Source organism: Suncus etruscus, chromosome 9 (assembly GCF_024139225.1).
Source record: "Suncus etruscus isolate mSunEtr1 chromosome 9, mSunEtr1.pri.cur, whole genome shotgun sequence".
Taxonomy (NCBI): Eukaryota; Metazoa; Chordata; class Mammalia; order Eulipotyphla; family Soricidae; genus Suncus; species Suncus etruscus.
In genome coordinates, this window is record NC_064856.1 from 59,291,783 (window position 1) to 59,363,102 (window position 71,320).

Below are 71,320 nucleotides of genomic sequence, written 5' to 3' on the forward strand. Positions count from 1 at the left end.
TTGCTCTTCTTTCACACCCCTCACATCTTAAAACGTTTCAATAAAAATTATCTTGCTTCACCAAAAGAAAAATGAAACATGTATTAAAATAAAGCCATATTAGCATTCAATATTCACTGAAGTACCAACTCCTGGTGGGTTTATTAATTGGTTTTACATGTTGCTGTTGTTTTTTAAATAAATTAAAAATATTTAAGCACCACAATTACAAACATGTTTGTAGTTGGGTTTTAGTTATAAAAAAACAATCCCGGACCTGGAGAGATAGCACAGTGGTGTTTGCCTTGCAAGCAGCTGATCCAGAACCTAAGGTGGTGTCCCATATGGTCCCCCTTGCCTGCCAGGAGCTACTTCTGAGCAGACAGCCAGGAGTTACCCCTGAGCACCGCCGGGTGTGACCCAAAAACCAAAAAAAAAAATAAATAAATAAATAAAATTGTTTATTTGGGGCCCGGAGAGATAGCACAGCGGCGTTTGCCTTGCAAGCAGCCGATCCAGGACCAAAGGTGGTTGGTTCGAATCCTGGTGTCCCATATGGTCCCCGTGCCTGCCAGGAGCTATTTCTGAGCAGACAGCTAGGAGTAACCCCTGAGTACCGCCGGATGTGGCCCAAAAACCAACCCCCCCCCAAGAACCCCAAAACAATCCCCATTACCAGTGCAACATTCCCATCACCAATGCCCCCCTAGCTCCCTCTTCCCACACTCCTTGCCAGCCCTGAGACATTGCAATTCAACTTCTCTCATTCACTACCATTGTCATTACAGTTGTCATTGTAGTTATTTCTCATCATCACTCTTTGTGGTTTAGCTTCACGTCCTGGCCGGTCCTTGCAGGCCTCATCTCTATTGTCTCTGTGTATCATTACAATAATGTGTGTGTGGGTTTTTTTTTTTTTTTTTTAGGTCACACCTGGCTGCGCTCAGGGGTTCCTCCTGACTCAAATCGCTCCTGGCAGGCTCAGGGGACCAGATGAGATGCCGGGATTCGAACCAACGTCCCTGTGCATGCAAGGCAAATGCCTTACCTCCATGCTATCTCTCTGGCCCCAATAATGTGTTTTGTTTTTTCAATTCTATTTTGCGTCTTTGAATCCACACTCTGTGATGATCAGGAGTAATTCCAGGTTGGCCACGTGCGAAGCAAAACGCCTTACAAGTGGTACGAAAGCTCCGTCCCTATCAGCTTGTTTTTAATCTCTAGGGCAGCTTAGGTGTTAGGCCACATGATTATCGTTATCAACGACCAGGGCCCAACGAATTACACAACAGAGATAAAAACAAAAAGCCTTCCTCTTTCCGGTATCATTTACAACTCAAAACACTCTTTAAGAAATTTGTCCGACGTTATTCCTCGGTGCAGGTGCATCTTCTTCAAGCAGTGTTGGCTACTAGGGAGCTTGGGCCCACCGTCTTAGTTGAACACTAGCCACAAATCCCAACAGGGGGCCGGGCAGGGAGCGCTGGGGGTGTGCCAGGCCCCGGGGGCTGTGGATATTGACATCGGCCAAGTCTCGCGAGATTGGGGGACGGGAACACGTCACCATAACAACCACCCCGGCCTAGTGGGCGGGGGAGAAACGGAGGCTCAGGGCGCGCCCCTCCCCCCAGAGGACCCACGCGTTCCTCTTCTTCGGGCCGAGTTTGGGGTCCGGTTCGAAAAGGTCCCGCGGCTTTATCGCCATTCTCCGCTCACACCTCACTCACGTCGCAGCGAGACCTCAGCGGGAGAAGCCATGGCTGCGTGGAGAAACTAATCAGACTCTAACCCGGCCTCTTCAGAGCCCGAGACGACACCGGAAGTCCCTCGCTCGGCCCCGCCTCTTGAGCGGAGCGGAGTGGAGAGGAGGAGTGGAGGAAACATTCCGTTCCGGACACTCCTCCTCCTCCGGAGGCGTCTCCTCTAGCCCGCCCCCACTAGGGGGCGTGGCCACCTCTATGACTCCGCCGCGCCGCCGGACACGCCCACGCGAAGCGAATTGGGCGGTGCCACTCTTCCGCCTAAGCAGCGAGGGAGAGAGGGCGGGGCCGGCGAATTGGCGCCAAAATCGCGTCGCCGGCCCCGCCCCCCCGCGAGCGACGTCGCGCCCTGCAGTTTTTTCAAACCCCAGGCTGGGCGGGGATTGGTGGGCCGGGCGGTCACGTGGGTAACGGTCGCGGGAAGCCGCGGAGCCCGAAGCAGCCACTGGCCCAGCCGAGCTCGCCGGGCCCGGAGGAGGCAAACCCCACCTCCGCCGCCGCTCCACCGCCGCTGGCCTCGGCGTCCCGGGACTGCACGGACGGACGGACGGGAGGACGGACGGAGGCTGAGTTCGCGCCGTGGCCGCCGCGTCCCCGAGCGGAGTGAGCTGTCCCGGAGCCGCGCCGCCGCACGTGGCAGCCCCGCCCCCGGCGCTGTGGCCTCGGCGGGCTTCTTCCTCCCGGAGCCCGCGGGAGCGCCGCCGTCCCTGGCCGCCATGAGCTTCCTGAGCCGCCAGCAGCCGCCGCCGCCCCGCCGCCGCCGCCGCTCCGGGCCCGCCTGCAACGGCAGCGGCGGCGGCGGCTTGCGGCAGAAGCTCATCTTCTCGCCCTGCAGCGACTGCGACGAGGAGGACGACGAGGAGGAGGAGGAGGAGGAAGAGGGCAGCGGCCACAGCACGGGCGAGGACTCGGCCTTCCAGGAGCCCGACTCGCCGCTGCCCTCGGCGCGCAGCCCCGCCGAGCCCGGGCCCGGCCGCCGCCGCCGCTGCCTTCGCCCCGGCCCCGGGGGCCTGGAGGAGGAGGACGAGGGCGACGACGAGGACTCGGTGCTGCGCGGCGCCGGCCACGCCGACCCGGACCCGGACCCGGACGGCGACGGCGACGCGGCCTGCGCGGGCGTGGGCTGCGGCGCGGCGGGCGCCGAGGGCGACTCGTGGGAGGAGGAGGGCTTCGGCTCGTCGTCGCCCGTCAAGTCGCCCGCCGCCGCCGCCTACTTCGCGGCCAGCGCCCTGTCGCCCGTGCGCGGCGGCCGCAGCAGCAGCCCCGACGTCGCGGCCGCCCCGCCGCCCCGCACCCCGCTGCTGCCCGAGCAGCCGGCCACGCCGCCGCACAAGACCTTCCGCAAGCTGCGCCTCTTCGACACGCCGCACACCCCGAAGGTGAAGTGAAGAACGGAGCGCGTGCCGGCCGCAAGAGAAGCGGGGGTTCGGTTGCTTAACGGCCCGCACGCACGCACCGCTGCCAAAATTGGCAGCCCGCTTTTGTTTGTTGTTTCTTTTCGGGGCGCAGTCCAGGACGTGGTCCTGACGGTTATGTAACCTGAACAATGGGCCTCGCTTGCAGCTTGTAAACTACAGCATTTTTTGGGGTGCCGCCGGGCCAGGTGTTCCTCCCTCCACCCCCGACGACTTAACTAACGGCCGCCCGGGTTGTGGAGGACGAGGCGCCCGGAGGGGCTCCCGGGCCCGGCCCACCTGACCTGACGCTCCTCCGCGGCCATCGCGCCTAAAGTTGGGGCGGTGAACAGTTCCCCCCCCCCCGAGCTGAGTTGACTTTAATAAGCTCGGGGTGTCCTGTGGCTGACTCCGGGGAGCAGAGTTGGAGCTCAGGGCCGAGACTGCGCTGCAACGTGGGCTGCGGCGGGTTCACCCGCCCCCCCTGCCCCCCCCCCAGCTTTGACAGTCTCAGGTCCTCGGAAATAGCTCGCAATCGTGTTTTGAAAAACCATCTCCCGAGTCAAAGCTGTGCACTGGGGAAAGCGTTCGCATGCCCTGGGCCACTTTGGCCGGCTGGAACCTGATTAGGAGGGAGCATTCCCCCCACTTCCTAAATACCCCGCTTCGGCTGTTGTGGCCCCCAGCCGCCCGCCCCCCCCCCCACTTTGGTGCTTTTCCAAGGGTTGATGATTATCTTACAAAAGTAGGTATTTGGCGGCTGTAGTGAGAATGCAGATTACCACTTGTGGAGCCTTAGAAGTGACCCCCAGACGCTTCAGTAAATAGAGGCAAATCTCACTGATAAGATTAATATGGAAAACGCACCCTTTCAACTGAGCGGCTTTCCTTAGGGCCCTGCGAGCCTTCAAGGAAGATCTGTGGCTTGCCCTTTGTGGGGGATTTTTGTTGTTGTGGTTTCTGTCTTAGCAGACTTGCCTAAGGTCTGAAGGATCCCTTTGGAGTGTGGGGCGGAGTCCTTCCTTCGGAGGTGCTTTTCTGAGCCCTGTATAGATAAGAGTTGGAAGGGTGGAGAGCTTCTATATGGCTCTCTCTTTACCTCTATTTTTAGATGGATTCTAGAGTTCACTGATTTCTAACCAACCACGGGAATAAACTTAAGCTTAGCCTGCATTAATTGTTTGTTGAGTTAGAGACCTAGTGTTGTAGTGATTTTTTTTCTTTTTAGAAAAGGAAGGTTTTCATGTTTTCAGCTCAGACTTCAAAGTTAACCAAGTGTATTTTGCTTAAAGTGCCGAATAAGTGTTTCTCTGATCCTCATCTTTACCCATGCGAAATGCTAATTTAACTGTAGGTTGAGACAGCTATATTTATCTAGCTGTGTGTCTTGGGTCTTAAATATTTTTAATTTTCCTTTTCTAGAGTTTGCTCTCCAAAGCCCGTGGAATTGATTCCAGTTCTGTTAAACTTCGAGGTGGTTCTCTCTTCATGGACACGGGAAAATCAGGAAAAAGGGAATTTGACGCACGACAGACTCCTCAAGTGAACGTTAATCCTTTTACTCCAGATTCTCTGTTACTTCATTCCTCAGGGCTGTGTCGTAGAAGAAAGAGAACATATTGGAATGAGTAAGTAGTTATTTGGTGTTCTGTTTTTTTTTTTAACCATACAAAATTGGTTTGGTATAGTTATCAAACCTAGTTTCATCTAAATGATTAGGAAAGCTTATGTCCTGATAAATTTTTTTTTATTATTAATAGCAATCACTGTGGGGGAAATAATCTTGGGAAAGGAGTGGTGGGGTGAGAAGTTTAGGTAGCTTTGTAGGACATCAGGTGTCAAGTATAAGGCAGGCAGAGATAATTTAGAAATCTTTTGTCTTGGGGCCGGAGATATAGCACAGCGTCTTTGCCTTGCAAGCAGCTGAGATGCAGAACTTAAGGTGGTTGGTTCAAATCCTGGTGTCCCATATGGTCCCCTGTGCCTGTCAGGAGCTATTTCTGAGCAGATAGCCAGGAGTAACCCCTGAGCACAGCCGGGTGTGGCCCAAAACCAAAAACCAAAAAAAAAAAAAACAAAACAGAAGAAGAAATCTTTTGTCTTGTGGATTTGTTGTGTTCGATTATATTTATTATCAGAAAAAGCATTTTCTTCTGAGGAGCTATATCTTTTGTTGTTGTTGGTTTTTGAGCCACACCAGGTGGCGCTTAGGGGTTACTCCTGGCTCTGTGGGCTCAGAAATTGTGCCTAGCCTAGTAGGCTTGGACTACATGGGATGCTGGTAATCAAACCCAGGTCTGTTCCAGATTGTCCGCGTGCAAGGCAAATGCCCAATGCTCTACCTCTGTGCTATTTCTCTGGCCCGGAGCTGTATCTTAAGATTAAAAAAATAATTAAATGTTGTTTATTCCTTAAAATTGCACTTTATTGCACACTTTTTTTTTTTTGTTTTTGGGTCACACTCGGCAGCGCTCAGAGGTTCCTCCTGGCTCAGTGCTCCTGAGCAGGCTCTGGGGACCATATGGGATGCCAGGATTCGAACCACTGTCCTGCTTGCAAGTCAAACAAACATCTTACCGCCATGCTATCTCTCCGACCCAACGTTATTGCATACTTAATATATATCTAGATGATATAATACTTATATATTTATGGAAAATACTTATTTTTCAGTTCCTATGGTGAGGACATGGAAGCCAGTGATTATGAGTTTGAAGATGAAACAAGACCTGCTAAAGTAAATATTTTTGAAATTTTATTTTGTACTGTTTAACAAGTTATCATATAAATAATATGTTATATAAGTGTTAATGCTTGACTTTCGTTACTTGCGGGGAGGTCCATTTGCCAGGAGGTCCTGGCAGTGGCCACGGCTTACACATGGCTCTGTGCTCAAGGATCACTCTTGGCCAGGTTCAGGGGACCATCTGGGGTGCTGATCTTGTAACCCAAGCCTGACATTTGTACAAAGCAAGTTCCTTAAATGTTGTATTATCTATCCAGCCCCAACACCTGATTCAAAAGTTTCACATACCATAATGAACATCATTTTTTAATTTTTGTATTGTACATATGTATATGCTTCTTATTACAGAGAATTACAATTACTGAAAGTAATATGAAGTCACGATATACAACAGAATTTTATGAGCTGGAGAAAATTGGTTCTGGAGAATTTGGTTCTGTATTCAAGTGTGTGAAGAGGTTGGATGGATGCGTTTATGCCATTAAGCGTTCCAAAAAGCCATTGGCGGGCTCTGTTGATGAGTATGTATTAAATACAACTTTTGATTTTGGGGTGGGGGGAAAAACTTTTGATTTTATTTGTTCTTTTTATTTAAAAATTAGTTTATTGACTTCTATGAATTTCAAAGTTATTCATGTTTGAGTTTTAGGAGTACAGTGTTAAAGCAAAAGTATTTTCACTAGTATACATTTCTCTCCTCCACCAATCCCTAGTTTCCCTCCAATTCCCTGATGACTCTAGCGGGCACTTTCTCATTTTATTTTTTTCCTTTGAGGCATTGTGGTTTTACAGTACTCTTAGTAATAGGGGATCATGCATATCACTTTACCTCCTTCAGAACTGAGTCTTCTCCCAGAGTGACCACTTCTTTCATATCATTGTTAGTGGTCCCTTCCCTCACCTTTTCCCCCCACTCCTCGTGGTAAGCTTCCTCCTAAGGACCAATTCTCCAGCTCTTTGTGTCCATTGTCTTTGGTCACTACTACATCTCCTAATATGTTCCTTTATGTTCCATAGATGAGTGAAATCATTCTCTGGGACCTCCTGATTCAATTTTGCTCAGCGTGATACTCTAGATCTATCCATATAGATATCAGTCAGTTTCATGATTTTCTAGTGGTTGCTTAATATTCCATATGTACATTTTTTTTATCTAATCATCTTTTGGGGGAGGGCCATACCCGGTGACGCTTCGCTTGGGTTTCTCCTGGCTTGGGGGACCTTATGGGATGCCAGGGAATCAAACCATGGTTCGCCCTAGGCTAGCACAGAAGGCAATGCCTTACGCCCTCCGCCACCACTCTGGCCCCTATCTAGTCATCTTTTCTTGAGCACTTTGGTTCCCAGAGTTTGGCTATTGTGAATGAATATAGGAGTGCAAATGTCTTTTCTGCATTGTTTTTGGACCCTGAAAGTATTCCCAAGAGTAGAGAATTGCTTGATTTTTACATAATTCTAATTTTTGTTTGTTTGCTTGTTTTTGGGCCACCCTTAGCAGCACTCCGGTTGCTTCTGGCTCTTCACTTAGAAATTACCCCAGGCAGGCTCAGGATCTTACGGATGCTGGATGCTGGGGATTGAACCAAATGTCCACTTGCTGTGCTGTCACTCTGGCCCCAGTTTTTATTTATTTATAAGTATCTATTTGAAAAAATGTCCTTGATACCCTTTTAGGGATTGCATTGAATTTTATAGTGCTTTGTGGGGAATATTGCCATTTTGATGGAAGTTAATCCTCCCTAGTCCATGAGCAGGAGGTGTATTTCCATTTCCTAGTGTCCTCTTTTATTTTACCTCTGGTTAAGCTTGATTTTCTGAGGCACAATTGTGATGAAGTGAATTGTTTTCTTTATTTCTCTGATGGTTCATTTTTGTTTTTGTTTTTGTTTTTTTTTGGTCACACCCGGCAGCACTCGGGTCACTCCTGGCTCAATGCTCAGAAATCACCCCTGGTAGGCTCAGGGGACCATGGGATGTCGGGATTCGAACCACCTTCCTTCTACATGCAAGGCAAACGCAGTACCTCCTATCTCTCCGGCCCTGATGTGTCATTATTTGCATAAGGAAGGCCAAAAAGGTTTTTGTGTGTTAATTTTGTTTTGTTTGGGGGCTACACAGGCTGATGCTTAAGTGTTATTTTTTTTATTTTTTATTTTTTGGTATTTTTTTGGGTCACACCTGACAGCGCTCAGGGTTTACTCCTGGCTTTACACTCAGAAATCGCCCCTGGCAGGCTCGGGAGACCATATGGGATGCAGGGATTCGAATCACCAACCTTCTGTGTGCACAGCAAACGCCTTACCTCCTTGCTATCTCTCCGGCCCTTTGTGTTAATTCTTACTCTACGCTCCTGTGGTGATGGGTAGGGGGATCAAAATGGGGTATCCAGGATCAAACCTGAGTTGGTTTGCATGCATGGCAGGCTTCTTATCCACTTAACTATCATTCTGGCCCCTTTTGTTAAAGATGTTTTTATATATTGGGGTCACATCCAATGATCTGGGGATCATGTTTAGGTGGGGATTGATCCTGCCTGAGTCTCTTGCTTCCAAAGGGTACTTCAGTCTCCTTTTGTTTTTGTTTTTGTTGCCACACCCTGCGGTGCTGGGCTTTACTTCTGCCTCTGCACTCAGAAAATACTCCTGGTAGGGTCAGGGGACCATATGGGATGCGGGAAAATTTGATTTCGGTCAGCGGTGTGCAAGGTAAATGCCCTACCCACTATCACTCTGGTCCCTTCAGGCTCCTTTTTTTTTTTTTTTGCTTTGTTTAGTTTTGGGGTGGGCCACCAGGCTGTGCTGAAAGATCATTCCTGGTAGTGCTCAGGGACTGTATATGGTACTGGGGATCGAATCCTGATCAGCCACATGGCAGGGCAAACACCATCTCCATTGTACTATGGTTTTAGCCGCATGCTTTCTGTTTTGAAAAAGCTTTTTTGTTTTTTGGATCACATCCACTGTGCTCATGGCTTACTCCTGGCAGGACTCAGAGATGCTAGGGTAGGGATTGTGTTATCTTCCTGGCTCTTTAAAAAACTTTTATATTTTTATTTATTTATTTTTTTTGGTTTTTGGGTCACACCCGGCGGTGCTCAGGGGTTACTCCTGGCTCTATGCTCAGAAATCGCTCCTGGCAGGCACAGGGGACCATATGGGACACCGGGATTCGAACCAACCACCTTTGGTCCTGGATCAGCTGCTTGCAAGGCAAACGCCGCTGTGCTATCTCTCCGGGCCCATATATTTTTATTTTTTAATAAATCTTTAAGCACCATGATTACAAGCATGTTTTTAATTGGGTTTCAGTCATAAACAGTGCAACATTCCCATCACCAGTGCCCCCCCTTCAAAAAACTTTTAAGCAATTTATTATTTTTTGAAAATTTACCTTTCTTTGAATTCTTATTTTTCTCCTAGGCAGAATGCTTTGAGAGAAGTATATGCTCATGCAGTGCTTGGACAACATTCTCATGTGGTTCGATATTTCTCTGCATGGGCAGAAGATGATCATATGCTCATACAGAATGAATATTGTAATGGTGAGTAACATAATGGTTCCCTTTGTAAACTTGTTAATTTAAGAAAATGAACATTGGGGCCGGAGAGATAGCATGGAGGTAAATATCTCTTGTAAACTAAAAAAATCCAAAAGTATCATAAATTTTTTTTGTTTTTGTTTTTTTGGGCCACACCCGTTTGATGCTAAGGGGCTACTCCTGGCTAAGCGCTCAGAAATTGCCACTGGCTTGGGGGGACTGTATGGGATGCCGGGGGGGATTGAACCGCCGTGGTTCTGATCCTTGGCTAGCGCTTGCAAGGCAGACACCTTACCTCTAGTGCCACCTCGCCAGCCCCAAGTATCATGAATTTTAAACAAAAGTAACACTGACAGTTTTATCTGGATGTTACAAAAATTTTTTAAATTTCTTTTGGGGCCACACCCATTGAAGCTCAGGGGTTACCCCTGGCTATGCGCTCAGAAATTGCTCCTGGTTTGGGGGACCATGTGGGACGCCAGGGGATTGAACTATCTTAGGCTAGCGCACGAAAGGCAAACGCCTTACCACTGGTGCCACCACTCTAGCCCCTTGTTTGTTTGTTTTTGGTAAATTCACTTCATTCTTCATTGATACAAATATTAACCATTCAGTAATCTTGCTTTTCCATCTTGCTGTAAAACCTAATTTTACCACTATAATCAATTGAAACTTTCTTATTAAATTTACACTCAGTTCTCTGATTCTACTTTTTCTCAAAACTACGTAGGGCCGGAGGGATAGCATGGAGGCAGGGCATGCAGAAGGACGGTGATTCAAATCCCTGCATCCCATATGATCCCCAGAGCCTGTCAGTGATTTCTGAGCATAGAGCCAGGAGTACTGAGCGCTGCTGGGTGTGACCCAAAAAACAAAAACAAAAACATTGGACTATTACCTTGGTTATAATTGTCATCTGCACAGGTTTGTGGGATAGCTGCTGGTCTACAAGTATATAAAGATTGAAGAACACTACCTAGTTGGGTCTTTCCTTTTTTATTAAGTCTTTTCCAAAGAGCCAGAGAGTTAGTACAGGAGTTAAGGTACTTGCCTTGCATGGAGCCAACTCCCACTGCTTATGGTCATCCTAGCACTAACAAGAATGAGCCCTTAGCACTGTAGATAAAAGCAACAAATGGGACTGTAAAGATAGTATACAGGTTAAGGCACTTGCCTTTCATTAAGCAGGCCCTGTTTTGCTTCCTTGCATCATACAGGGTCTCCTGAGTACTACTAGGAGTGATCCCAGACCTTAGAGTCAGTAGTAGCCCCTGAGGATTGCTGTGTGTATCCCAACCCTATCCCAGCCCAAATAAAATTGAAAAATGAAATAGATCTCTACCAGATTCTTAGTTTTACTTTTGATCCTTATAAAAGTCCATTACATATAAAGAGCTATTATTATTTGTCTAATTCTTGTTATATTCAGTGAAAACAAGTAATTTAGGACTTAACATTTGGAAGGAGATGTGAAGATTTTTTGGGCAGGTTGGCTGCTTGTAAGACAAGCGCCCTATCCACTGTACTATGCCTCCATCTCAAGATATCTTAACAGTACTTCTGTAGCATTTCTAGGATCACAAATTTGTGGCAACTTGAAAAGACATGATTGTATAATTAGATCAGGGGTCTCAAACTCGCGGCCCGCAGGCCGTTTGCAGCCCTCTGTGCTACATTTTGTCGCCCTGCCCTAGAGGAATCTTTTTTCTTTTTTCTTTCTTTTTTTTTTTTTTGGTTTTTGGGTCACACCCGGCTGTGCTCAGGGGTTACTCCTGGCTGCCCGCTCAGAAATAGCTCCTAGCAGGCACGGGGGACCATTTGGGACACCGAGATTCGAACCAACCACCTTTGGTCCTGGATTGGCTGCTTGCAAGGCAAACACCGCTGTGCTATCTCTTCGGGCCCAGAGGAATCTTTTTTGTTTTGTTTTGTTTTAGTTGTTTGGGTCACACACCCCAATGTTCAAGGCTTACTACTGACTTTGCACTCAAGGATCACCCCGACTTTGCCTCCTGCGGCCCCCAGGTAAATTGAGTTTGAGACCCCTGAATTTGATGATTTTGAGAAAACTCTTTGGCATTAGTGGATTGTCTGAATACCCTTTTAAAAATGCAAATATGAGGACTGGAGTGATAGTAGGGTATTTGTATTTGTTTTACACAGGCTGACTCAGATTTGATCTCCAGTATCCCATATAATTTTTTGAGCAGTCAGAAGTAGAATTACTCCTGAGTAGGGGGCTGAAGTGATAATACAGTGGTAAGGCATTTGCCATGCACACAGCCAACCTTGGACAGACCTTGTTTCAATTCTGGCATCCCATATGATTCCCCAAGCCTGCCAGGAGCTATTTTGGAGCACAGAGCCAGGAGTATCCCTTGAGTGTCTCTGGGTCCAAAGTTACTCCTGAGCATTACTGGGTTCAGAAACCAAAACAAATGTGCAAATATGTTTTTGTTTGTTTGTTTGTTTGTTTTTGTTTTTTGGGCCACACCTGGTGGTGCTCAGGGGTTATTCCTGGCTGTCTGCTCAGAAATAGCTCCGGGCAGGCACGAGGGACTATATGGGACACTGGGATTCGAACCAACCACCTTTGGTCCTGGATCGACTGCTTTCAAGGCAAACGCCGCTGTGCTATCTCTCCGGGCCCGCAAATATGTTTTTATGTTCTTTGGGAGCCATACCTGGCATTACTCGAGTTATTCCTGGCTCTGCACTCAGAAATCGCTCCTGGCAGGCTTGGGTGGTCATAAGGGATTGCTGGGGATCGAACCTAGGTTTGTCCTACGTTGACCCCATGCAAGGCAGATGCCTTACCAATATGCAATTGCTGTGGCTCCTACAAATACATTTTATAAAGTTAGCAGTTATAAAACAGTCTTGGAAAACAATTTATTATTAAATTTTTTGAGCGATAGAAATATTTAAAAAATAGAAATCCTAAAAAACATTAATAATTAGATGTTTGATAAAGTGATCTTTGTGAAACAGGGTTACCTCTTCTGTGTTACTCCTATGGATAGTTGAAAGAGAGTAAGACTTTTTTGGGCAAGGGCACATTCTTTGGTGCTCAAGGTTTACTCCTGACTGTGTTCAGGGTTAACTCCTTGTGGTACTGAGGGGATCGATACTATATGAGCTACATGGATCTAACCCATTCTGGCTTCTTGCAAGGCAAGTGCCCTTCCCACTGGTTGGTCTCTAGCCTTGAAAGTAAAACCATCTGAAACCTTGTATGCTCTTTTGTTGTTGTTATCTTTTGCTTCTCTTTTCCACATTCCTCTCTTCACTTCTGTGATCATTTGTACATGTTGATTTACTGATAGTGGAGTAACACAGATAAAGTGGATCAGTTTCTTTACTAATCACATTATTTCCTTGTTATCTCAGTCATTTGCATTTTAAATTTCTAAAGTATCTCTGCATATCAACAGTGTGACAGAAAGTCAATCCTACTATAGGTGCAAAAACCACTATAAAAGCCTCTGCATTATTTCTTTCATATTGGACTTGAAGAAACCACCTGCCTGATAGGCTTACTTACCTTTTTTGGGGGGTGGTAGGTGTTGTTTTTTTTTTTTTTTGGTTTTTGGGCCACACCCTGTGACGCTCAGGGGTTACTCCTGGCTATGCGCTCAGAAGTTGCTCCTGGCTTGGGGGACCATATGGGACACGGGGGGATCGAACCGCTGTCCGTCCTAGGCTAGCAGCAAGGCAGGAGGCACCTTACCTCCAGCGCCACCGCCCGGCCCCAGGTGTTGTTTTTGTATCACACCCAGAAGTGCTCAGGACTTGCTTACTTTTAACTCTGTACTCAGGAATCACTTCTGGTGGACTCAAATGACCATATAGGATGCCAGGGACTGAACCCAAGTAGTCTGCTTGGAGCAAGTCAAATGTTGTACCTGCTGTCGCTAGCCCCAAAGCTTACTTGCTTTTAAAGCCCCTTTTTTTTTTCTGCAGAATGTACTTGCCACAAACAGATAAGTCAGCTGTGGCCACAAACTTGATTTTAATCCTTGGTACTGCATATCATTTCCTGAGTACCTCTGGATGTGGGTCTCCCTTTCAAAAAAAACAAAACTAGTAAAAATATGGAGAACATATTTTTTTTTTTTTTTTTTTTGGTTTTTGGGCCACACCCTGTGACGCTCAGGGGTTACTCCTGGCTATGCGCTCAGAAGTTGCTCCTGGCTTCTTGGGGGACCATATGGGACGCCGGGGGATCGAACCGCGGTCCGTCCTAGGCTAGCGCAGGCAAGGCAGGCACCTTACCTCCAGCGCCACCGCCCGGCCCCTGGAGAACATATTTTATTCTAAAATATTCAGGTGTATTTGACTTAATTTGTTTTTGAAATTATATATATATATATTTTTTTTCTTTTCTTTTTTTGGTTTTTGGGTCACACCCGGCAGCGCTCAGGGGTTACTCCTGGCTCTGTGCTCAGAAATCGTCCCTGGCAGGCACAAGGGACCATATGGGATGTCGGAATTCGAACCACCATTCTTCTGCATGAAAGGCAAACGCCTTACCTCCACGCTATCTCTCCAGCCCCCAAAATTATATTTTTTTATTGAATCACTGATATACAAAGTTATTCATGATTGAATTTCAGTAGTACAATGTTCCATCTCTTTACCAGTGTTCCCAGAGTTTCCCTCTTGTCCCTCAATCTGCCTCTGTGACATTTTACTTTTTTATTATTTATTTATTTATTTTGGTTTTTGGGACACACCCGGCACGCTCAGGGTTTATTCCTGGCTCTATGCTCAGAAATTGCTCCTGGCAGGCTCGGAGGACTACATGGAATGCCGGGATCATAGTTGGGTGTGATCATTCTATGTCCTTCTCTTTCTGACTTATTTTACTCTAGCCCCTGAACTATTCTTTTTTTTTTTTTTGGTTTTTGGGTCACACCTGGCAGTGCTCAGGGGTTACTCCTGGCTGTCTGCTCAGAAAGAGCTCCTGGCAGGCAACGGGGGACCATATGGGACACCGGGATTCGAACCAACCACCTTTGGTCCTGGATCGGCTGCTTGCAAGGCAAACACCACTGTGCTATCTCTCCGGGCCCCTTGTTTGTTTTTTGAGCCACACCCGGTGACACTCAGGCTACTCCTGGCTATTTGGTCAGAAATCGCTCTTGGGTTGGGGGCCCATATGGGATACGGTGGTGGTGGGGGTTTGAACCTTGGTCCGCCTAACCTAGCACCAGCAAGGCAGATGCCTTGCCACTCTGCGCCACCACTCTGGCCCTAAACTATCCCCCCCCCCCCCCCCGTGAATCAGCGAATTATTATTTGAATTTTCAGAGGCCGTCTAATCTTGGCACTGACAATATGATTATTAATCCTAAATTCTTGCATGAAAGAATGAACAGAAATTACCCTCTCAGCTACAGAAACATTTTTTTTTTTTTTTGGTTTTTGGGCCACACCCGTTGGCGCTCAGGGGTTACTCCTGGCTATGCGCTCAGAAGTTGCTCCTGGCTTGGGGGACCATATGGGACACCGGGGGATCGAACCGCGGTCTGTCCAAGACTAGCGCAGGCAAGGCAGGCACCTTACCTCTTGCGCCACCGCCCGGCCCCCTACTACAGAAACATTTTATATGTAATAAAAGTTTTACATGCACATAGTGTGCATGTATTTGTGTATTTGTGAATGTAGTCTTTGATCAACAGTTTGTTTCTAAGAAATTCCTTAAATATATTTGAAATGATCAGTGTACAGTTTCTTAAATCATATTATATAGTAGCAGGTTTGATCCTTGGCATTGCATGGTTCCTTAAGAGTGTAGTTAGATATTGGCCCATCACTATTATAATACATTACAATATGAAATTATGTAGAGACTTAAGAAAAGAAAGGAAGTCTTTGTATATTGGTAATGAGTCATTTATAACTGATGGTATGTATATTCTGGGAAAGAAAATCAAGTTAGGTTGTTTGGGCATATGTGACAAATTTTGTTATATTTTGTACTTGTGAATAGATTACCTGTCAAAGAATTGAAGAATCTAGCGTCTATCAAATGATGTAAATTTTTCCTATGTTTGTTAGGTGGAAGTTTAGCTGATGCTGTAAATGAAAACTACAGGAGAATGAGCTACTTTTCAGAAGCTGATTTGAAGGATCTCCTTTCACAAGTTGCCCGGGGCTTGAAGTATATTCATTCAATGTCTTTGGTTCATATGGATATAAAACCTAGTAAGTATTTACAGATTCTCTGACATGTATTATTTAGGTTTAGGAAGAATAAATTTCTCATTTTCTTTTTTTCCTTTTATTTATTTATTTATTTATTTATTTATTTATTTATTTATTTATTTATTTATTTATTTGGTTTTTGGGTCACACCGGCGGTGCTCGGGTTACTCCTAGCTGTCTGCTCAGAAATAGCTCCTGGCAGGCACAGGGGACCATATGGGACACCGGGATTCGAATCAACCACCTTTGGTCCTGGATCAGCTGCATGCAAGGCAAACGCTGCTGTGCTATCTCTGCGGGCCCAAATTTCTCATTTTCATGAGAAATACATTACTATTTTTTCCCTTTCCTAACTTTTTTAAAACATGGTTTACAGGGGCCGGAAGGTGGCGCTACAGGTTAGGTGTCTGCCTTGCAAGCGGATGGACCGCGGTTTGATCCCCCGGTGTTCCATATGGTCCCCCCAAGCCAGGGGTGATTTCTGAGCTTATAGCCAGGAGTAACCCCTGAGCTTCAAACGGGTGTGGCCCAAAAACAAACAAACAAACAAAAAAAACATGGTTTACAAAGTTATAATACAGTTGCTGTGGAACTTGGATGTATAGCTCTGTCACATATGCTGCCTTGCACTCCAGGAGCTCCATGATCTGTAGAACTGGAGGGATCTCAACTTCCCCCCTCCTGAGGAGGCCCCAGATAGAATTCAGCCAAAGTCTAGGGTACCTGAGAATTTTATTGGCTTGGCATCTCTTCCAAAATTAGTTTTGAAGCTAGGCAGATGATATGATAAAGGCTTTGGGATATGGGTGTGGCTGCTGGGATTTCTGGCAGTACAGGGAGTGGCATATTCCTCCCTACTCTGAGAAGGCCCCAGAGTTTCAACCTTAAGACTGGTGTACATGGGAGTTTCACTGATTTGGCATCTCCTCTGAGATTATTTACTAAGTTTTTTTATTGTTTTAAAATACCTGGGCTGCGGTAGGGCATTTGTCTTGCATGTAGCCAACCCCATTCGATTCCCAGCATCCCATATGCTCCCCCAGCCTGCCAGAGGCAATTTCTGAGCACCTAGCCAGGAGTAACCCCAGAGTGGAGCTGGGTGTGGTCCAGAAACCAGTCAGTCAATCAATAAAGTTAAAAAAAAAAGTATAGGACCGGAGAGATAGCACAGCAGTAGGGCGTTTGCCTTGCATGCAGCCAATTCGGGATGGAAGGTAGTTCAAATCCCAGCATCCCATATGGTCCCCCCCCATGTCTGCCAGAGGTGTTTTCTGAGTGCAGAGCCAGGAGTGATCCCTGAGCACCACTGGGTGTGACCCAAGCTCCCCCCGCAAATAACCCTTTGATTTTCTTACTATTATCATTACATTTATTTCAAATTTTTTGGTTACTTTTGGCCATACTGGACAATGCTTAAGGGTTTTTCCTGGCTCTGCACTAAGGAGTTACACCTGGTGGTGCTTATTTTATCCATAAGGATCCCAGGGATAAAATCTGGGTCAGTTATGTGCAAGGCAAAAATAAGCCCTACTTGCCACTGCTGGCCTGAATCCACTTACTAGTATTATTATTATTATTTTTTGTTGTTTGTTTTTGGGTAACGCTCAGGGGGACCATATGGGATGCCAGGATTTGAACCACCTTCCTTCTGCATGCAAGGCAAACAAACGCCTTATCTCCATGCTATCTTTCCGGCCCCTACTAATATTTTGACTTTTCCAATTACCTCTCCTTGTTACTCCCCCAAAATTTATCCTGATAATCTTTTTATTTATTTATTTATTTATTATTTATTTATTTATTTTTTTATTTTTTGGTTTTTGGGCCACACCCAGTAACGCTCAGGGGTTACTCCTGGCTATGTGCTCAGAAGTTGCTCCTGGCTTGGGGGACCATATGGGACACCGGGGGATCGAACCGCGGTCCGTCCAAGGTTAGCGCAGGCAAGGCAGGCACCTTACCTTTAGCGCCACCGCCCGGCCCCTATTTATTTGTTTTTTAATCTTTTTATTTTTTAAATTGTTGTAAACTTGATTGATTGATTGATTGATTGGTTCTTGGGCCACACCCAGTTGCACACAGGTCACTCCTGGCTCTGCACTCAGAAATTGCCCCTGGCAAACTGGGGGACCACATGGGATGCCGGAGTCGAACTGGGTTTCCTCTCAGGTTGACCGCATGCAAGACCCTACTGCTGTGTTATCTCCCGGCCCCCTGAGAATCTTAGGAGCTTGAAAAGATTTTTTTCTGGGAATAGCACTTTTATAGCAGGTCTTTGATGGAAGAGACCTAGGACCTTTGTTCAAAGAGCCTCTTAGAAGTGATACATGACCAAACTATGGAAGCATAATTGTAAATAAATGCTGAGGCTGCTTCAAGGTACCAATTACTAAAATCCTGAGCGGTGACTGTTTTGAAAATTAAAGTACAAATATAATGGTATATTTCTAGTATATAAAAGAAATCTTAAATGACTAAAAAATAAACATATGTATTATTTTAATGATGGATTTAGTTGTTTTTTGTTTGGTTTTAGACCACACCTGAACGGTACTCAGAGGTTACTCCAAATCCTCCCCCCCAAAAAAACAAACATAGGACAATTGAATGGGTTAGCCTTAATTAATTTGATCTCTGCAAACACAGGTCCCTCCCCCATTCACATATACACAGCAAGTATTGTACTACTAAACCATATCCTTGGTCTCAAAATCCTTTTATTTGATTTTTCTTTTTTTTGGGGGGGGGTCATATCCAGCATTGCTCAGAGGTTACTCCTGGCTCTGTGCTCAAGGATCACTCAATGTGGTGTTGGGGATCAAACCCATGTTGGTCATGTGCAAGGCAAATGTCCTACCTACTATATGATCACTTCAGTCCCACTAAGTTGATTGTTTTTAACTTGAGCTTAGTTTATTCACTGGCCTACCATCTTGTCAGGCATTTTACCACTGAGCCATATTTCCAGCTTTGAGTTTTATTTTTGTGAATGTGTGAGATGTTCTCTAGGCCTACTCCTAGCACAGTGCCCAGAGGATTATGTGACTTTGGATAGAACCTGCTATATGCAAAATGTGTTCTAGCTCTTTGAATCATTTCCCTAGCCAGTTCCACTTTTGGGCCACACCTGGTGAATTTGAGGATGCTGCTCAATTCTATACTTGTTGCTCCTAATGCTCATGCAGTACTGGGGATCAAAAATTCAGGCCTCCAGCATACAAGGCATGTTTTCATACTATGAGCTGTTTCTGTGGTTCTCTTTGTTGCTTTTTTAAAATTTAAATTATTAAATTTATTGGGGCCAGAGAGATAGCATAGAGGTAAGATGTTTGCCTTGCATGCAGGTTGGTGGTTCGAATCCCGGCATCCCATATGGTCCCCCAAGCCTGCCAGGAGCGATTTCTGAGCATAGAGCCAGGAGTAACCCCAGAGCGCTGCCGGGTGTGACCCAAAAACCAAAAAAAAAAAAAAATATATATATATATATATATATATATAAATTACTATTATTATTAAATATGGCTTATTTTTAGACCATATCCAGTTATGGTTAGGATTTACTCCGGGCTCTCCTCTCAAAGATTATTCCTGGCAGTTCTCTAGGTACTGTATGGGGTACCGGGGATCAAACCTGGGTTAGCTGTGTGCAAGACAAGCATCCTACCTACTGTACTATGTCTGTAACTTTAAATATGGGCTCTTGATTACATGTGGCCCTTTGAGCTATTTCTTCAACCCTGCTCTTTAGTAAAAGTTTAATTTTCATCTTACATATACAATGACCTCCTTTTTTCTAAATTTCCCACTATACATCTACTTTGCTATTTATCACTTCTTTTTTTAAAGATTTTTTTTTTGTTTGTTTTGTTTTGTTTTGGGGTCACACCTGGCAGTGCTCAGGGGTTCCTCCTGGCTCCACGCTCAGAAATCGCTCCTGGCAGGCTAGGGGGATCGTATGGGATGCCGGGATTTGAACCACTGTCCTTCTGCATGCAAGGCAAAAGCCCTACCTCCATACTATCTCTCTGGTCCAAGAATTATCTATATTTTTAAAAGCTTCTGGGTTATTCTGTGTGAACTTTGATTATATTATTCGTTCTAGTATGACTTACATTAATAACTATTTGACAGGTAATATTTTTATATCTCGAACCTCAATCCCAAATGCTGCTTCTGAAGAAGGTGATGAAGATGACTGGGCATCTAATAAAGTTGTATTTAAAATAGGTAAGAAAAAAAGAACCAGATTATTTCCTTAAAATTGAGAAGGACTAAAAAAATTGAGAAAGACTTTTGTTTTTAACTCCACTGTTTTTTAAAATTATTTTAGGTGATCTTGGGCATGTAACAAGGATCTCCAGTCCTCAGGTTGAAGAGGGTGATAGCCGTTTTCTTGCAAATGAAGTTTTGCAGGAGGTAAAGTTTTTCCTTTTACAGTGCTTTTAAAATATTTACTTTGGGGGACCTGAGTGATAGCACAATGGTTGGGCATTTGCTTTGCACACAACCAGTCTAGGACAGACCCTGGTTTATTTCCCGGCATCCCATATGGTCCCCAAGCCTGCCAGTAGTGATTTCAGAGTGCAGAGCCAAGAGTTAACCCTTCATCATCACCGGGTGTGACCCAAAATACCAAAATCCCCCCCGCAAATAAAATGTTTAACCTTGTAATACCAATTAATAAGAGTATAAAAATAGTTGTATTAAGGGCTGGAGAGATAGCACAGTGGTAGGGCATTTGCCTTGTTAGTGGACGCAGGACCAAGGGTGGTTTGAATCCCGGCATCCCATATGGTCTCCCATGCCTGCCAGGAGCGATTTGCGATTTCTGAGCACAGAGCCAGGAGAAACCCCTGAGCACTTCCGGGTGTGACCCCCCCCCCCCCCCAAAATAAAATAGTTGTGGGGCCAGGCGGTGGCGCTAAAGGTAAGGTGCCTGCCTTGACTGCGCTAGCCTCGGATGGACCGCGGTTCGATCCCCCGGCGTCCCATATGGTCCCCCAAGCCAGGAGCGACTTCTGAGCGCATAGCCAGGAGTAACCCCTGAGCGTCACCGGGTGTGGCCCAAAAACCAAAAAAAATAAAATAAAATAAAATAAAATAGTTGTATTAAAATTTTAAGTTAGTAATAGTAATACAAAATAGAAACTGTCAGCTGGAAAAAGTAAAAATTAGTAGAAACAGTAAAATCTATTAAAAACATTTTTTTTAAAAACAGTTTTTTTTGTTCATTTGTTTTTGGGCCACACCTGGCAGTATTTGGGTTACTCCTGTCATGCTTGGGGGACCATATCGAACCCAGGTCAGCTGCATGCAAGGCAAATGCCCTACCTGCTCTGGCCTCTAATATTTTAAGTTTTTTGTTAAAATTAAATTATTTTTCTGTTGTCTGGTTTTATTATCTTAATATTATTTTTTATTATTTTAAATAAGTCCATGCAGTGTTCTGGACTTATTACAGCTTGGTTCTTGTGCTCAGTAATCACTCCTGGTGATGCTTTGATGACTGTATGTGATGACAAGGTTCAAATTTGAGTTGGGTGTGTGCAAGTCATTTTTTTGGACCAAACCCGGTGACGCTCGGGTTACTCCTGGCTATGCATTCAGAAATTGTTCCTGGCTTGGGGGACCTGGAGGATTGAACCACAGCTCATCCTAGGCTAGTGTGTGCAAGGCAGATGCCTTATCACTTGTGCCACTGCTCCGGCCCCAAACACTTTTTTTGTTGTTGTTGTTTTTGGGTCACACTCGCTGCGCTCAGGGGCTATACTCCTGGTTCTATGCTCAGAAATTGCCCCCTGCAGGCTCGGGGGTGGGGGGAGGACGACCATATGGTCCCCTGAGCACCACCAGGAATAATTCTCAAGTGCAGAGCCAGGAGTAATCCCTGAGTGTTGCTAGGTATGGCCCCAAAGAAAAAACAAAAAAAAAAACCATGAAACTGGGGGAGAAAGTAATAGTATGGCATGGAGGTAAGGCGTTTGCTTTTCATGCAGAAGGTCGTTGGTTCGAATCCCAGCATCCCATATGGTCCCCCCGACCAGGTTTGGTCCAAAAAAAAGTGTTTGACTTGCATGCATCCAACTCAAACTTGAACCTTGTCATCACATAGTCACCTGGCATCAGTCATATGCAAGGCGAGCACTATAACCCCCTCCACTATTTCTCTGGCCCCTCATCGAACATTTTCTATAATTCTATTTTTTTATAAAGGTGTAATCTTTATTTTGATTCATTCCTTTTCTTTTTTTTTTTTTAACAGATTTATACTCATCTACCCAAAGCAGATATTTTTGCCCTGGCCCTCACGGTGGTATGTGCTGCTGGTGCTGAACCTCTTCCTAGAAATGGAGATCAATGGCATGAGATCAGACAGGGTCGATTACCTCGGGTTCCGCAAGTGCTTTCCCAAGAATTTACGGAGTTGCTAAAAGTAAGCATTTTCTATAGGAAGCACTTTATCAAAATGGTTTAATATTTTATTAGATTTCATGTGCTTATCTTAATGTCTTTTTAAGGTTATGATTCATCCAGATCCAGAAAGAAGACCTTCAGCAGTGGCATTAGTAAAGCATTCAGTATTGTTATCTGCTTCCAGAAAGAGTGCAGAACAATTACGTATAGAATTGAATGCTGAAAAATTTAAAAATTCACTTTTGCAGAAGTAAGTGAGAACTTCTGTTTTTAGCATTTATCCTCAAGTTTTTGGTGGGGGTGGAGAGGCACACATCTGTCAGTATTCTTCAGGCCCTGCTCAGGGATCATTCCTGGGCAGACTTTTAAGAGATGGGGACACTATATGGGACTTAAAACCAGATCAGCTTATGATCAAAGCAAATGCTATACTGTACTATCTCTCAGTCCTTATCCTCAACATTTTTTTGGAGGGGGGCAACACCTGGCTATCCTTGGGTTATTCTTGACATGACACACAGTAATTACTCCTGGCAGTGCTTGAGGACCATAAGATACTATAGGGATAGGGGCCGGGCGGTGGCACTAAAGGTAAGGTGCCTGCCTTGCCTGCGCTAGCCTTGGATGGACCGAGGTTCGATCCCCCGGTGTCCCATATGGTCCCCCAAGCCAGGAGCAACTTCTGAGCACATAGCCAGGAGTAACCCCTGAGCGTTACTGGGTGTGGCCCAAAAACCAAAAAAAATAAAAAAAAAGATACTATAGGAATCAAACTAGTTCGGCTACATGCAGAGAAAGTCTTTATCTGCTATACTGTCCGGCCTCAAATCTTTTTTTTTTTTTTTTGGTGGTTTTTGGGTCACACCCAGCAGGGCTTGGGTTTTTCCTGGCTCCGTGCTCAGGAATTGCTCCAGGCAGGCATGGGGGACCATATGGGACGCTGGGATTCAAACCGATGACCCTCTGCATGAAAGGTAAATGCCTTACCTCCATGCTATCTCTCTGGCCCCGCGGCCTCAAATCTTAATGAAAAATTGATTTAGGTTTTCTTTTGGTAAAGAATAGAGGTGTGTTTTTGTTTTTTTAAGGATATAGTTTTGGGGCCGGAGAGATAGCATGGATGTAGGGCGTTTACTTTGCATGTAGAAGGACAGTTCGAATCCCGGCATCCCATATGGTCCCCTGAGCGCTGCTGAGTGTGACCCAGAAACAAAGACAAAAAAAAAAAAAGAATATAGTTTTGACTTGTTATACAAGAGCAAAAATTTGAGGACTCTTTATATTATTATTATTAATTTTTGTTTGTTTTTATTTTTTGGGCCACACCTGGTGACCCTCAGGGGTACTTCAGGGTTTACTCCTGGCTATGCACTCAGAAATCGCCCCTGGCTTGGGGACCATATGGGATGCTGGGGTATTGAACCATGGTTTGTCTTAGGTTAGTCTGTACAAGGCAAACGCCCTACAGCCTGTGCCACTGCTCTGGCTCCTCTTTATATTATTTATATACTCATATTTGACCCATAAATTCTTATTGTTTCCCTATTTTGAGGAGAACACTATATGTGTGTGTGGTGTGGTATGTGTGTTGGGGATCAGGGGACCTCCAAACGGGTCATACATGACTGTACTTAATCTTAGCTCAGAACACAGGGCTTACCTCCAGGTAGGACTTTGGCGACCAGATGAGGTGCTGAGGATCAAACCTAAGTCAGCTGCATGCAGTGCAAGTTCCTAACCCATTCTATTATCTCTCCAGTCCCTTTTGATAGATGAGTGCTGATCTGTTAAAAAATTAAAGGGCTGCAAGTCTCCAGCGTGCCTGGGTCTGGAGTGACCCTGCGCATTCCTACAGCGCTTGCAAAAACAAAATGGAATGGTTTGAGGCCTTGCCCTGTTTCCTCCAGGGCAAGGTTATAGAAATTTCAGACAATTGGAAAAATAAAGAAAAATAAAATTAAAAATAAATAAATAAAAATAAAAAAAATTAGAGGGAGGGCCAGAGTGTTAGCACAGTGGTAGGGCATTTGCCTTGCATGCAGCTGATCCAGGATGGACCCGAGTTCAATCCCCAACATCCCATATGACCGGTCCCCCATTCCAGGAGCGATTTCTGAGCGTATAGCCAGGATTAACCCCGGAGCTTCACTGGGTGTGGCTGAAAATCCAAAATAAATAAAGGGAATAATCAAAGACTATATTTTTGTAATGATTTGGCTATGAAACAGGATTATATAAATGTCCATTGTTTTTAAACTTTGAAATTATGGGCTTAGTTTATTTTATAAAAATTTTTATAGCTTTAAAGTAATTTAGGAATTATTTTAGATATTTATTGGCAGAAGCTGAAGTTTACTTTTAGACTACTAATTAATTGCAAGGCTGGAGAGAGTGCAGTGGGTACCTTGCATATAACTCACCTAGGTTTTTTTTTTTCTTTCTTTTTTTTTTAACTCATCTAGTCTTTATCCTTGCACTTAAGCACAGAGCCAGGAGTAAGCCTGAATAATTGGATTCAATTATTCAAGATAAATAACAATAAAAAACTATAAAAAATAACAATTGCACGGGAAGCCAATTTTACATAGATAGTTTGTGTTTGACTTCTGGGGATCACTTCTAGGATTAATTGAATGGGTGAAAATTTTAATGTCCTATTTTTCTGTTTTTAGAGAACTCAAGAAAGCCCAGATGGCAAAAGCTGCAGCTGAGGAAAGAGCACTCTTCACTGATCGGATGGCCACTAGGTCTACCACCCAGAGTAATAGGACATCTCGACTTATTGGAAAGAAAATGAACCGCTCTGTCAGCCTTACCATATACTGAACTCCTCATTTCCCACTTTCCCAAAACTGTGACAAGAAGAAGCTAGGTTGAAATCCCTGCTAGAATCCAGCTTGCGATTACTTTCTCAGTCGGTGTCAGTAGTTTTTACTGAAACACCTTTTAGGACTTTCATTTTTGAATTACAGTTGAAAGCTGTACTTCGAACCATTGCTTATATCAGGCTTTCATCTAGTCTTACCTGTCTTCTATAGGATATCAGTTACTGTTGGATGTTACATCAACCTTTCCAAGGTTAACCACTGTGGTGGTGTGCTGCTTATAGTTTGCTGTTGCATTGTAATAAAAGGTATCTTTCCTTGCAGTGACCTGTAAAAGGACTCAAGGGCTTTATTACAGACATACTCTCCTTTGAAAAGGGGAAATGCAAGGGACTCATTACTATTCAGCCTTCAGTGTACTTGTGTGTCAATCTTATGTTTCTTTTTTCTTTTTTTTAATTGTGATTTACACTTGTATATCCAACTGGGAGCACTTTGTAGGCATTGCGTGAACCATGGAATGATAATTCTGTGGAAGTTTTGCCTTGTGAATTTGCTGCTATTTTAGTTTTTTCTTTGCTGTAAACTTGTAGCATTAAACAATCATTGTTAATAGGCTTTCTTTTAAAAACAATTATGTGAAATATATAGCTGCTCTGGGTGAAAGCAGCTATTTGCCTTTATTCCTCCTTGAACTTTGAAGCTAGTGCATTGAATATAAATGCACCTTTCCCCTGATCCTCTTTGGAACGCTGTATTATTAATGTAGTAAATATTACTGGTTTTGTAATTTTTTTCCTGATAATGCTCTTCCCTGACATTTTAAAATGTTTTCTCACCTCTCCCGTTTTCTACTTGATTGTATTATTAGTTTGTTTTTAAATGTTTCTCTTCATTATCTGTATATAAACTAATCTTGATACTGTACATAGCTGTTTGAAATGCCAGAATGACTTCTGACTATTCCAAGGTTTTCCAAAATACATTATTATCTGTGATAGCCATTTGACTAATACTACTGGCTAACACATTTTTAAAAATAAAAAATAGAACTTGTCTATTGTTTGTTTTTCTATTTTGGTTTATGTTTGCACTTGTCTGTTTGACTTGTGTTTTATTAACATGATTGGCATATTAAAAGTCACTCTGAGCTTACCTTAATTGTCTTAATATATTTTGTGGTTCCTGACTAATACTATTTATCTCCATTCCTACCACATTACAAAATGTAGTTACATATCTATTAAGTATGTATATGCATACTAAATACTAAATGTATATAAGTACAAAATGCAAAAGGCAAATTTGGTAGAGTATGAAACATTGACTTTTTTTTTTTTTTTTTTTTTTTTTTTGGTTTTTTGGGCCATACCCAGCATTGCTCAGGGTTTACTTCTGGCTGTCTGCTCAGAAATAGCTCCTGGCAGGCGTGGGGACCATATGGGACACTGGGATTCGAACCAACCACCTTTAGTCCTGGATCGGCTGCTTGCAAGGCAAATGCTGCTGTGCTATCTCTCCGGGCCCAAAATATTGACTTTTGTTTGTTTGATTTTGGCTATGCCAGGGTTCACACTGAGGACCTTACACTTGCAAGACAAGTATTCTACTGCTCAGCTACATCCCTGGCTCTAAAACATTGATTGTTTATTGATTAATTTTTAGTTCACATTCATTATATTTTGAGATTAAAGGAAAATGTACCTGATACTCTTAATGGTTTTTATTATAAATATTTAATATGGGGCCCGGAGAGATGGCACAGCGGTGTTTGCCTTGCAAACAGCCGATCCAGGACCTAAGGTGGTTGGTTCAAATGCCGGTGTCCCATATGGTCCTGCCAGGAGCTATTTCTGAGCAGATAGCCAGGAGTAACCCCTGAGCACTGCCAGGTGTGGCCCCAAAATAATTTTAATATTTTATGTCATGTATATTACATTTTTACAAAAAAAAAATGTGGTTTATGGGGCCGGAGAGATAGCATGGAGGTAAGGCGTTTGCCTTTCATGCAGGAGGTCATCGGTTCGAATCCCGGTGTCCCATATGGTCCCCCGTGCCTGCCAGGAGCAATTTCTGAGCCTGGAGCCAGGAATAACCCCTGAGCACTGCCGGGTGTGACCCAAAACCCCCCCCCCCCCCCAAAAAAATGTGGTTTAAACCAGGGAGATAGTGGCTCAGAAGGCTGGAGCACATGCTTTACTTATAAAAGACCACAGTTTATCTCAGGCACTTCATGGTTCCCTGAGCATAGCTAGGGGTGATCCCACCTACTACTAAGCATTTTTGGATGTGCCTCACCCCCAAGATACCTTTAGGATTAGGTGAACATAATAGCATTTTTTTTAATTGGAACGCTTCACGAATTTGTGTGTCATCCTTGTGCAGGGTCCATGCTAATCTCTATTGTTCCAATTTTAGTGTATGTGCTGCCGGAGTGAGCACAAACATAATAGAATTAAAGCTTCCTACTTTGAACTCGGTCAGAAAACAGCTTTAAAGTGGGGAGTGTTTTTTTTTTTTTTTTTCAAATTGTTGTGAGTTGGTGACAATAGTATTAATGTTTTTGCTTTTACTATACAAAGTTACTGCACCTTCACCACCACCAGAGTGCCAAAGAGATCTTAAACTCATTAAACTAGTTTAGATTTATTTTTAAGAACTGAAAGCATGGACCCGGAGAGATAGCACAGCGGTGTTTGCCTTGCAAGCAGCCGATCCAGGACCTAAGGTGGTTGGTTTGAATCCCGGTGTCCCATATGGTCCCTTGTGCCTGCCAGGAGCTATTTGTGAGCAGACAGCCAGGAGTAACCCCTGAGCGCCGATGGGTGTGTCCCAAAAACCAAAACAAACAAAAAAAACCCAAAAAAACTGAAAGCATTAATTTGACAAATTGTGCTAATTCTTTTTTTTTTTTTTTTTTTTGGTTTTTGGGCCACACCTAGTGGCGCTCAGGGGTTACTCCTGGCTGTCTGCTCAGAAATAGCTCCTGGCAGGCACGGGGGACCATATGGGACACCTGAAGGGATTCAAACCAACCACCTTAGGTCCTGGGTCGGCTGCTTGCAAGGCAAACGCGGCTGTGCTATCTCTCCAGCCCCTAAGTTGTGCTAATTCTTTTTTTTTTTCTTCTTTTTTTTTTTTGGGCTACACCTGGTAACACTCAGGGGTTACTCCTGGCTATGCGCTCAGAAGTCGCTCCTGGCTTGGGGGACGCAGGGGAATCAAACCGTGGTCTGTTCTAGACTAGCCCTGGCAAGGCAGACACCTTACCTCTAGCGCCACCGCGCCGGCCCCAAATTGTGCTAATTCTTTGTGACATCTTTTGTTTTGGGGTCCATAGCTGTGCTCAGGACTTATTCCTGGCTCTGTAATCAGAGATCATACTTAGCTGGCTTAGGCGGGAACCATGTGGGATGCTGGGTATCAATCCCAGGACAATTATATGCAAAGCAATCACCTTATCTGCTGTGCTATATTCTGGCCCCATTGACATTTTCTGGTGTAGATTAATGACTGTTGAGCATATACAAATGAATGTAGCAGAATCATGTGCTTTTTTGGGGTTTTTTTTATAAGTACATGATTTTCCTTGATTAGGGTATTTTTCCTGCTATAAATAACAAGCAATCCTTTTTCCTTTAAGCCAGTGGCATCGTAATGCACAGTTTAGGGTGTGAAAAGATTTTGCAAAATTAGATAAAAAAATAAACAATAACATGACTGAAACCCAAACACAATCATGTATGTAATCAAGGTGTTTAAATAAAAAAAAAAAAAGATAGTGACAAAAAAAAAAAAAAAAAAGAAAAAAATAAACAATACAGTAAAAAAAAAAAAAAACCTAGATGTGATATAGGCTTGAACAGGTGACATTGGTTTTAATGAGAATTTTAATTTGGGGGCTGGAAAGATAGCACAGCGGTAGGGCACTTGCCTTGCATGCTGTGTACCTAGAATGGACCTGGGTTCGATTCCTGGCATCTCATATGGTCCCCTGAGCCTCCCTTCCTGAGCATAGAGCCAGGAAGGACCCCACCCACCCACCCAGTGAGGCCAGGTGTGGCCCAAAAACCAAAACAATTTTTTTTAAATCTGGGATGGGGCCTTCCAATTGATGATCAGAAGGCCCTTCTTAGCCAGTCTATAATGTGTAGGCCCTGTAGTTCTGGGATCACAGTTATCAAAAGATTGCTCATGGGCCCGGGCGGTGGCGCTAAAGGTAAGGTGCCTGCCTTACCTGCGCTAGCCTAGGACGGACCGCGGTTCGATCCCCCGGCGTCCCATATGGTCCCCCAAGCCAGGAGCGACTTCTGAGCGCATAGCCAGGAGTAACCCCTGAGCGTCACCGGGTGTGGCCCAAAAACCAAAAAAAAAAAAAAAAAAAAAAAAAAGATTGCTCTTAAGTTAATTGCATTTTTCCCCTAGTGCACTAGCTTCAAAGGAAAAATAAAATATTTTTATAGGTTTTCCATTAAATATTTTGTGCATATTGCTTATTATTTAAGTAGAAAAAATATCTGGTATGTAGTAAGGAAATTCTTATGGGGTGGAATACTATAGCAGGCAGGATGCTTGCCTTGCACATGGCTGATCCAGTTTCCATTTCCAGCATCCCATACAGTTTTCTAGCTCTCTAGAAGTGATCCCTGGGTGGAGAGCCAGGAGTAAGCCTTAAGCACAGCTGGGTGTAGCCCCAAAACCAAAAATAAAGAAGAGGGTCTGGAGAGAGCAGTAAGGTGTTTGCCTTGCATGCAGCCGACCCAAGGACAGGTGATGGTTTGAATCCGGGCATCACATATCACCCCAAGCCATCCAGGAGCAATTCTGAGTGCAGAGCCAGGAATAACCCCCGAGCGCTGCCAGGTGTGACCCCAAAACTAAAATAAATAAAGGGAATTCTTAAATCGTGTAAAACTGATAAAGGAGTTGGGTTCATAATTATATAGGTAATTTAGGCTGTAGAGCAGTAAGAAAGTTCAGGGCAAGAGAAAGAGTACAACGGGTAGGGCCTTGCACTTGGCCCACCCAGGTTTGATTCTCAGCATCCCATAAGGTCCCATGAGCCCTGCTCAGAGTAAATCCTTAGCATTCATTGTCAGGTGTGACCCAAAAATAAAATTGAACAAACAAAAAAGTCTTTAGAGAGAGACCCATGTAAACATGATGACAATAAAATGTATTAAGTGCTCTATATTGAAGTGATCCTATAAAATAATGTTGGTTTTTTTTTTTGTTTTGTTTTGTTTTGTTTTGTTTTGTTTTTGGGCCACACCCAGCGGTGCTCAGGGGTTACACCTGGCTGTCTGCTCAGAAATAGCTCCTGGCAGGCACGGGGGACCATATGGGACATCGGGATTCGAACCAACCACCTTTGGTCCTGGATCAGCTGATTGCAAGGCAAACGCCGCTGTGCCATCTCTCCAGGCCCTATTTGTGAAATTTTTAAAGGCCAATTAAAGCAACAAGGAGGATGGATCCAAAAGAATTTTGCAAGTGTTTTGGATATTGTGAAAATCATAAGTGAAGCCTGACAACTAGCAATTTGGAGGAAATTGCCTCATTCAGTATTTTGAAGGCATTTGTATAACTGTAAAACAAACAAACAAAAAAAAAAAAAACCATCACTGAAACTGACATTGCAGAGTGAGTGAATCTAGAAGTTTCCCATGCAAATATGATTGTACTGTTAGAAATTTATCAGAAGCTCAAGCAAAGTAGATTTTTTATGAATTTTTGTAAAAAGTGGAAGGGTAAGACATATTGTCCCTCTCCCAACATTTAGCTTTCAAAAACTTTGAAAGGCATTCATTTGAATATCACCAACTTTATTTTCCTTTGTAGCAGATGAACATACTTTTCAATGCAATTCAAAGGCCTCTAGAAATAAGGAAAAACATCTACATATGCACTAGAACAATTTACCAGGAAAAGATTGCATGTTGTGTCCAAAAGTCATTAAATTAAGAATCTATGGGAGGGGGGTGGAGAGATAGCATGGAGGTAAGTAAGGCTCTTGCCTTTCATGCAGAAGGATGGTGGTTCGAATCCCGGTATCCCAGGAGTAACCCCTGAGCGCTGCTGGATGTGAGCGTTGCTGGGTGTGACCCAAAAAATAAAAATAAAAAAAAACTTCAAAGGAACATTTATATTTATAGTTAATATTTTATATGGTTAATAAATACTTTGAAGAGCATTAATTATCTTAAGTTTTAATGTAGTTTTTTTTTTTTTTGACACAACTGATGTTGCTCAAGGGTTATTCCTTGCTCTCTGCTTAGGGATCATTTTGAACCAGAAATGGATTATATGGGATACCAAAAATTGAACCTGTGCTGGCCACATGCAAGGCACGTGCTCTACCCATTATTATCTCTCCAGCCCTAAAATTTGACACTCTTTGTTGGTTTGTTGGTTTGTTTTTGTTTGGTTTTTGGGTCACACCTGGCAGCACTCAGGGGTTACTCCTGGCTCTATGCTCAGAAATCGCTCCTGGCAAACTCGGGGGACTATACGGGATGCCAGGATTCAAACCACCATCCTTCTGCATGCAAGGCAAATGCCCTACCTCCATGATAACTCTCCAGCCCCAAAATTTGACAGTCTTAGACAAATTACGAATTACGCATTTAGAAGCCTAGAATTATTATTGCCCTAATCCATTTATTATAATCCATTATGCAATAAGAACACAGAGGCTTTCTGTAGATGACTCCATTTAGAATGATTATCCAGAAGGAGAGAGTTCCTTTTCCTTTGCACATTAAGACTTAAGAATCGGGGCCAGAGAGATAGCATGGAGGTAAGGCGTTTGCTTTTCATGCAGGAGGTCATCGGTTTGAATCCCGGCTCTCCATATGGTCCCCCGTGCCTGCCAGGAGCAATTTCTGAGCCTGGAGCCAGGAATAACCCCTGAGCACTGCCGGGTGTGACCCAAAAACCACACACAAGTAAATTCGGGGCCGGGAAGGTGGCGCTAGAGGTAAGGGTGTCTACCTTGCAAGCGCTAGCGTAGGACGGACAGCGGTTCGATCCCCTGACGTCCCATATGGTCCCCCCAAGCCAGGAGCAATTTCTGAGCGCTTAGCCAGGAGTAATCCCTGAGCGTCAAACGGGTGTGGCCCAAAAACCAAGAAAAAAAAAAAAAAGAGAAAAAAAAGAGGGGCCGGAGAGATAGCATGGAGGTAAGGCATTTACCTTACATGCAGAAGGTCATCGGTTGGAATCCCGGCGTCCCATATGGTCCCCCGAGCCTGCCAGGAGCGATTTCTGAGCACGGAGCCAGGAAAAACCCCTGAGCACTGCCGGGTGTGACCCAAAAACCACACACACACAAAAAAAAAAAAATCAGTTAAGTTCAATCAATAACTAAGGAGCTCAGTATAATATTATTATTTATTTTTATTTTTTGTTTTTTGGGTCACACCTGGCAGCGCTCAGGGGTCATTCCTGGCTCTACGCTCAGAAGTCGCTCCCCACAGGCTCGGGGGGACCATATGGGATGCCGGGATTCGAACCAGCGTTCTTCTGCATGTAAGGCAAACTCGTTACCTCCATGCTATCTCTTCGGCCCACAGGAGCTCAGTATAATAAATGGGAGAATTCCAACTCATAATTGCAAAGAATCATGCTTTATTTACATACATAAAAGCTGTAGACAGGATCATTTCTCATCCTTTTGGCTAAGACCAAGTGTAGTATCTGTTCTTATCAGTTTTAATATCTGATACATCCTCTATCCTAGGACAATATATTAAATAGATTTTTTGGAGCAGGGAGTTGGAATAGAAAGAAGCTTTGCGGGGCCGGAGAGATAGCATGAAGGTAAGGCGTTTGCCTTTCATGCAGAAGGTCATCGGTTCGAATCCCGGCGTCCTATATGGTCCCCTGTGCTTGCCAGGAGCAATTTCTGAGCATGGAGCCAGGAATAACCCCTGAGCACTGCCGGGTGAGACCCAAAAACCAAAACCAAAACAAAAAAAAAAAAAAAAAAGAAAAGAAAAAGAAAGAAGCTTTGCAGGGCCCGAGAGATAGCATGGAGGTAAGGCATTTGCCTTGCATGCAGAAAGTCAGTGGTTCAAATCCTGGCATTCCATATGGCAGGAGTCTCAAACTCAATTTACCTGGGGGCAGCAGGAGGCAAAGTCGAGGTGAGGCAGGGCTGTATAAGGGATTTCACCAAAAAAAGTCCTCAAACGTCATTATTAACAGTTTTAATTATTTCTTCTGAACATGAATAGAACATTAAGTGAAGATCAGTTCTTCTGAACATGGCATCTTTTGCCTATTCCTTGCTGCCAGAGACTTGACAGTGCTTCTTCTCATAAATCTGAACCACATTTGGCTTTAGAGAGAAAGCAGTTGAGACCCTCAGTATGGCTTGAAAATGATCATCATTAAGTCTAGAACTGTACTTTGACTTATTGAAGTTCAATGTGGAGAATAACTTCACACAAATATGTGCTCCCAAAAAGGCACATGGTGCACTTGAACATTCGGGAAAGCTCAGGGAAGCTGGGGGGCAATTCAAAAATTGCCCATGCATGTCTGCTTTTCCACTAATCTCCCTGAACTTGGCTTTGAGATCAGAGTTGCATTGCAGGTCAATGAGCTCCTTTTGAAGCACAGGAGGGGCATCTTGCACATCAAACGAAAAGGGGTCTAACAAAAATTTGGAAAGTAGCTCTGTGCTTTTTGAAGTCTGCAAATCTGTGATCAAATTCCTTCTCTAGCTTAAAAATAGCATCAACATATTTCTCACCACTGAATGGTATGCCTGCATCCACAAGTTCCTTGCATGCTGGGAAATGGCAAAGGTTTGCTGAGAGAGCTGGGATTTCCATAACACAAGTTTTGTGGAGAATGCTCTCACGTTGTCATAGGCAGCACTGGTAAGCTGCCCCGGGCCTTGTAACATCTTGTTTAGTACATTCAGCTTATGTGTGATGCCAATTAGAAGAGCTAAATTCATGAGCCATTTGTGATCACTCAACTCAGAAACAGCATTCCCATCCTTCTCCATGAAGGCTTTCACTTCTTCTCTCAACTCAAAAAATCTTTTCAGGACATTTTCCTTGCTGAGCCAACGTACTCGGTGAAATAGAGCACATCTCCATATTCTGACTCCATTTCCTCTAAAAAAGCATGGAACCTCTTGTGCTTTAAGCCCCTAGATCTGATTTGGTTGATGCATTTCACAACAACAGACATCACATAGTTACACGGCAGGCATTTACTGCAAAGGGCCTGCTGATGGATAATGCAGTGAAGAGCAATGGCCTTCTCTACACCCTCCTCTTCAAGTTTTTTTGGAACAAGTGCCACTAGTCCATTTTTCCTCCCTGTCATCAATGGCGCTCCATTGGTTATTATTCCAACAAACCTCTCCCATGGCAAACCTGCATTCTCAATGGCATCACACAGATGCCGAAATATCTCATTAGCGGTGGTCTGGCCATGCATTGAAATTATTGTGAGCAGCTCCTCTGTCAATTCAAAATTGCAATCAACACCACGGACATAAATTGTGAGCTGCGCAGTGTCTGTTATATCTGTGCCCTCGTCAAGAGCAAATGAGTATGCATCAAAACATTTGGCTTTCTCACACAGTTGATGATAAATGTCACTTGATATGTCAGAAATGCGCTCTGTGGGGCCGGAGAGATAGCATGGAGGTAAGGCGTTTGCCTTTCATGCAGGAGGTCATCAGTTCGAATCCCGGCATCCCATATGGTCCCCCGTGCCTGCCAGGAGCAATTTCTGAGCATGGAGCCAGGAATAACCCCTGAGCACTGCCGGGTGTGACCCAAAAACCACAAAAAAAAAAAAAAAAAGAAATGCGCTCTGCCACAGTGTTGGCAGAAAGGCTGATTTTGCTAAACTGACCTTTCTTTTCCGGACAGATAATACTTGCAGCCTGTAACATGCATTTTTAAAAAACTCTCCTGTGAATGGTTTCCCTGCCTTAGTAATCATCGCACTAACCATGCAACTAGCTTCGACTGATGCAACATTCTCTTTGGTTGCTTTCCTGAAGAAATCTTGTTGCCTCATTAGACATGCTTTAAGACTGGCCACCCGCTTGGCTCTCTCATTTCCTTGACATTTTGCACATTCTTCAGCATGTTTAGTTGAATAATGGCATTTCAAGTTGTATTCCTTGTGCACTGCAACTTTCTCTGAGCAAATAAGACATGTGGGGATGCCCCTGTGCTCAACAAAGAAATACTGCGTCTCCCACTTTTTCTGAAATTGTCTGTGCTCGTCATCAATCTTTCTCTTCACTGCAGGCTTTGATGAAGTCATGATGAAGGTATGACAAAATCTAATTCTGTAATAAACTTCTCTCCCTTAGGCCTCCGATAATGCAAGGGACAGCGGGCAGGAGCAGTGGAAATGACGTCTGCGCTAGGCGCAAAGTATTCGCGATTATTCGCTTACTGAATATTCGCAATAAAAAATCGCATTGGTAAGAAAAAATCGCAAAAAATCGCATTAAACATTTGCATACCGGGGCTGGAGAGATAGCATGGAGGTAAAGCGTTTGCCTTTCATGCAAGAGGTCATCGGTTCGAATCCCAGCGTCCCATATGGTCCCCTGTGCCTGCCAGGAGCAATTTCTGAGCATGGAGCCAGGAGTAACCCCTGAGCACTGCCGGGTGTGACCCAAAAACCACAAAAAAAAACAAACAAACAAAAAACATTTGCATACCCTGAACGGAACTGCTCGGGGTATGCGAATGTTTAATATGAGTTTTTTCTTACTAATGCGATTTTTATTGGGGTTATTCGATAAGCGAATAATCGCGAATACTGTGATATTTGAAGGCCGGCCACCAACGGCCCGCGGGCCGCGAGTTTGAGACCCCTGCCCTAGTCCTTTTAGACCCAGTAGTACTAGGGCTCTTCTGGGGATCATGTTTAGGTGGGGATTGATCCTGAGTCTCTTGCTTCCAAAGGGTACTTCAGTCTCCTTTTGTTTTTGTTTTGTTGCCACACCCTGCGGTGCTGGGCTTTACTTCTGCCTCTGCACTCAGAAAATACTCCTGGTAGGGTCAGGGGACCATATGGGATGCGGGAAAATTTGATTTCGGTCAGCTGTATGCAAGGTAAATGCCCTACCCACTATCACTCTGGTCCCTTCAGGCTCCTTTTTTTTTTTTTTTTGCTTTGTTTAGTTTTGGGGTGGGCCACCAGGCTGTGCTGGAAGATCACTCCTGGTAGTGCTCAGGGACTGTATATGGTACTGGGGATCGAATCCTGATCAGCCACATGGCAGGGCAAACACCATCTCCATTGTACTATGGTTTTAGCCGCATGCTTTCTGTTTTGAAAAAGCTTTTTTGTTTTTTGGATCACATCCACTGTGCTCATGGCTTACTCCTGGCAGGACTCAGAGATGCTAGGGTAGGGATTGTGCTATCTTCCTGGCTCTTTAAAAAACTTTTATATTTTTATTTTTTAATAAATCTTTATTTAAGCACCATGATTACAACATGTTTGTAATTGGGTTTCAGTCATAAACAGTGCAACATTACCACCACCAGTGCCCCCCCCTTTAAAAACCTTTTTTTTTTTTTTTTTTTTTTTTTGGTTTTTGGGCCACACCCTGTGACGCTCAGGGGTTACTCCTGGCTATGCGCTCAGAAGTTGCTCCTGGCTTCTTGGGGGACCATATGGGACGCCGGGGGATCGAACCGCGGTCCATCCTAGGCTAGCGCAGGCAAGGCAGGCACCTTACCTCCAGCGCCACCGCCCGGCCCCTTTTTTTTTTTTGGTTTTTGGGTCACACCAGGCAGTGCTCAGGGGTTATTCCTGGCTCCAGGCTCAGAAATTGCTCCTGGCAGGCACGGGGGACCATATGGGACGCCGGGATTCGAACCGATGACCTCCTGCATGAAAGGCAAACGCTTTACCTCCATGCTATCTCTCCGGCCTAAAAACCTTTTAAGCAATAATTTTTTATTATTTTTTAAAATTTTACCATTTTATTAAAGTTAATTTTTTGTTTGGGGGCCATACCCAGCTGTGCTCTGGACTTACTCTTGGCTCTGTGTTCAGGGTCTCTTGTAGAAAAGCTCAGGGGACCATATGGAGTGTTTGGATTGAACCAAGGTCAGCTACATGCGAAGCAAAAAGCCTACTCAGATCTATGCTACATCTCCAGCCCTTGAGTTTCTTCCTAAAAGTCGACAAAGTGGGGCCAAGCAATAGTCCAGCAGGTAGGGCATTTGCCTTGCATGCAGCTGACCAGGGTTCCATCTTCAGCATCCCATATGGTCCCTGAACCTGCCAGAAGTGATTTCTGATCACAGAGCCAGGAGTAACCCCTGTTTTGGGGTGTCACCCCCCAAAAAAATAAAACAAAATTTAAAAAAGTAGTCAAGAATTTTTGGTTTCTTATACCATATACCAGAGTTTTCACAATGAGTTTTCAAACTAAATAGGTACATAAAAAGTAAAATGATCTAAAGCAGGGGTCTCAAACTCAATTTACCTGGGGGATGCAGGAGGCAAAGTCGGGGTGATCCTTGAGTGCAAAGTCAGTAGTAAGCCTTGAACATTGGAGGGTGTGACCCAAACAACTAAAACAAAACAAAACAAAAAAATTCCTCTAGGGCAGGGCCACAAAATGTACGGAGGGCCGCAAATGGCCCGTGGGCCGTGAGTTTGAGATCCCTGATCTAAAGCTTTATTCAAGTCCACACCTTAGATTACTATATTTCTCTGCTACAGTGGAAGGAAAGAGGAGTTGTGGCAAGAAGGCCCATTTTGCTCGTTAGTCTTCAACTGCATTGCCAGATGTGGTATATGAATTTGGTGGTGGGTTGGGTCACAGCAGGTGGTTATTAGGGGTTGCTCCTGGGTGTGTTTGGAAATCATTCTTGGTCATGCTCGGGAAACTTATGCAGTGCTGGGGATCAAATGGAGGTCAGCAAGCATCTTCACCCCTATTCTGTCTCTGGTCCTTGAGAATAACCTACACATATAAAACCACAGAGTTCACAATTCAGGAGGGGCTTGAAACCCAGAGACTGGAGTTTTCTCAGAGGATATATATGTTAACTTTACAAGATACTCAGTGAGGAAAAAAAAAAAAAACACTCAGTGAGAGATACTGGAATGGGTAGGGCACTTGCCTTGCACACGGCCAATCCAGGTTCAATCCCTGTTACCCCTCTTGGTTTTCTCTAGCCCCACCAGGAGGATCCCTGCAAGCAGAGTCAGGAGTAAGCCTTGAGTACTTCTGGATGTGCCCTCCAAATAAAGAAAACAAATAAAAAAGAGAAAAATGGTTCATATAAGTTATTTAGCCTTTTCCCACCCACAGCTTAATCTCTACATAGCAGAACTATTTTTGAATACAGACAAATGCAAGGCTGTCCTGACCTGGACCCTGCTCCATACTGCATGACCTTGTCAACTGCTTCTCCAAGAGAGCAAGCCAAGTGACAGTAATTCTGACCTGAAATCATCTGTAGAAGAATTCACAGCTGAGCAGCTGCAGACTTTAGGGAGGAAATAGAATTATAAATATTTTCTCATTTACTAATTGCTGAATAAAAGGCATACTTGGGACATTGTGATACATCTTGAATTGGTAATACTGAGACCTGTTCAAGTTTCCTTGAGTAGCATCATCTGACAATGTTAATAGACTCTCTCCTATTTTTCAGGACATAGTGTTTTAGTGAAAAGAAAAAGGGGTTCAAGTTTTAGAGTAGAAAATCCAATTTTAGAACTAGGAAGAAGGCTCAAAGGGCTGGAGTACTTTTTTTTGCATTCTGGAGCCCCAAGTTCAATACCCTGTTCTGCATGGGCACTGGAGCACTGCCAGGAATGATCTCCAGCATGGAATAACCCCCTAGTACTATATGATCCCAAAACAACCATCACCACCATTCCCTCCAGAGAGAGAGAGAGAGAGAGAGAGAGAGAGAGAGAGAGAGAGAGAGAGAGAGAGAGAGAGAGAGGGAGGGAGGGAGAGGGAGAGAGAAAGAGGGAGAGGGAGGGAAGGAGAGAGAGAGAGAGAATATGATTTTGTTTGGGTATGATGCATTTAAAAGACCTGTGGTAACAAGATCCAATAAACAATTGTAAAATAAAGAGATAAGTAAATTCAGTTTGCCCTCTTGAACAGCAGTCTAGTTGGGGTTGTCAACAAGATGAAGAAATTTGTGAGAGAGATGAAAATAGACATCCAAAGAATCAGGAGAAATTGAAGGTGACTGGCTGTGAGCAGCCCCAGGAGAGAAGAATTTCAAAAATGAAGTAGTGGTCCATGTGGGAAGAGGACTAGTGAAATAAGGACTGAAGTATGTCCCTGGTTTAGCAATGTAGAAGGCTCTGATGACATGGAAAGAGCAGGTTTGGTGTAGCAGAGAAAGAATCCAGATGTCAATGATTAGAAATTGGAGCCCTGGCCATGAGATCACAGAGGAATAGGATTTTCCCCATGACTTCTCAGCAGTGTGTGATGACAGAAAGAGGGAAGGATTAGGTTGCAAAAGAGGTGGCTATATAAAGATGACAGAGCTACAAGAATAGGTGGCTGTGCCTGTAGAGTGGAGAATGAGTTTTATCAGACAGTGTGGCACTTCTAAGTGTTGACAGGATCAGTGGAGGTAACAAGTATGACCAAAGGGTGAGTGGTGGATATGGGGGTGGGGAGGGAAAAGAGCTGATAATAAGATTTACAAAGATCACAGATTAAGGTTATAATTTAAAATTGACTTCAGATATACAGCAATTACTCTTCCACTTTTTGGAAGGGCCCAAAAACACATTGTAGAAGGTATTAGCACTCCTGTGTTCATTGTAACACTATTCATAATGGTCAAAATCTGAAAAAAACCCATGTCCAAGAATAGATGATTGGATGAAGAATGTTTATTATTATACAATGGAATAATACTCAATCATAAGAAAAGATGAAGTCATTCAATTTGCTGCTACATGGGTGGATCTAGAGAGTATCATGAATGAAGTTAGTTAGAAGGAGAGGCATAGATACAGAACGATCTCACTCATATAGAATATAAAAAAAACTTCATAAGGATATAGCAAAGCTCTGGGCAACAGATATGAGGAGCAGGGGCCAGAGTAATAGCACAATGGGTAGGGCATTGGCCTTGCACGTAGTGGATCCCTGGCATCCCATATGGTTCCCCAAGCATCATCAGGAATGATTTCTGAGCTCAGAACCAGAAGTAACTCCTGAGCTGGGTATGGCCCAAAAATCAGAAACAAACAAACGAACAAAATGAGGAGCAGGAGAACAGTTGTGGTTGTGGTTGTGGTTGTTCAGTAGGAAACTTGCCACTGGAATGGGGGTGGGGAGATAAATTAGGGAAGGGAACACTAGAACAATAATGGGGGGGGGTAGAAATACCTGCTCTAGAGGCAGGATGGGGAGCGGAAGAGAAACTGGGGAGAGAAGTGGACACTGGTGAAGACGTGTTGGAACACTATGTCTGAAACTTAATAACGAATAACTTTGTAACTATAATTCATGATAATTAAAAATAAAGGCAATAGATGGGAGGCAGAGAACTAGTACAAGCGTAAAGACTCTTGCTTTGCATGAAGCTGACCATGGTTTTCTTTTTTTTTTTTTTTGGTTTTTGGGCCACAACCGTTTGATGCTCAGGGGTTACTCCTGGGTATGAGCTCAGAAATCGCCCCTGGCTTGGGGAGACCATATGGGACACCGGGGGATCGAACCGCGGTCCGTCCTACGCTAGCGCTTGTAAGGCAGACACCTTACCTCTAGCGCCACCTTCCCGGCCCCCCATGGTTTTCTTTGTTCTGTTTTGTTTGGGGCCACACATGGCGGCGCTCAGGGGTTACTCCTGGCTCTACTCTCAGAAATCACTCCTGAGGGGCCGGAGGGATTGCACAGCAGTAGGGCGTTTGCCTTGCAAGCAGCCAACCCAGGACCAACGGTGGTTCAAATCCTGGCATCCCATAAGATCCCCCATGCCTGCCAGGAGCGATTTCTGAGCTCAGAGCCAAGAGTAACCCCTGAGCGCTGCTGGGTGTGGCCCAAAAAACAAACAAACAAACAAACAAACAAACAAAATCCACTCCTGGGCAGAAGTGGTAGCACAATGGTAGGATGTTTGCCTTGCATGTGGCTGACCCAGGACATGGGTTCAATCCCCAGCATCCCATATGGTCTCCCAAGCCTGCCAGGAGCGATTTCTGAGGTTGGAGCCAGGAGTGATCCCCTGAGCACTGCCGGATGTGACCCAAAAACTAAAAAAAAAAAAAAAAAAAAGGAATCACTCCTGGAAGGCTCCAGGGACCATAGGGGATGCGGGGGATCGATCCTGGGTCTGTCCCAGTTTGGTCTCGTGCAAGGCAAAAACACCCTACTGGTGTGCTATAGCTCGGGCCCTGACCATGGTTTGATCCCTGATATCACAACTGTTATCCCAAGCACCTTCAGAAGTGATCCCTGAGTACAAAATGAAGAGTAGTCTTTGAACATTGGCAGATATAGCTCTCCCTTTCAAAAAAAAGTGGCGAGGGAGAAAGATCTATTTAAACACCAGTGCACATGAGAGAGAGAGAGAGAGAGAGAGAGAGAGAGAGAGAGAGAGAGAGAGAGAGAGAGAGAGAGAGAGAGAGAGAGGGAGGGAGGGAGGGAGAGAGAGGAGAGAGAGAGGGGAGAGAGAGGGAGGGAGGGAGAGAGAGAGGAGAGAGAGAGGGGAGAGAGAGGGGAGAGAGAGAGAGGGAGGGAGAGGGAGAGAGGGGAGAGAGAGAGAGGGAGGGAGGGGGAGAGAGAGGGAAGAGAGAGAGAGAGAGGGGAGAGAGAGGGGAGAGAGAGAGGGAGGGAGAGAGAGAGGAGAGAGAGAGGGGAGAGAGAGGGAGGGAGAGAGAGGGGAGAGAGAGAGGGAGGGAGAGAGAGGGGAGAGAGAGAGAGAGAGAGAGAGAGAGAGAGAGAGAGAGAGAGAGAGAGAGAGAGAGAGAGAGAGCGCTCAGGGCGGCCTGATACCACTTCTGGTAATTCTTGGCCAACTGGAGCAATAATTCAATCTGAGAATCCAACAATGTGATGCCACTTTGACTTGGGCCCCATGGTGACGAAGACCACCAGGGCCACACCAGGCAATGCAGGGATCAGGTCCAGGGAAATCATGTAGAACTAGGGACTGATCCCTATCACATCTCTCAGGTACTGCATCTCTGCCTCCTCTTCTCATTTCTTTTTCTTCTTTTACAGTTGGGCTTTCATGATCAAATTGCCACACTAAAGGCCAGTGAGGATTTATGTTGCTCAACAGCAAGTCAGTAACTTTTCACCTAACTGTAAAGGCATTTTGTTAGAGTTTTTGCTGATTATATCAGTCCTTTAGGCTTCCCAGATAGTAAAAACCAGAGTTTTACATACATTTTAAAAATATTTTTTATTTAAGTAACATGATTACAGTTGGGTTACAGTCACAAACAGAATACTCCCCTTCACAAGTGTAACATTCCCCTCTCCCCCTTCCCATCCCCTGCCTGTATTTGACAGGCATTCTACTACAACTATTTATTTTTAAGTTCATTAAATTGTATTTTTTTTCCTTAAAGGATAAGAGTAAAAACTATAGTAAAGGTGTGATAGTGGCAATCGCCGTTGTTTGCATAGTTCCAGAAAAATATGGGGAAAACAAAAAAACATCCTTGGCCTGATTATAAAAAGGCCTCACCCCAGAAGTTTATTGGCATAAGACCGACTCTGGGTTCCAGGCTGTCCAACCCGAGTCATTCTCCGTGGTCCTGGTGAAACTTTTTTACACTTTAGCTATCGTTGGTATCACGTTCTTATATTTAAAGATTCTGGATTCTGTGCATTTCTTTCATCTATGTCAGGCTGATGTGGAGCATCCTCTAGTTTCAGCATACCATTAAATGAGGAGCGATCTGCCCTGTAAGCAGGCTGTTGCTGAGTCGTCTGGGTGTTGGGAGCACTCTTTGGAGTAAGTCAATGCCAAAGCAGTGATAGGTCTTCCCTGGTAGAGGCTTGTATCCTGGAAATGTTATAGACAATTGTGGTTGTTTCCATAGATGGTATCCATTGTTTTTAATCTTTATTTTATTTATTGTTTGGAGGCCACATCTAGTGGTGCTCAGTCTTAGGCTTTAATGCTGGCTCTGTGCTAAAAAAAAAATCACTCCTGGAAGGCTCAAGGAACCATATGGGATGCCGGGGATCGAACCATGTTCAAGGCAAATGTCCTATCTGCTGTGCTATCACTCTGGCCCCTTATATTTATTTTTAAATGTTTTGGGTTTTGACTCAGCGACAGCAGCAATTCGCTTGCAGGGCAGGACACTCAGCATCTGATGGTGAGGTGAAACTGGAGGACGCTCTACATACTGACTTCGATGAAACACAGAAACCAGAATCTTTATTTTTTTTTTATTATTTTTTTTTTTTTTTTGGTTTTTGGGTCACACCCGGCGGTGCTCAGGGGTTACTCCTGGCTGTCTGCTCAGAAATAGCTCCTGGCAGGCACGGGGGACCATATGGGACACCGGGATTCGAACCAACCACCTTTGGTCCTGGATCGGCTGCTTGCAAGGCAAACACCGCTGTGCTATCTCTCCGGGCCCAGAAACCAGAATCTTTAACTACAGATACCAGACAACAACAACAGCTAATATGTGAAAAAAATTTGCCACAGAGAATGACTCAGGGGTTGGACAACCTAGTATGCCTGAAGCCAGAGTTGGTCTTATACCAGAGAACCTCAGGGATAAGGTCTCTTTGTATTTAGGACAAGGCTTTTTTTTTTTTTTTTCCCATTTTACCCACATTCTGCTGGGTCTACAACACTTTTGTTTGCTGGGCAAACAACACTTGCCACTCTCACACCGTTATTGCTGTATTATTTTTAACTCTTACTCTTTAAAAAAAAAAAGAAGAAGAGCTCACCAAACTTTCTGCTGGTGCTTCAATAAATTCATTGTGATTAAAAAAACAAAAAGAAGAAGACAATGTTTTTGCTTTTGGGGTCACACCTGGTGGTGCTCAGGGCTTACTCCTGGCTCTGTACTCAGGGATCACTCCTGACACAGGCTTGAGGAACAATATGGGGTGCTGAAGATCAAAATGAAACTGCCACATGCAAGTCAAGCACACAACCTTCTGAATTATCCCCCTCATGTCTAATTTTAGTTGAGGGGTCGGAGAGATAGCACAGCAGTAGGGCATTTGCCTTACATGCGGCCGACCTGGGAGGACCTGGTTTGATTCCCGGCAACTCATATGGTTTCCCAGCCTGCCAGGGGTGCTTTCTGAATGCAGAGCAGGAGTGGCCCCTGAGCACCACTGGTTTTGGCTCAAAAACCAATCAATCAATCAATCAATATAAATAAATAAAGTTTAATTTTAATTTGAAATGGAGCAGGTAGGATATTTGCTTTGCACACAGTAAGCCATGAACACCACCAGGCATGGTCCAAAACAAAAAGAAACAACAATTTTAGTTTGAAGGTGAAATGTTCTTTCAATGGTCTTTCTGAAGATTCTGTCTTATCTCATTTTATCCCCATTTTAGAAATAATTTTTTCATGAGTCAGAATTTTCTTAACAAAATGCTTTTATTTTCATATATTTTTCACCATATATATATATATATAGTTTTCTAGGTAATCAGCATTATTGTTCTTATTAGCTTTGGTTTTCATAAGACATTTTGAGTATTTTTGGTTTTTTGGGCCACACCCAGTGGTGCTCAAGGGTTGTTCCTGGCTCTGCACTCAGAAATTACTCCTGGCAGGTTTGAGGCTTGGCTCAGGAATTTACCCTCAGGATCTGTTATGGAGGAGCATGCGTTCCAGGACCATGTCCCCCACTACCACTAGGTTGAAGGAAGTCCTTCAGATGATACCTGCCAATGACCTGACCCTCATATTCCCTATAACTTTTTGATTTTGAGGCCACAGCCAGCGGAGCTCAGGACATACTCCTGGCTCTATGCTCAGGGATCACTTATAATAACATATGGTTTAAGAGACCATATTTAAGGGCTGAAGAGATAGCACAGCAGTAGGGTATTTGCCTTGCATGTAGCAGACCCAGCACAAACCCAAGTTCGATTCCTGGCATCCCAAATGGTCCCCTGAACTTGCCAGGAGTGATTTCTGAGTGCAGAGCCAGGAGTAACCCCTGAGCGCTGCTGGGTGTGGCCCCAAAACAGAGAGAGAGAGAGACAGAGACAGAGAGACAGAGACAGAGAGAGACAGAGACAGAGAGATAGGGAAAGAGAGAGAGAGAGCGCACACATTTAATGCCTAGGATAGAACCCGAGGAATCAAGTGCAAAACACGTGTCCTGCTTACGGTAATATTTATCTGGCTCCTAAACCCTCTAGTTTTTTGCATATATAAGATTGTAGAACTAAGGCGTGGATGTTCAGTGCAAACACTCCTACCAGCTAGTTCTACACCTTAGATCTTGTGTCTGGGGATAGGGTTCTAGGTACCCTGCATATGTTAGGATACAAATCTAATCCCTAGCATCACTCTTTATCTCCTATCTGTGGCACTGCAACCTAATGTGTGATTGCCTCACCTCTCTCACACCCTACAAACATTAACTATTGTTAATACAAGCAATCTCTTCCCAATGGCAGTCTGTTACCACCTGGTGGGATTTTTTTCCAGGCCAGATCATTTCTGTCTCCAACAGCTGCTCTCCTTTGTTTTCTGGTCATCAAGGTCAGTGCCTGTGTAGATTGATCCAGTGTTAGGTACAGGTTGGTTGTGACAGGTTGGAAGGTATCAAAAGTTTGCTCTATTCAACCAGCCTTCTTGGGCATTACAATTTCAAAATCCTTTTGGTATATTATAGATACAAGGTGCTAACTTGGCATTGTTGGTTTATATTTCTTTCTTTTTCTCTGTCAGTACAGAGATTTAACATGCTGGAAGATGTTTAGAATTGTTTTCCTTCCCTTCTGTTGTTTTTGTTGCAATGTCTTCTAGTTGCTTTTATGTTAAATACTTTTGTTTGTTTTTTTAACAAAACCACCCATGATGCTCAGGGCTGCTTCTGACTGAATGCAGGTTGTTCCTTGTAGTGCTCAGTAGCTCATGCAGTGCCAGGAACCCCAGCCTTTGTCACACAAAGTATGCACTATATCCCTGGGCCCCAAGTTACTTTTTTTCTTTTTAATAAAATCTGGGCCAGAGAGTTAGCCAGTGGTAGGGCATTTGCCTTAGACTTAGAAGGACTATGGTTCAAATCCCAGCATCCCATATGGTCCCCTGAGCCTGCCAGAAGCGATTTCTGAGCATAGAGCCTGGAGTGACCCCTGAGTGCTTTTGGGTGTGACCCCAAAACCAAAAAAATATATAAAATAAATAAAATAAAATCTTTATTTAAGGGCTCGGAGAGATAGCACAGCGGCGTTTGCCTTGCAAGCAGCCGATTCAGGACCAAAGGTGGTTGGTTCGAATCCCGGTGTCCCATATGGTCCCTCTGTGCCTGCCAGGAGCTATTTCTGAGCAGACAGCCAGGAGTAACCCCTGAGCACCGCCGGGTGTGACCCCCCCAAAAAAATCTTTATTTAAGCACCATGATTACAAGCGTGTTCTGTTTACAACCCCCTTCACCAGTGCAACATTCCCACCACCACTGCCCCCTCCCTCTTTCCCGACCCCTGCCTGTATTTTTTTACAGTTGCTTCAGTTGCTTTATTAGATGTGAACATGCATAAGTATATCACATTTTTTATACATACAGATATACATACATTCATACAAGTTGTGAGAATAATGAGATCTAGGATCAAATCATTAGCAAGAAGCGGGGCGCTTGTGCGCGCGCGTCCAGGCGTTGCCAGGAGAGGGCGCTCGCGGCCAGGGGATCCTGCCACTTGCCTGGGCGGATGAAGGCGGACCACGGCCAAATTCGGAGACTGCATCGGTGGGGGGGTGCACTGGAGCGACCCCACGCTAGTAATTCCCCGAACGGTGCGGACTGTCCGCGCCTGGAAAACCCGGCCACTGCTACAGAGTAAAACTGAGATCGACGTGAGTCAGCCAGAGGAGTTGCCAGTCAAGCCGAGGAACAAAAATTCCCAGAAAGTAGAGAAGGGGGTTTGCTCCCCTGGGGCCCCAGGTACTTCAGGCGCAGAGACCCAGGAGCGGGGCAATGGTGTCTTCCTTGGTGGAGAGAAGTACTCACTGCATGAAGAGATTTATTTATTCACGCAGAAAAGAGATTTCATATTTAGGCCGAGATAGGGACACAGAGGTAATAAGACTTCATGAGGCCCAGGGAAATCTGAAATATTTCAATTTAGGGGACTGATGAACAATTTTTCTAAAAGAAGTCCCCTTGTTTTTTTTTTTTGTTTTGTTTTGTTTTGTTTTGGTTTTGGTTTTTTGGTTTTTGGGCCACACCCGGCGGTGCTCAGTGGTTACTACTGGCTGTCTGCTCAGAAATAGCTCCTGGCAGGCACGGGGACCATATGGGACACCGGGATTTGAACTAACCACCTTTGGTCCTGGATTGGCTGCTTGCAAGGCAAACACGGCTGTGCTATCTCTCCGGGCCCAAAGAAGTCCCCTTATTTAGCAAAGGATTCATAAGGAGTTTGGTTAAGTTAAGGCAGGAGAGAGGAAGGTGCAAAGATAGTACAAGGATTAAGATGCTTGCTTTGTATGCAGCAGACCCTGGTTCTAATCCTGGGCCCCACATATCACCTGGAGTACCACCTGTTACCCCTGGACACAGAACCATGGCCTTAGTAAGTGTGCCTCCCAAACACAGCTACAATAAAAGTCATACGGGGCCCAGGATTTAGCCCTAAGTAGACCACTTGCCTTACATACACTATGTCCTGGCTTTGATCCCTGGTATCACAGAAAGAATAAAGAAATGCTGTTCTGAAGGGAGAGCTTCATGGCTGTATGACTTCAGCATTTTTGCCTAGACCCCTGGGGAAGATTTGCTTCTCTGGGGAAGTTCAAAATAAAGCTTGACTGTCTAATTTCATCCCCACCCGCCTTTTCACAAAAACTCCAGTGGCACCATTGTTTTCCTTTTAAAGCAATTTTTAAAGCCAAGTTATGTTTAAGTAGGTTTACTTCTGCATTTTTCTGAGCTTAAATAGAAGTAATTCTCCAGTGGGCTTTTTTCTGAGTTAGTCATGCAAACAAACCCTCCATGCCTCACTCACCCCTGGGTTTCGGGTTTGGCTGCGTCTGCACAGACCTGGCCCAGAATTTCTCCCACATAGAAGTCCGGGGAGATGTGGGAGTGAGAGAAATGTGAATGCTGATTTTATCAGGCTGAGATTTTCTTCAGCTGTTTGACAAGGTTTAATTCCTGTTTGCCCATTAACTAAAGGGTGTTCCTTTGATAGAAAAAAATATATTTATGGGGGCCGGAGAGATAGCATGGAGGTAAGGCGTTTGCCTTTCATGCAGGAGGTCATCGGTTCGAATCCCGGTGCCCCATATGGTCCCCTGTGCCTGCCAGGAGCTATTTCTGAGCCTGGAGCCAGGAATAACCCCTGAGCACTGCCAGGTGTGACCCAAAAACCAAAATATATATATATATATATATATATATATATATATATATATATTTATGATCTTTTTAAGGGGAGCTACACATTATGGTGCTCAGGGCTTACTCCTAACTCTCAACTCAGGGGTCACTCCTGGGGTGCTCGGGGCACCATATGGGATGACAGGGATTGGGCCTGGATTCACTATACACAAGGGAAACATCCTACCATTGTATAATCTCTCCACCCTTAAATTTTGTTTGTTTCTTTTTGGGTCATACTTGACAGCACTCAGGCATTATTCCTGGGTGTGCTCTCAGAAATCACTCCTGGAAGATTTGAGGGACCATATAGGATGCCATGGATTAAACCTGTTGTTGGCTGAGTGCAAGACGAATGCCCTACCCACCAGGCTCTCACGCTAACCCTTCTAAATTTATTTTTACTATAAGTTTTCTTATGACACACACTGCACTGCGATTATAGCAGTACTATAGAACTATTCTGGGAGGCAGGGCCGGAAAAATGCTCAGGCTAGTGTGGATGCTTTGTATATTGCTGGCCCAGGTTCAATTTCCAGTACTGCATGGTTCCCTCACACACTGTCATGAGCACCCCACCCCCACGCATCATGCCATGAGGAGTTCTTGTATACCACCACATATGACCTCCCTTAAAACAATAGAATACATACTTACCTGGCAGGGGAGAGTCAATGATCACAAAGGTGGTTTCCCCAGGGTGAGGCTCAACCCATTGCACTTTGGGCGTGCTGACCCCTGCGACTTCCCCAAATGTGGGAAACTCGACTGTGTAATTTATGGTAGTGGGGACTGCATGCGTGCTCTGCCCTGAAAAACAAAACAAAACAAAACAATAGAATACAATTTAAAAATCATTAAAAATACTAAAGGGGAAAGTTTTAGTAAGATGATTTATGAGCAGAGTCATAAAGAAAGTCAAGGAATAATATTTTTGCAAACCTGAGGAAAGAACTTTCTAGGTAAAAGTGATATAAGTGCAAAGTCCCTGAGGCAGGAATGTGCTTGACTTTTTGAAGGAGGCCAGAGTGTCATGGTGTGCAGAAGTGAAAGAAATACTGGAGAGGTAGTTTTATTTTTTTTTTGGTGGTGGAAGGAAAGGGACACTCTCAGTAGTATTTATTCCGGGGTTATTTTGTTTATTCTTGGCTTTGTATTCAAGGATCAAGTTCTGGTTAGCTCTGGGAGACCATCTGGGATGTAGAGAATGAAATATGGGTCAGCTACTTGCAAGACGAGTTCCCTACCCATTCAACTATTACTCCAACCCCAAGAGACTTTGTAAGTTGTAGAGGGTATGAGTCATGTGGGATTTACCCTTTAGACTGGGAGCCACTACAGAAATTTGAACACAAGAAGATTCTGTGACTTATCTTTTAAATAACACAATAAGGTGGTATGAAGAACAGATTGTCACAAAGGTCAGAGATTGTAATGCTAGTCTCAGCAAGAGAGATGTTTTGGATCAGGTTAGTAGAGTGAAGATGGTCAGGACAGATAGCCTGGGGATGGCGCCAACAGGATTTGTTGACTGTTAAAAAATGTGAAATTTGAAAGAAAGAATAAAAACCATGTAAAGGATTGGGAGAATGAAATTGCCAATCCATTTTGTTGTTCGTTCATTTCTTGTTGTTGTTTTTATTTTTGAGCCATAACCAGCAATACCCAGGAATTACTCCTGGTGTGCTCAAGGGGCCGTATATGCTAGTGCTCAGCCCAGGTTTGCCTCATGCAAGGCAAATGTCTTACCTTGACTATACTATCACTCCTGTCCCTTTTGTTTGTTAATTTGTGCTTTTTTTTATTGAGAGAGAGGGGGGGGGAATCAGGAATTTAGTTATTAATATGCTAAGTTAGTGGTGTCTGTTACAAAGCTAAGTGAATACATCAAGAACACAACTGAATAAGAACTTGGACCTTAAGAGAGTAATCAGCTGGCTTTAGAAATGTTAGTGGATAAATTATCCTTTTTTTTTTTTTTTATTTTAGGCCCACCCAGCTGTGCTCAGGACTTTCTCTAGCCTCTGTGCTCAACGATCACTTTTGGCAGATTTGGTGGATTATTTGGGGTGCTGGTGATCAAACCCAGATCTTCTGAATGTGAAACATATGCACTATCCACTGTACTATCTTTTTTTGGAGGGGGGGTCATTCCCAGCCATGCTCAGAGATTACTCTTGGCTCTGTGCTCAGAAATTGCTCCCGGAAGGCTCAAGGGACCACATGGGATGCCAGGAATCAAACCAGAGTCTGTTCAGGGTTGGCTGCATGCAAGGCAAACACTCTAACACTATGCTATTTCTCCGGCCCCTGTACTATCTTTTTAGTACAGAACAGTGTCATTTAAGAATAGAGATGTTGGGGATAGAGAGATAGCATGGAGGTAGGCATTTGCCTTGCATGCAGAAGGTTGGTGGTTCAAATCCCGGCATCCCATATGGTCCCCTGAGCCTGCCAGGAGTAACCCCTGAGCGCTGCTGGGTGCGACCCAAAAACAAAACAAACAGAAAAATCATTAGAGGGCTGAAGAAATAAGCAGGTAGGGTGCTGGTTTTGCTGGCGGTTGACCTGAATTTGATCCTTAGCATTACATATGGTGGTCTCCTGAGCCCTGCTTGGAGGGATTCCTGAGCACAGAGATAGGAGTAAGCCCTAAGCGTGGCTATATCAAAACAAACAACAACAACAACAATAACAAATCATTAAAAATCTATTATCAAAAACTTTTTTAGGAACCGGAGAGAGAGCACAGCGGTAGGGCATTTGCCTTACATGCAGCCGACTCAGGACAGGTGGTGGTTCAAATCCCGGCATTTCATGGTCCCCTGAGCCTGCCAGGAGCGATTTCTGAATGAAGAGCCAGGAGTATCCCCTGAGTGCTGCCAGGTGTGACCCCAAAACCAAAAAAAAAACCCAACAACAATACACAACCCTCCCCAAGAAAACAAACAAAAAAACCCCCAACTTTTAATGTCTGGAGATATAGTATAGGAATTAAGGTGCTTGGCTTGCATGCAGCAGACCTTGGTTTGATTCATGGCATTACATGGTCCTGCACACACTTCCAGGTGTGACTCCTCACACACAAACACACAAAAATAAAAATGAGAGATCATATCACTCTAGGGCTCAGATTTTTCCGATGTGACTCACATGCTATGCACCATGTTCTTTGTGCTTGCTCACCAACTTGTCTCTCATAGTTTAGAAGAGCCCCAGGGATCTTGAGAGGAGAATGGCATGAGGGTGGTAATGGGATGGAAAAAGCTGAGACATTTGAGTTTAGGTTTATAGATCAGGTTATAGATCAAATAAATTATCCTCTAACTTAGCTTCAGTGTGAACTTTTTATACCTCTCATGGTTTTGTAGGTTAGGAATTTGGACCACATACAATAGGCTGGCAATTTCTAGCTAGCCTAGAAGTCACTATGATTTCTTCATTAATAAGAGTTCACAGGGGCCAGATGTGAACATTTGTGAACATGTGAACATTTGTGAACAGCTATGAGCATGTGCCTACAGCACAGCTGTAGGGCATTTGCCTTGCACACGATGACCCAGGACTAAACCCAGCTGGATCCCCGGCGTCCCATTTGGTCCTCAAGTCAGGAGCGATTTCTGAGTGCATAGCCAGGAGTAACCCCTGAGCATCACCAGGTGTAGCCCAAAAAAAAAAAAAAAGAATTCACAGAGAACAGGAGATGGGGGCTGGTTGCCCCTACAGCACCAGTCCAGAGATCTATCTAGTGCACTGGTTTTGTTGTTAGCTGGATTCCTTGGGTCACTTCCTTAAAAATCTCTTCTTTTGCACGTGGCCTCTCAAGGGGCTCACTAGTATTCTTGTAGGGCATTTGATGGTTCCTCAGAGTGTGCACATGGAAGCCATTTAGGCTACTAAGAATTAGGTTCATTGCTGGCAAGTGTCTATTCTTCCAAATGCCATTATTTATCTATTTGTAATTGAGGTGGGGTTGGTCATATCCAGCAATGGTCAGGAAATAACCAGCTCTGTGCTCTGAAGACCATGAGGTACCAGGTATTACATCAGGATTGGTCACATGCAAGGCAAGTGTTTTCCCTCCTGTATCATCTTATCACCTCTCTAGCTGTGCATACTCTTATTTTAATCTAAGTGCAGGATCCTGTACCATTGTAAACTGATGGCAAATTAGTAATTGCCCTGAAAAATAAACACAGTACAGGCCAACCCAGACTATGGGCTGGAATCAATTCAAGAACTTGAACACAGGAGCTGGAGTTCATGGGGGATCACAGCTAGAGTCCCACATCACTGAAATGAAAGCTGTTCCGATAGCTAGGGGGAGACATGAGATCATTTGGACCATGGTGTTAATAATGGAGATGATGAGAATTCACAGATTTTTAGGTACGATTTTTAAAAATACCTTTAAGCATCATGATTACAAACCTGTTTGTAGTTGGGTTTCGGTCATAAAAAGGAACACCCTTCTTCACCAGTGCAACCTTCCCACCACCAATACCCCTCAACTTCTTCCTCCCCCATCCCCTGCCTATATTCGAGACAGGCATTCTATTTCTCTCACTCATTACCATTGTATTGATAGCTGTTAGTGTAGTTATTTCTCTAACCACACAGACATAGTCTTTTTTATTTTCCTCTAGATATATTTTTGAAGGTAGAGTTGAAAGGATTTTTTATGACCTTTTTGGGGGTAGGAGTGTTGTGTACCCGGCTACTGCATATACTGTGCTTGGGGATCTCTCCTGGGACCACAATTCATGCCAAATTTTAAGCACAGGTTTCTGGCAATCACAGCATGCTCTACAACTCTCTGACCATTTCACTGACCCTCTGATGGCTCTGTGTGTTGGTGTGAGACAAGGGTCAAAGGTGACTGAGGTTTTCAGACTGAGCACCTGACAGAAAGCCATTTCCTAAGAAGTGGAGAATTGAGGAAGGAGCAGGTGTAGGGGAATCATTGGAAATTCCAAGTTAGAGTTTAGATTGGGGGTTTCTGTTGTAAGTATAAGTGGATACATCAAGTTGTAATTGAATGTGCAGATTTGCAGAGGCCTAGTGTGGATATATATAATTTGCAAATTGCCAATTGTGTAGAAGGTATTTAAAGCCCTCAGGCAGGTTAATGCTACCAAAGTAGGTTGAAAACAAGAAAGGGAAAGTCCCAGGTTGCAGAAACCAAAAGGAGACTCAGGGCCACACAGTGAACAGAACCTAAATTTGATCTATCAAGATCTGAGGCATAAGATGAGAGCTTAATGTTGACATGGTAACAGGACATAAAGCATAGCTTTTTATTAACCATGCGTGTTTCCAATAAACTCTTGGGGCCAAAAATAAGAATTTGCTTTACTGGACTCAGAGTGGTGGCAAAAGCAGGAGGGAGTCTGCCTTGCACATGCTAACCTAGGGTCGACTGTGGCGTTCCATACGGTCCCCCAAGCCAGGAGCAATTTCTGAGTGCATAACCAGGAGTAACCCCTGAGTGTCACAGGCTGTGGTCCCCCCCCCAAAAAGAATTTGCTCTACTAAACCAAGAGGGAGAAAAAAAGAGTCACCAGGAGACCAGGGCTTTAGCAAAAGCATAAAGGAAATCCCCAGGTGTTGGTGGAGTGGAGGGAGAATCCAAGACATGGTGATGTAAGCTGTAACAGGTGAGCAGTTCAGATTGGAGCAAGCCGTTGTGCTTCAAGCCAACTCCTTATTCCTAGTGTGTTTTAATATATTTTAATATGTTAATAAATAACTATATTAATAAATAGTATATAATATATTTAATATGTAATGTTTTATATATGTCTGGGAGGCTGGAGCAATAGTACAGTGGTAGGGCATTTGCCTTGAATGTGGCCAATCCAGGACAGACCCAGGTTAGATTCCCGGCATCTCATATGGTCACCCAAGCCTGCCAGGAGCGATTTCTGAGTACAGAGCAAGGAGTAACCCCTGAACACAGCCAGTGTGGACTCCCCAAATATATATTTATATATGTATATAAATCTATATATCTATATGTATGGGCCAGAGAGATAGCACAGCGGTAGGGCATTTGCCTTGCACGTGGCTGACCCAGGACAGACCTGGGCTTAATTCCTGGCATCCATATGGTCCCCCGACCCTGCCAGGAATGACCCCTGAGCGCTGCTGGGTGTAGCCCAAAAACCATATGTATATTATATATACATTTTAATAATATATCTATCTATCTATGATTCAGTTCTGTATTAAAATGTCTGACCTGGGGCTGGAGCGATAAAACAGTGGGTAGGGCAGTTTTGTCTTGCACACGTCCAACAAGGGTTTGACTTTTGGTATCCCATATTGTTGCCCAAGCCCACTTAGAGTAATTCCTGATTGCAAAATCAGGAGTAGCCTCTAAGCATCTTCAGATGTGCTCCTCTTTTCCCAAATAAGTCTGGACTAAAGATAGCAGATAAGGCACTTGCTTTACACATGGCCAACCAGAGTTTAATTCCTCTTACACCATATAGTCTTACTACCAGGAGTGATCCCTGAGTTGAGTCAGGGGTCTAGACTCTAGACAAGAGACTCAGAGGTCCAGGAGACACAGTGGCTAAGGTGCATATGTGGTCCTCTGGGTGGCTTCTGGTACTGCAGGGCATAAGCAACACCACATCCTCATGCCCTGTGCTGAATATTGGTCTGACTGGCTGAGTATTGCCTAAGCACTGCTTAGAAGAGTCCCTTCCCTCTTCTCCCCAAACAATTTTCTCTTAATATGATTATCTTTTCAGGCCTGGAGATGTGTCGCAAGTGGAAAATCACATGCCTTGGTCTGGGTTTGATCCCCAGAACCATATACCCTACCATATCTTCAGTGTCTGTGATAAATGTGATCTCTTCAACAATGTAAAAATAAAACCAGGGGCCGGAGAGATAGCATGAAGGTAGGGCGTGTTTGCCTTGCATGTAGAAGGATAGTGATTTGAATCCTGTCATCCCATATGGTCCTCCAAGCCTGCCAGGAGCGATTTCTGAGCGTAGAGCCAGGAGTAACCCCTGAGCACTGCCGGGTGTGACCCAACCCCCCCCCCCAATCAATAAATATTGGGGTTAGAGAGATAGTACAATATAAGGCATTTGCTTGGCATGAGGCTGACCCTGATTCAATTAATGGCATGGCTTATGGTCCCCTGATTCATTGCTAGACGTGGTCCCTGGGCACTGCCAATATGAACCCAAGACAAAGAAAAAAAAACAATAAATGTTACTTTTTTTTTGTTTTTTTTGAGTCATACCTGGCAGCACTCCGGGGTCACCTGGCTCTACGCTTAGAAGTCGCTACTGGCAGGCTTGGGGGACCATGTGGGATGCCAGGATTCGAACCACCGTCCTTCTGCATGAAAGGCAAATGCCTTACCTCCATGCTATCTCTTGGGTCCCTAACTGTTACTTTTTTTTTTTTTTTTTGGTTTTTGGGCCACACCCAGCGGTGCTCAGGGGTTACTCCTGGCTGTCTGCTCAGAAATAGCTCCTGGCAGGCACGGGGGACCATATGAGACACCGGGATTCGAACCAACCACCTTTGGTCGTGGATTGGCTGCTTGCAAGGCAAACGCCGCTGTGCTATCTCTCCGGGCCCTAACTGTTACTTTTTTATACTCTTTCTGTTAACTTTCTTTCTCTGGAACTCCTAATTGATCATGTGATCACTGTGTTTTTTAACTGCAGGATTTTCTTTGTCTCATGCTCTATTCTGAGTGAATTCCCCAGTGATTTCTTCCAATTCTTTTGAGCATGTTAAATCTAAAGATGCTTTTTTTTTTGTTTGTTTGTTGCCTTGTGACCTTTTAGATTTCAACTAGGGTATTTTTCATCTCAAAGATTTCTAATTGGTTATCTTTTAAAATGTTTCATTTCTGCCTATTTCTACTTAACATTTCCTCTTGAAATGGAAGGTGTGCATTCAACTCTGAACATTTTCAGTATACTATTTTAATGTCTTTTTATTTTTTGGGTACTCTTACACATTTCCAGAGAAAATATAAGAACATTTCTGGTAATGGCAAAAATTCTCTTGCTTCCTTTTCTTTTAGCTGTTTGAGAATTTTGGTTTACAACCTCCTCTGAGTGAGAAAATGTTTTGTTTGTTTATTTTTGGATCATTCACAGTCCTCAGGGCTTACTCCTGGCTCCGAGTTCAGGGATCACTCGTAGGGGAGATAGGGGAACCACTGGGGTGCCAGGAATGGAATTTGGGTTAAATGCATTCAAGGCAAGCACCCTACCCACTGTACTATCTCTCTGTTCCATTTTTGTTTTCTTTTTCTCTATTACTCTCCTCTCATCCTTTCCCAGGATGCTTCTCCATCAGTGCTCTGGATCTTTGCAGTGCATCCCTGTCCTCCCCTTCCTTCTTTTCTCTTTTCCCCTTCTCCTCCTTTCCTCCTTGTCCTCTTTCTTTTTTTTTTTTCTTTTTCTTTTTTTTTTTTTTGGTTTTTGGGCCACACCCGTTTGACGCTCAGGGGTTACTCCTGGCTATGTGCTCAGAAATCGCCCCTGGCTTGGGGGGACCATATGGGACGCCTGGGGATCGAACCGTGGTCCGTTCCTTGGCTAGAGCTTGTAAGGCAGACACCTTACCTCTAGCGCCACCTTCCCGGCCCCTCTTTTTTCTTTTTCATTTAAATTTTAGGCCACACTCGGCGGTGCTCAGGGGTCCCTCCTGGCTCTGCACTGAGGGATCACTCCTGGTAGGCTCAGGGGACCCTATGGAATGCTGGGGATTGAACCCGGGGTGGCTTTGTGCAAAACAAACACTCTACCCGCTGTGCTATTTCTCTGATCATCTGTCCTCTTTTTTCTCAATGAAACCAGCAGTGCTCATGGCTTACTATTGGCTCTGCACTCTGGTGGGGTTTGGGGGACCACATGGAGAGGCAGAGATAGAACGTGTGTTAGCAGCATGCAAGGCAACTCAAACACTTATCTGTTGTACTATCTCTCTGGTCCCTCTACAGCTTCTTTTTGCAGGCCACAAGCCCTCCCTAAACTTGAGGTATGAGGCTTTGTTCCCCCATACTAGATGGGTGCTCCATTTTCACAGCAGCTGAACTCTCACCCCATTACCAATTACTAATCTTGGCGCACTCCTGAGGCCTCAGTTATCCTCATCCCCTTACATTTCTAGTCCATTCCTGCTTCTTGGAGATATGAAAGTCTCCACATATCTGGAATGAAAGCAGGGTTGGCCTTGTGCAAGGCAAAGCTACTTAACCCCTGTCCTATCTCTCCATCTCTGCCTTTAAAAAAATATTTCTTTTTCTAGGCTAGGGAATGGGTTAGAGATCAGAAAGATGACTCAAAAGGTTAGATTACATGTTTTGCATTGAAGCACTTGGTTCAATTCCTGGCACTGCCCGGTCTCCCGAGCATCTCTGAGAGAGGACCCCCCCCCACAGCCACTGAGCAAACAACTGGATGTGACTCAGAAACAAACAAAAATAATTTTTATGGGATGACATGTAATGGAATGAATCAGGTTGCCTGCACCTAAACCATACAGGTCAGATGATCTTTATTCCCTAACTGCTTCCCCCCAAAAGGTATTACTTCTTTTTGTTTTCTATCTTGGGGGTCACACCTGGTGCTTGCTCGGGGGACCATATGTGGTGCTAGGGATTGAACTGAGTTGGCTACATGCAAGGCAAGTACTAGCTCTATCTCTCCAGTTCCAAAGCACTTACTTTGTACACAGTCAACACTGGTTCAATCCCTGATATTGCACAAGGTCCCCAGAGTTCCTGCTAGAAGTAATCTGTGACCACAGATTTAGGATTATTACCATGAGATAGGCATCTTCCCAAAAAGAAGTCTGTGGCTCCAGCAAACAGTCCTCCAGAGTTTGCCCTGTATTAAGCAGAGAAGTGTGGCCAGCTGATTCATCTTTTTGGGAAGTCTACCCCTCTGCTTTCCTGGGCTTTGGGAGGAAACTCACAGAGCTCTCTCTGGATAGGGTTGGTATGGTCACTCCCTTCTCCCACCAAATTCTGCTTGGTGGCACCAATCTAGTAGCACCTCCTGAGCTTCAGCAGAGACAGTGGGCTATGATTGGGCCACTTAGCCCCAGAGCCCCTGTGTTCAGGCCTCAGAACTCCTGGGATCTCCCAGAAGCTGCTCTTAGTCTGGTGCTTCAGGGTATTGGGGCCTTGGAACAAATGTGGGTCAGCTGGTTGTAAGAAGACTTATACCTCTGTGAAGTGGGCCCACCAATTTGCAGTTGAAGGAGTAGCAAGATCTAAGGGAGGTGGGACCCAGATTCCTATGGCCATCATAGCCAAGTAGTGTCAGGGAGGTGGGGACACAGGCGTGTTTTCTTCCTTTTGGGGGTGCTGAGAAGATGCCTCTACCTGTGGAGCCCCCCTGTCTGCTCTGAGGTAGGGCGTACGAGGTCCTGTACTTATATTTTAAATGTCATGGCTCTGTGTTTGAAGCAAAGGGTTTTTTTTGAGAGACAAACTCACTTCCTTTTGTGGACTTAACCTCCCCACACCTGCTTTCTGTCCCTTACCACTCTACTGAAGACCAGACCTGTGCGAGCTTTTGGTGCGCTCAGTGGTGGAATCTAAAGCATGTTTTTCTGTGCCACTGCTAGTGGCCTATTGTGAGTTTTGTTTTGGTTGCACTGTTCTTCAAACATCCTCCCCTGATTCTCCATAAAAACATTGTTTTGTTTATTTACTTATTTTCTTTTCTTTTTTTTTTTTTTTTTGTGGCTTTTGGGTCACACCCGGCAGTGCTCAGGGGTTACTCCTGGCTCCATGCTCAGAAATTGCTCCTGGCAGGCACAGGGGACCATATGGGATGCCGGGATTCGAACTGATGACCTTCTGCACGAAAGGCAAACGCCTTACCTCCATGCTACCTCTCTGGCCCCTACTTATTTTCTTGTTTTTTTTTTTTTTTTTTTGTTCATACCTGGTGGTACTCAGGGCTTGCTCCTGGCTCTGTGCTCAGAGATCACTTCTGGTGGGGGACTGTATCTGGTGAGCTTATTTGGATGTGTGCAAGTACATGCTGTACTCTCTCTCTCTGGTTCCTGATTCTTATTCTCATTGTCCTTTGCAGTTCAATAAATCAACAATTTTAAGATCTTTTGCATATCTATTGTGCTGATGCATTGATTTCTGAGTCTTTTTATAGGTAGCCTATCTCTTTGTTGTTGCTTGTTTTGTTTTGTTATTGTTTTTGAGCCACACCTGGAGGTACTTAAGGATTACTCCTGGTTCTCTATTCAAGGGTCATTTCTGGCAGTGCTCATGTCCACTTTGTGCAAACCCCCTACCTGCTGTGCTATTGCTACAGCTCCTAGTCTATTTTTTTTTGGGGGGGGGCACACCCGTTTGATGCTCAGGGGTTACTCCTGGCTAAGTGCTCAGAAATTGCCCCTGGTTTGGGGGCACCATATGGGATGCCGGGGAATAGAACCGCGGTCCTTCCTTGGCTAGCGCTTGCAAGGCAGACACCTTACCTCTAGGGCCACCTCACTGGCCCCGTTTTTTTTTTTTTTTTTAAGAGGTTGCTTTTAGGCATTTTGTTTCTTAGGATTGGGATGTAGAACAGCAGTAGAGCTCAGCGGTAGAGCATTTGCTTTGTGTATAAGAGATCCTGGGTTTGATCCCCAGCAATATTAAAAAAAAAGTTTTACCTGGGGGCTGGAGAGGTGGCGCTAGAGGTAAGGTGTCTGCCTTGCAAGCGCTAACCATGGAAGGACCGCGATTCGATTCGATTCGATCCCCGGCGTCCCATATGGTCTCCCCAAGCCAGGGGCAATTTCTGAGTGCTTAGCCAGGAGTAACCCCTGAGCATCAAACGGGTGTGACTCCCCCCAAAAAAACCAAACCAAACCAAACAAAACAAAAAGTCTTACCCAGATTGGCCATATGAGCTACCACTTGTATTCTCTCCTCAGCCCTAACCTGTCTTTTGAAGCACGGCTCAGTCAATGCTCTAGTGAAGCCGGGTTGATCCTTCCACCTGCCTGTGTCCTGGAGTTCTGTGGAGGACACAGCCATGGTAAGAAGAATTCAACCTGCCAAATGCTATCAGATCCTGGAACAAAGGACCTGCCTCTGCTGCTCAATTGTTTCTTTTCATCAAACTGAGTTGTGATTTTTTCCCCCTTTTCTATTTTTGGGCCACATTTGGCCATACTTAGTAGATATTTCTGGCTTGACTTTGGGGATTGCTTCTGGTAGTGGTCAGGAATCGAGGCTGTTTTAGGAATTGAATCCAGTCCTCCAGCTTCAAAGCATATGCTCTGCCTGTTGAGCTCTCTCTCAAGCTCTCTTTTTTTCCTTACATAATGCTGATCAAAATACTGACTTTGAATCAGAGATATAGCACAGTGGTTAAGGCACTTGACTTGCGTATGACCCTCGGGTCCATTCCTGGTTCCACATATACAGGCAATACCCTATGTCCTGCCAGGAGAAATCCCTGACCACTATCAGGTGTGGCCCCAAACAAAAATCCTGGCTTTACAGTTAATTTTTTTGACCACACCCAGTGATGTTCAGGGTTTACTCCTGGCTATGCACTCAGAAATAGTTCCTGACTTGGGGGACCATATAGGATGCCAGGGGATAAAACCATGGTCTGTCCTAGGCTAGCACACATAGGCAGACAGATGCCTTACTGTGCCACTGTTCTGGTCCAGTTAATCTTTTGTATGACTCTTTTTTATTTTTTTTTGTTTTTGTTTTTGGGTCACACCCAGCAGCACTCAGGGGTTACTCCTGGCTCTGCGCTCAGAAATCACTCTTGGGAGAGTTGGGGAAACCATATGGAATGTGGGGGATCAAACCTGAGTAGGCCACGTGCAAGGCAAACACCCTACCTACTCAAATACTCTACCCACTCTGCTAGGGCTCCGGTTCCATAACTCTTGGTTTTGAGTGACAGAGAATCTGCCCACATTAGCTTCTGATAAAAGGAAATTTACTTTTTGTTTGTTTGTTTGTTTTTGGGTCACACCTGGCAGTGCTCTGGGGTTTCTCCTGGCCCTGTACTCAGAAATTACTCCTGGAAGGCTCAGGGGACCATATGGGATGCAGGGGATTAAACCCAGGTTGGCCATGTGCAAAGCAAATACCCTACCCACTGTATTATTAGTCTGACCCGGCATTTACTTCTTTACATAGGTAAAAAGTCTGTGCAGACAGTGCCTGTAGGCATGGGTGAGCTCATTGTATGGTGTCATCATGACTTTTTTTTTTTAAATTTTAGTTTTGGGGTCATACCTGGTAATGCTTAGGGGTTATTCTTGGCTCTGTACTCAAGAATCACTCCTGGCAGTGTTCTGGGGACCATATGGGTTGCAGGGACTGAACCCAGGCCATGTGCAAGGCAAGTGTTCTTTACTATTTTTTAAGTGTCTTTACTATTTCTCCGGTCTTCATTAGGAGTATTAAGCTCAGATTCTACCTTCAGGCTTAGTGGCAGGCTGCAGTCTCAGAAGCCAATATCTTTGAGCTTTAAGCCTGACACACAGACTGGGAGTCTCCTTGTCAGAACCCATGTCATTCCTATTGTTCCCACTGGATCCACTAAAATAGCCACTGAACCAGGGGGTTTGGGGACTTGGGTTGTCTGGGGTACAGGGGACTTGTTCTCTCTAGTCTGGGAGTGAGGCGCCAGTATCACATGAGGTGGTGGGTCTTCTGGGTGATGTTGGGTTACTATTTTTAGAATAGTGGAGATGCTGAATGAGAGTAATTGCAGATGACTACTGCATTGGTGACAGACAGAGATGATAGATCGTTTCTGTAGGGATAGTATTATACAGTGTGATAATATAGAGAAATTATGGCCAAAAAAAACCCCTCTCCAGGGTCAGGGAAAGAGCGCCAAGGGCTAGTGCACATATCTGCATGTCTAGATTCCATCCATAGCACTGCCTGGGCCTTAGCACGGTCAGAAATGACTCCTGAACACTGCCAGGTGTGAACCAAAAACTTAAGGGCAGGGATGTGTGTGTGTGTTGTGTGTGTGAAATGAACCTCCCCCCAAACCCCAAAGTCTCATTCAAATATAAATCAGGATTTTTTTTGGGGGGGGGCCACACCCGGCGTTGCTCAGAGGTTACTCCTGGCTGTCTGCTCAGAAATAGCTCCTGGCAGGCACGGGGGGACCATATGGGACACCGGGATTCGAACCAACCACCTTTGGTCCTGGATCGGTTGCTTGCAAGGCAAACGCTGCTGTGCTATCTCTCTGGGCCCTAAATCAGGATTATTATTTGGTTACACCTCTCTTGTGTTTAGGACTTTCCTCTGCCAGTTGCCATCTTGTACACACACCATCTCCCCTACTCCACCCTGATCAGCAACAGAAGGTTTTTATGATCTCGGCATTTCTGCAGCTCTCTACCACCAGCAGGCAAGAACAGAGGGCACCCCATAAGTAATGGTAGAAGAACCAAATCAGTCGAACTTTCCAAGCCTTCCCTGGAATTCTGTGACTTCCAGGCTTAACTTTCAGAAGCCTTTGAGATCTTTACCCATTTCTCCCTCACTTCAATGGAATCATAGATGACTCAGCTCTGGGTTTCCCCAGGGCAGGTAAAGGGAGTGAAGTGAGATAACTAACTTCAGAAAGCTGTCTCCCAGTATCGATTCATTGATCTGACCAGTGAAGGCCAACCAGAAAAGTGCTTTCAATTTGTTTATTTATTTAATTTCCACTTGGTTTTTCTCTTTTTCTCTTTATTATAAGGAGATGCGCTTTAGGAAAACACAGACTAAGGTAAAGACATTCCTGGGATGGAAAGAGAGAACACAAGCATGAGAACACATGTGGTTTGATTTCCAGCACTGTCTGGTCCCCCCAACCACTGGAAGTGACCCCCCAATACTGAGGAGACAGTTTGGATTAGCACTGACAGGTATAGTCCAAACCTCACTCTCCTCAAACAACCCTAAAACAGAAATCCAAGAATTCCTAAAAGTACTGTTTTGGGACTCCCTTCTGCTGCATGAAACCCAAGTTTCCAGAAAGTTATGAGTTTTGTGAAAGGAACTGCATAATACAGATAATACTGCAGAGATACAGAAGAACTGCAGAGATAATACAGGGATCAGGTATTTCCTGCCACAGCTCTGGTTCAAATCCTTGACACTACACATGGGCCCTCCATATGACATATGACATCACATGTCAATGGAGCCAGGGATAGTCCCCTCTTCACCAGTGCAAAATAAAATAAAGGAACTGGACTATAGTTCTAGAACAGTTGGAAGCCCAGCCCAGTGAGTATGTTCTCCTGCATCTTTGCAGCTGGGATAATTTCAACAGATTCCTTTCTTTTTTTTTTTTTTTTTTTGGGAGGGGAGTTGGGTCACCTACCTCCTGAGCATCGCAGAAGGGGGATGCTCAGGATTTACTCTTGGAGGTACTCAAGAGACCATTTGCAGTACTGGGTAGAACTAGGGGTGGTCATGTACAAGGCCAAGTGCTAAAGTCCTGCACTGTCTCTCTTTGGCCTAGTTTTTGTAGAGATCTTCTTTTTTTGGGGGGGTCTGGGGGAAGCACACCTGTCGGTGCTCAGGGGTTACTCTTGGTTCTACCCTCAGAAATTGCTCCTGGGGCCCGGAGAGATAGCACATCGGCATTTGCCTTGCAAGCAGCTGATCCAGGACCAAAGGTGGTTGGGTTGGTTCGAATCCTGGTGTCCCATATGGTCCCCTGTGCCTGCCAGGAGCTATTTCTGAGCAGACAGCCAGGAGTAACCCCTGAGCACTGCTGGGTGTGGCCCAAAAACCAAAAAAAAAAAAAAAAATCTCTTCTTCCTCCTCCTCCTCCTCCTCCTCCTCCTCCTCCTCCTCCTCCTCCTCCTCCTCCTCCTCCCTCTTCTTCTGCCACACCCAGCGGTGCTCAGGGGTTACTCCTGGCTGTCTGCTCAGAAATAGCTCCTGGCAGGCACCATATGGGACACCGGGATTCGAACCAACCATCTTAGGTCCTGGATCGGCTGCTTGCAAGTCAAAGGCTGCTATGCTATCTCTCCAGGCCCCTCCTTAGATTTCTTAATTAAGCATGGAGCCTGGAGCCACTCTAGAGTTTAAGAGGCTGCAAAATAGGGAGGGACCTTGATTACCTCTTGAAAAAGTCCACAGACAGCCCCATTGGCCTAGATATGCTATTTGACTGGTTTTTTTTTTTTTTTTTTTTTTTTTTTTTGTGGTTTTTGGGTCACACCCGGCAGTGCTCAGGGGTTATTCCTGGCTCCAGGCTCAGAAATTGCTCCTAGCAGGCACGGGGGACCATATGGGACGCTGGGATTTGAACTGATGACCTCCTGCATGAAAGGCAAGCGCCCTACCTCCATGCTATCTCTCCGGCCCCTATTTGACTGTTTTTTAAGAAATATACAAAATATTAAAAATAGGGCCAGAGTGATGGCCTAGTGGTAGGGTGTTTGCCTTGCACAAGGCTGCCAAGGACGGACTTCAGTTCGATCCCCTGGCATCCCATATGGTCTCCCAAGCCAGGAGTGATTTCTGAGCGCATAGCCAGGAGTAACCCCTGAGTATCACCAGTGTGGCCCCAAAACAAAAACAAACAAATTTTCAAAATATATATTTTTGCAAAGATAAATTTGTGGGGAGGTGAGGGAGTCAGGGAACCCACACTTCACTGTGCTAGGGGTCTTACACCTGACTCTGCATTCAGGGATCACTCCTGGTGGGGCTCAGGAAACCATACAGGATACTAGGGATCAAACACAGATCTAGCACGTGCAAGGCAAGTGTCCTACTCTTGCACTGGCTGGGATACTCATTCTTTTGAAACATAAGCATGAAGCAGGAAAGATGATATGACTTAGTATATCACAGTAGGACTACAAAGATCCACTGTATAGACTTGAACATCTGCTATCTTACATTGTAAGATAGACACAATTTAAGAGTCTAGGCCATAACTGGACAGAAACAAAACCAATGAAACAATAATAGCCATTTTTTTTTTTTTGCCCAAAAGGGAAAGGTACATCATCACAGGCACTGAACATGGACTCAAGCAGCTGAGGAAATTGTTGAAAACAATGTTTCTTTTGTTTGTTTGCTTTTTGTTTTTGTGCCATAACCGGTGATGCTCAGGGATTATTCCTGGTTATGCGCTCAGAAATCGCTCCTGGCTTGGAGGACCATATGGGATGCTGGAGAGCAAACCCAGGTCCACATGCAAGGCAAACGCCCTACAGCTGTACTATAGCCCCGGTTCCATCATCTTTTGCACTTCAAGAATAATTGCTGGGGCCGGGCGGTGGCGCTAAAGGTAAGGTGCCTGCCTTGCCAGCGCTAGCCTTGGACGGACCGCGGTTCGATCCCCCGGTGTCCCATATGGTCCCCCAAGCCAGGAGCAACTTCTGAGCGCATAGCCAGGAGTAACCCCTGAGCGTTACCGGGTGTGGCCCAAAAACCAAAAAAAAAAAAAAAAAAAAAAGAATAATTGCTGGGGCCTGGAGAGATAGCACAGCGGTGTTTGCCTTGCAAGCAGCCAATTCAGGACCAAAGGTGGTTGGTTCGAATCCCGGTGTCCCATATGGTCCCCCGTGCCTGCCAGGAGCTATTTCTGAGCAGACAGACAGCCAGGAGTAACCCCTGAGCAACGCCGGGTGTGGCCCAAAAACCAAAAAAAAAAAAAAAGAATAATTGCTGGTAAAGGGAGTGAGAATAAGTATGATCCAAAGACATAGTTAGCTGGCCAAGTGTTTCTGAGGGAAAATCTGAGCTGTGGGCTCTGCACCACCCAGTTTAGAATTTGGCAGGCTGGCGCTCTGGTTATACAAGGAACAACTTGCTCATTGCCTTTACTTCCTGAACTGTGAAAACTCATTTCTGGAAGGATATCCCTTAATTTTCCAGACCAACCTCCCCCCCTCCCCCGCCCACTTCGTGCCACTGTCTTTTCCTCAGTTGGCAGCTGATCTTCCTAACATAGCTTCCTCTTTGAGCCTCAGTGATACTGAACAACTTCAAGGGGCAGCATTTCCCTGGCACACACCTGCTCCTGAGCCACTCTTCCCCACAGGTAGGCAGGTGCTCTGTGGGACTGGTGACAATATAGCTGGATGGAACGAGCCTGGTCTTGGGCGCTCCACAGAGATGTCTTCTAATCCAGGCTCTGTCATTCAGTGAGAGAAGAGAACTTAATCCAACAGGTTATTTCCCTTACTGAAGGCCAATGTCTCATCTATACTGGGACTATATTTTATAGGGTTTCTATGAAAATTTGATAAGAAAAAGGACCTAGGACAGTAAGAATTATCCTTTAGAAATATCAAATCTGGGGCTGGAGCAATAGTACAGTGCATTTGCATTGCAAACAGCCAAGCTGACTTTGATCCTCAGCATCCCATATGGTCCCCTGTGCACCATCATCAGTAATACTGCTGGGTGTGACCCCAAACAAACAAACAAACGAAAGGCAGAAATGGCAGAAACAGATCTTTTTATTCTTCTTTGTTTTTGGGCCACATCCATTCAGTGATCACTTTTGGTGGTGCTCAGGTTACCATATGTGGTGCCAGGGATTGAACCAGGTCTTTAATGCCTATAATTATATCTCTGGCTTGGTAACTATCAGATCTTATTTTTTTGGGGGGAGGGGGTCACACCCAGCAGTGCTCAGGGGTTACTCCTGGCTGTCTGCTCAGAAATAGCTCCTGGCAGGCATTGGGGACCATATGGGACGCCGGGATTCGAACCAATGATCTTCTGCATGAAAGGCAAACGCCTACCTCCATGCTATCTCTCCAGCCCCAAGTCTGATCATTTTTTATTTCTACTCAATGTTTATACGACTGTTTAATTCTGGTACCATCCATTTCCCCCCCTCAATTTATGAGGCAGAATGAGGTGATTCAAATTATGTGGTTCTGTTTGAAGAAAAAAAAAAGAAGAAGAAAATGAAAAAACAGGGGCCGAGAAATAGCATGGAGGTAGTGAGTTTGCCTTGCATGCAGAAGGACGGTGATTCGAATCCCGGCATCCCAAATGGTCCTCCAACCCGGCCAGGAGTGATTTCTGAGTGTAGAGCCAAGAGTAACCCCTGAGCGCTGCCGGGTGTGACCCAAAAACCAAGCAAACAACCAACCAAACAAACAAAAAAAATAAACCGGGTGGAGTCATCTAGAGGTTATAAATAACAATTGAAAAAGAAGAAAGGGCCGGGCGTGGTGGCGCGCGCCTGTAGTCCCAGCTACTCGGGAGGCTGAGGCCGGAGGATTGATGGCTTGAATCCAGGAGTTCTGGGCTGCAGTGCGCTATACCGATCGGTGTCCGCACTAAGTTCGGCATCAATATGGTGACCCCCCGGCAGCGGGGGACCACCAGGTTGCCTAAGGAGGGGAGAACCGGCCCAGGTCGGAAACGGAGCAGGTCAAAGCTCCCGTGCTGATCAGTAGTGGGATCGTGCCTGTGAATAGCCACTGTACTCCATCCAGCCTGGGCAACATAGCGAGACCCTGTCTCTTAAAAAAAAAAAAAAAAAAAAAAGAAAGACACACAAAAATAAACCACCACCTCCACCACCACCAAAATAAACAAAACAAAGAAAGTAATAAAAATCAAACAAAAGACCCAAACCAGCAACTACAAAGAAGCACCACAGCGGGCCAGAGAGATAGCACAGGTAAGGCGTTTGCCTTTGATGCAAAAGGACGGTGGTTCAAATCCCGGCATCCCATATGGTCCCCCGAGCCTGCCAGGAACGATTTCTGAGCATAGAGCCAGGAGTAACCCCTAAGTACTGCTGGGTGTGACCCCCAGAAAACAAAACACAAACAAACAACAAAAGCACCACAAATAGAACACCCAAACAATAACTATGAGACCGAAAGAAAAAAAAAAAAAGAAAAGAAAAAAGGAAGGAGGGCTGATGTGGCAAGGTTTTTTGTTTTTTTTTTTTTGTTTTTGTTTTTGTTTTTTGCATAGGCACAGTAAATATTGGAGAAATTAGAAAGGAAAATCCCTTAGCCTAAAACAATCAGGGTTTTTCTGCTCTTGAACAAAACAGAAACTTTTTTTTTTTTTTTTGGTTTTTGGGCCACACCTGGCGGCGCTCAGGGGTTACTCCTGGCTGTCTGCTCAGAAATAGCTCCTGGCAGGCACGGGGGACCATATGGGACACCGGGATTCGAACCAACCACCTTTGGTCTTGGATCTGCTGTTTGCAGGGCAAACACCGCTGTGCTATCTTTCCGGGCCCAAAACAGAAACTCTTAAGAAGGAATTAAGGGGCTTGGAAATGATTTAGTGCCTTTTAAGTGTGAAGCTTAAAAGAAGTGCATCCCCCATGTCACTTCATGTCTCCAGCATCAACCTGGCAGCTCTAAAGCCCATGATTCCCTGTGTGAGGTATGTGAGAATACTGCAACTAAGGTTATGATGTCTAGTGATCACCAAAAATAAAAAATATAGAAGGCGGCGGGAGGAAGCAACGAGGCTAGGCCAGGCAGACATGTGGCAGCAACAGTGGCAGCGCACCTCCTGCATGCACTGGGCTCTGCTTCCCAAGACTCCCGATCTAGGGCTCACCACTGCTTCCAAAAAAAGAAAAAAAAAAAATATATATATATATATATATATATATATATGAGGGGCTGGAGTGGTGGAGCAGGGTGTAAGGCATCTGCCTTGCGAGTACTAGCCTAGGACAGATCGCGGTTCGATACCCTGGTGTCCTGTATGGTCCCCCAAGCCAGGGGCAATTTCTGAGTGCTTAGCCAGGAGTAACCCCTGAGCATCACTGGGTGTAGCCCCAAAACATATATATAATGAGTTTGATCCAGGAGCACTCACCTTTAGTGAGTATCTGTGTGAGCACCCAATGACTCCCAGATACTACTACTACCAGACTGGGTATGAGCACTGCAGCTGGTGAGCATGTATGCAGGCATTACCATCTAACATGTGTTGCCACAGGTAAATGTGCCAGCACCAGCAACAAATATGTGTGATCAGATCATCACAACGTCAACAGAGGGAAGGGAGGAGAGAGGAAGAATAGTGAAGAACAGAGGGCAGGCTTATGGCTCAGTGGTAAAGTGCTACCTTGTACGTATGAGGTCACAGCTGTCATTATGGCATTGATATTATGATCCTGTGTTTTAACACCTCGAAGAAGTATGCAAGAACTGGACCAGAGTGACAGTACAGTGGACGAGGTGTACATTGCCAAGTTAGGTTCAATTCCCAGCATCCCATATGGGCTCTGGAACTTCACCAGGAGTAATTCCTGACTGCATAGCCAGGAGTAAACCCTGAGCACCTCCAGGTGTGGCCTAAGAACAAAAACTTAAAAAAAAAAAAGTGATTCAAGGACCTTAACCAAGTGTGCAAACCTCAATCATTGCAATAACCACAACTAATGGAAAAGATGGGACAAGAATGAAGAGGGGGCTGGAGCGAAAGCACAGCAGTAGGGTGTTTGCTTCGCAAGTGGCAGACCCGGATGGATCTGGGTTCGATCTCCAGCATCCCATATGGTTGGTCCCTGAGCCTGCCAGGAGCGATTTCTCAGCTCAGAGCCAGGAGTAATTTCTGAGTGCTGCCCGTGTGTCCCCACCCCAAAAGAAGAGAGTGTGCGGTTAAAAAAAAAAAAAAAAAGAGGGCCCGGAGAGATAGCACAGCGGCATTTGCCTTGCAAGCAGCCAATCCAGGACCAAAGGTGGTTGGTTCGAATCCCGGTGTCCCATATGGTCCACCGTGCCTGCCAGGAGCTATTTCTGAGCAGACAGCCAGGAGTAACCCCTGAGCACCGCCGGTGTGACCCAAAAAAAAACAAAACAAAAACAAAAAAGAATGAAAAGGCTGGAGAATCCTCACACATCACCCACACATCACCACCTTCCTGGATGACATTTCCCCCCCTTGATGGCCTCTGACCAACAGAGCCAGGCTTTTACCGGCATAGATAAGTCCTGCACAGAGATACACTTCCTCATTTTAACCTGCTCTCATGTTTCACAATCTGAGAGTCAGGAAATTGTTCTTAATATCTAACCTAAGTTCCCCCTGTTACAATGTGTCATATTACACTTATTTTAAATAGCCCTTAGAGAGACTCAGGGAAATGAGCAGTTTTCTATGAGTCAGAGACATTCATTTGCTTTGGGTTTACTTTTAGCTTCAGGAAGTCAGCGAATATGTTTTGCATGACCAGTGCAGACCAGGGGCTGTGCTGGACTTTGCTGGGAAGAGTTGTGTTACAACTCTTGGGTTTGTAAGTCTCAGGTCTCCGGACTGGAGCGATAGTATATCAGAGCTTGCTTTGTATGCCGCTGTCTAAGGTTTCATCTCTGGTATCCCATATGGTCCCCTGAATCCACCAGGAGTGATTCTTGATTGTGTAGCCTGGAGTAAGTCTTGAATATTGTTGGAAGTGGTCCCAAAACAAGCAAAACAACAACAACAACAACAAAAAAATCTTATGATAGGGGCTGGAGAGAGTAAGCGGGTAGGGCGCTTGCTTTGCACACAGCCAATCCAGATTTGATTCCTAGCACCCTAAATAATACCTCTGTGCATGCCAAAAGTGACCACTGCACAGATCAAAGAGTAAGCCCCAGAGACCGGATTGATAGCGTTGCAGTAGGTTTGCCTTGCATTCAGCTGACTCAGGATCGACCTGGGTTTGATTCCCAGCATCCCATATGGTGCCCCAAGCCAGGAGCGATTTCTGAGGGCACAGCCAGGTGTGGCCCAAAAACCAAAAAAGAAAAAAAAAAAAGGAGTAAGCCTTGAGCACCACTTCAGGTTTACAATCTACCCAACTCCCCAAAAAAAAGAGTCGGAGCCAAGCCAGAGCACAGAGGTAAGACTTTTGCCTTGCACGTGGCCAACACAGGACAGACCCTGGTTTGAACCCCAAC

At 44.8% G+C, this 71,320-nt stretch overlaps 1 protein-coding gene, 3 non-coding genes and 1 pseudogene across 4 annotated transcripts; 4 read left to right on the forward strand and 1 right to left on the reverse strand.

Moving 5' to 3' along the window:
• Window positions 1-2,455: 2,455 nt before the first annotated feature.
• WEE1 (WEE1 G2 checkpoint kinase) lies at window positions 2,456-26,021 on the forward strand. The gene is made up of 11 exons (XM_049781013.1): window positions 2,456-3,118; window positions 4,556-4,761; window positions 5,807-5,870; window positions 6,228-6,400; window positions 9,299-9,420; window positions 15,481-15,627; window positions 19,759-19,854; window positions 19,958-20,043; window positions 21,890-22,060; window positions 22,146-22,291; window positions 24,714-26,021. Exons 1-11 carry the CDS (start codon window positions 2,456-2,458, stop codon window positions 24,865-24,867), a joined length of 2,028 nt encoding a protein of 675 aa, XP_049636970.1. The 3' UTR covers window positions 24,868-26,021.
• LOC126019267 (small nucleolar RNA SNORA9) lies at window positions 23,845-23,976 on the forward strand. The gene has a single exon (XR_007498999.1). It is a non-coding gene; the product is annotated as a small nucleolar RNA SNORA9 (small nucleolar RNA).
• Window positions 26,022-27,206: 1,185 nt separating the features above from the next.
• On the reverse strand, window positions 27,207-27,308 carry LOC126019958 (U6 spliceosomal RNA). The gene has a single exon (XR_007499559.1). It is a non-coding gene; the product is annotated as a U6 spliceosomal RNA (small nuclear RNA).
• Window positions 27,309-32,525: 5,217 nt separating this feature from the next.
• On the forward strand, window positions 32,526-32,662 carry LOC126019542 (uncharacterized; annotated as a pseudogene).
• A 16,407-nt stretch (window positions 32,663-49,069) lies between these two features.
• Window positions 49,070-49,233, forward strand: LOC126019331 (U1 spliceosomal RNA). The gene has a single exon (XR_007499058.1). It is a non-coding gene; the product is annotated as a U1 spliceosomal RNA (small nuclear RNA).
• Window positions 49,234-71,320: the final 22,087 nt, after the last annotated feature.

Excerpts from the sequence above, each read along its gene's own strand:
- WEE1 (XM_049781013.1), top strand. The coding sequence starts at position 2,456 with ATGAGCTTCCTGAGCCGCCAGCAGCCGCCGCCGCCCCGCCGCCGCCGC. Across the intron at positions 3,119-4,555 it reads ACACGCCGCACACCCCGAAG|AGTTTGCTCTCCAAAGCCCG; the intron begins GTGAAGTGAAGA and ends TTCCTTTTCTAG. Across the intron at positions 6,401-9,298 it reads TTGGCGGGCTCTGTTGATGA|GCAGAATGCTTTGAGAGAAG; the intron begins GTATGTATTAAA and ends TTTTTCTCCTAG.